General features: G+C 33.4%; 6 protein-coding genes across 6 annotated transcripts; 4 read left to right on the forward strand and 2 right to left on the reverse strand.

The window, feature by feature from the left end:
* The first annotated feature begins 3,008 nt into the window (after window positions 1-3,008).
* Window positions 3,009-7,747, forward strand: LOC145566763 (uncharacterized). Its single transcript, XM_081626080.1, has 8 exons — window positions 3,009-3,678; window positions 3,786-4,154; window positions 4,495-5,033; window positions 5,357-5,441; window positions 5,598-5,811; window positions 5,869-5,932; window positions 6,005-6,083; window positions 7,689-7,747. The coding sequence occupies exons 1-8, from the start codon at window positions 3,009-3,011 to the stop codon at window positions 7,745-7,747; spliced, it is 2,079 nt and encodes a 692-aa protein (XP_081482206.1).
* LOC145567673 (ACT domain-containing protein ACR8-like) lies at window positions 7,310-10,490 on the reverse strand. The gene is made up of 7 exons (XM_081627019.1): window positions 10,199-10,490; window positions 9,751-9,796; window positions 9,514-9,628; window positions 9,344-9,411; window positions 8,632-9,201; window positions 8,429-8,533; window positions 7,310-8,163 (listed from the first exon to the last, which is right to left on the reverse strand). Exons 1-7 carry the CDS (start codon window positions 10,258-10,260, stop codon window positions 7,801-7,803), a joined length of 1,329 nt encoding a protein of 442 aa, XP_081483145.1. The 5' UTR covers window positions 10,261-10,490; the 3' UTR covers window positions 7,310-7,800.
* Window positions 10,491-39,594: 29,104 nt separating this feature from the next.
* Window positions 39,595-40,203, forward strand: LOC145566764 (uncharacterized). The gene is made up of 2 exons (XM_081626081.1): window positions 39,595-39,762; window positions 39,838-40,203. Exons 1-2 carry the CDS (start codon window positions 39,595-39,597, stop codon window positions 40,201-40,203), a joined length of 534 nt encoding a protein of 177 aa, XP_081482207.1.
* Window positions 40,204-40,552: 349 nt separating this feature from the next.
* Window positions 40,553-50,217, forward strand: LOC145569054 (ATP-dependent Clp protease ATP-binding subunit CLPT2, chloroplastic-like). Its single transcript, XM_081628430.1, has 5 exons — window positions 40,553-40,857; window positions 40,952-40,987; window positions 41,082-41,191; window positions 48,346-48,525; window positions 49,762-50,217. Exons 1-5 carry the CDS (start codon window positions 40,625-40,627, stop codon window positions 49,920-49,922), a joined length of 720 nt encoding a protein of 239 aa, XP_081484556.1. The 5' UTR covers window positions 40,553-40,624; the 3' UTR covers window positions 49,923-50,217.
* Window positions 50,218-56,823: 6,606 nt separating this feature from the next.
* LOC145569055 (putative cyclic nucleotide-gated ion channel 8) lies at window positions 56,824-60,092 on the forward strand. Its single transcript, XM_081628431.1, has 7 exons — window positions 56,824-56,876; window positions 57,116-57,692; window positions 57,890-58,102; window positions 58,351-58,658; window positions 58,773-58,884; window positions 59,025-59,261; window positions 59,370-60,092. Exons 1-7 carry the CDS (start codon window positions 56,824-56,826, stop codon window positions 60,090-60,092), a joined length of 2,223 nt encoding a protein of 740 aa, XP_081484557.1.
* Window positions 60,093-63,561: 3,469 nt separating this feature from the next.
* LOC145569056 (AT-hook motif nuclear-localized protein 18-like) lies at window positions 63,562-65,993 on the reverse strand. Its single transcript, XM_081628432.1, has one exon. It carries the CDS (start codon window positions 65,053-65,055, stop codon window positions 64,108-64,110), a length of 948 nt encoding a protein of 315 aa, XP_081484558.1. The 5' UTR covers window positions 65,056-65,993; the 3' UTR covers window positions 63,562-64,107.
* Between the last annotated feature and the right edge of the window lie 6,096 nt (window positions 65,994-72,089).

Consider the following 72,089-nt stretch of genomic DNA (forward strand, 5'->3'; position numbering starts at 1 on the left):
GACATTTGGACAATCCCTTGGCAGATTGAGCATGTTATCAAAGACATTTATTCTCTTCTCACTCGGTTTCAAAACTGGAGTATCCAACATATCTATCAAGAGGCAAATAAATCACGTAGTGGATTGGATTGCTAATGTGGGATATTTAGTTTCTGATAGTATGGATATTAATGTTTGTAATAATTCTAGTTTGTATTCTATTCTTTCAACTGACACATTAGGAATACCTCTCTAATGATTTTTTTATCTTACCTTTAAAAATATATACGTAATTAGTACAATGTATGATTGTGTTATCATGTCTACACATTTAATTGGTGCTAATTTCTTTTAGGTTCATTTGTAAGGCTTTTAGTTATACAACTTGAGAACCCAATTATTACTGCTTTATTCATCATTGACTAGCTCACAGTTGTTCAGCAAGTACGTACAAAGTCTGAGCAAAAGTCTTTACCCACGGAAGAAGTTTTAAACAGAAATATACAGTACGTATTACATTTTTTTTTGTACAAGAAGCATGAAGTATGTTTTATAACCGTGAATTAAAAAATAAAAATAAAAACGGATTTTTCACCATATGCCTCTAAGTTTTTTGTTTATTCACCATATACCCCTAAACTATTTAAAATACATCATATACCCCTGAGTTTTCACAAAAATACACCATATACCCTTGATGACTAATGATTATTAATTTCGTTAATCATTAGGGTTAATTATGAACCGAAACCACCCTAAGTACATTCCCCTACCCTCGAAACCACACACATTCCTTTTTTCCACCCCCAAAACCACTCTAAATTTCCTTTTCTCATTCTCAAAATCAATCTTACGGATATAGTTCTGGAAATTTAGAATGGTTTCGAAGGCTGGAGAAAGGAGAGGAGTGGTTTTGGGATGAGAGGAAGAGATCTATGGTGGTTTTGATGTATAATTAACCAAATTTCACTCATCTAATTTTCATTAGGGGTATATGGTGAATTTTTATAATAACTTAAGGGTATATGGTGAATTTGAAAATTTTCATGAGTATATGGTGAATAAACAAAAAATTCAGGGGTATACGGTGAAAAGCCGAAATAAAAAACATGCAAAACAATTTAAAAAGTTAAAACTACAACCATACCTGTTCATCATTGAGATTTTATGATTCTCAGTACGTTTTTGGTATTTATTAACCTAAAATGAGTCCTTTGACATTGAAAAAAAAAGTAAATACGGAGTACTAAGGATTGATATGTCATGACTCATGGAAGTTAATTAAAATCTTGTGAGATGATATGAAAAGAGATCAAATTTTGTTCACATCGATATTGTTGATCTAATTATATGTCTAACTTACGTTGCTACCCCTTTAATTTCAAAACAAATTAAATACGGGCCGGGGTATATTAATAACGTAAGTAAACAATTTTTTTTTTTATTTTATTTTTATTTTTTTATCAATATGTATTCAAGGGCGAAAATTTTCAGCCCTTAAGCCCCTTATTGTGTTGATTTACAAATCTCAATCAATTTTCACTTTACAAGTTAAGCAGTGTACTATTCCTCTTTATCTCTAATTAGGGGCAAAATTACAAAGTCCAAACTCATAGAAAGCTACACTAAGTAAACATGTATTTTATTAGATTAATTTGTGTTCCTAACTTTTGATTGACAGAATTATCAATTCTTGACAACAATTTCTCCTAAAGCATGGATTATATTGTAATGACCTTAGCAATCAATTAAAAATAAAAATGATAGATTGATAGATGATCCAATTGTTAGAGACAAAGAGTTATAATAAGGTGTTTGGATCACGCAATCAATGAAAGCAACAATACCAATTAGTATCAACCATATTCGACAACATGATGGTGTGTTTGTCTATTTGACAAAGTTAATAACAACACACTAAAGCGAAATGTTACCATTTTCATGTATATTATTGAGTATTGACAACGTCCTATGAAATTATGAATAGATCTATGTTTACCCCTAATGTTGCCACTATGAGTTTTGAATTTTCATGTATGATATTATGCAATTCTTTGAAAACGATAATTACGTAGTTTTTTTTTAAAGTGCGGTATTATGAAAAGTTGATACCGTAGTTTCTCATCAATTATATCAAATCAAAGATTATTTACTAGTACATGTGGGGTTTATTAGAAAAGAAAAAACCAATAGAATAGTATTTGTTTGATGTCAAACTGGGAAGTGTTGCAATTATTTAAGAAAAGTCTACGGAAGTCATAAATGTCTATAATTTTTAGGTTTAGAGGGAACATGTGATATTGCCTCCATTTCAAACTGTTAGGCCTAGCTTAGCCTCATTTCTTACGTAGCTTATTCTAAAAGTAATAAGTTAATGCCTGAATTTGTTGAGTTAAATTCAAAAGTTTGGTGTTATGTTTTGATAGATATTATACTTAGGATAATATTTGTCATAGATTAGGATATATTATTTGTATATTTTGTATGTTTATCGTATCTAGGATTCCTAACGTGATTAGGCCTAGCGTTGTAAACTCTATATATTTGATCAATGGTACACACTCCAGATTGAGGAGTTTTCCCGAAATCTAACATGGTACCAGAGCTTAGGTTTTAGATCTCAAATTTTTTATTTTTTTCCAATCTTTTTTGGTTTATTTTTTTAGATCACAAACTCTGACTTTGACACGGTGGCTACGATGATTCAACAAACCGAGCCACTATCGTCGTTTAATTCGGCCAGGTCTCGGCTCTTGCTTGAAGAGTCCCGTCGTGCTAATGACCAAGCACAATCGGGTCAAACGGCTTTCGTCGCCCAACAGGACGCTACATCCAGCTCCAATCAGCAGCAACCAGCAGCTAACGGTGGCCGCGGCTCCGGTGGTCGCGGGCGTGGGGGCCGTACTAGTGGCAAAGGTGGTGGGGGTAAGGGCCGTGGAAGAGGAAGAGGCAACAATTCCAACAAGGTGCCCAATAACTCCTAACAGCAACAAACCAAACCTCAAGCTCAACAGTGGCACACTTCACAAATGTGGCCCGGTTTTCAAGCCCAGCCGTGGCAGGCCCAGCAGTGGCGTGGATCTTGGGCCACACCCCCTTGTCCATATCCCACTACCCCTGGCCTAGTTGGACAGTCTAGACAACATGTACCTAATGGGCCTTCACAGCAGTCAAGCCCAATGCAGCAAGCTTACTTGGCCAATCCAACACCTTATGGCCAACTTTACACTCCTACGGAGTTAGGATCGGCTTACTCGTCCATGAGTTTGGCTAATCCGGACAACGGTTGGTATATGGACTCGGGTGCAACATCTCATATGACTCATAACTCAGGTACTCTCATGCCCCTATTTAATTTAAGCACTAATAATAATATTTTAGTTGGCAACGGTCATCGCATTCCTATTACGGGTTATGGTCATACTACCCTCCCTAATAACAAATTACTCCTTCGTGATGTTCTTTTAGCCCCTCAAATCATTAAAAACTTAATTTCAGTCCGCAAATTCACATCTGACAATAATGTTTCTATTGAATTTGACCCTTCTGGCTTTTCTGTGAAGGACCTTCGAACGGGGAGGATAGTAATGAGATGCAATAGCTTGGGAGACCTTTATCCAGTCACCACCACCTCACCTTCATCATGCCTTGCCTCTACCCTTATGGTCACTACTCCATCTACTTGGCATAGTCGCTTGGGTCACACACTCACACTGGAGCTAGTTCATTTAATTTTTTAAGGAGCAATAATTTAATTGATTGTAATAAGGAGTCAACCTCCAATTTTTGCAATTCTTGTCAATTAGGAAAACATGTTAGAAAACCGTTTTATGATTCTACTAGTCATACTACTTGTGCTTTTGATATTATTCATGCTGATTTGTGGACTTCCCCAATTCGCAGTGTTAATGGTCATAAATATTATTTAGTTCTCATTGATGATTTCACTCACTTTGTGTGGACTATTCCTATTGCTTATAAATCTCAAGTTTTTTCCACTTTTGTGAATTTTCGTAATTATCTCCAAACTCAATTTGAACGGCCCATTAAAGCCTTTCAAAGTGACCATGGCCGGGAATTTAACAATGATCCTTTTAAAAAGCAATGCTTAGATATTGGGATGGTCTTTAGGTTCTCCTGCCCTCACACATCTTCACAAAATGGAAAAGCTGAACGTATGATTAGAACCATTAACAATGTCAAACGCACACTTCTATTTCATGCCTCCCTACCACCTAATTTTTGGGTTTATGCTCTTGAGACCGCTACATATCTCATAAATATTTTACCAACCAAAGCTCTCAAAAACATAACCCCAACTCAAGCGTTGTTTAGAAAACAACCTTCATATGATCACTTACGGGTGTTTGGGTGCCTTTGTTTTCCTAATTTATCATCAACCGCTCCACATAAATTAGCCCCTCGCTCCGCTCCATGTGTCTTCTTAGGATACCCTTCAAATCACCGCGGCTATAGATGTCTAGATATTTCTACTAATAAAATTATTTTATCTAGGCATGTTACCTTTGATGAGCATTCTTTCCCGCACAAATTTGGGTCAATTCCGGATTAGGGACTATGATTTTTTGGGATTTGATGACGCATCTCCTTTTCTCACCCATTATTTGATGCGCCATTCTTCTCAGCCCACTACACAAGCCCAGCAACAAAGCCCAAATCCCCACCAAACCCAAAACTCTCCTAACCGCACCCCACCTAGGCCCCTGCAGACTTGCGGCCCACATCCTTCCTCACCGGCCCACCTGCACACTCCTGGCAGCACCTCTACCAACCCGGCCCAACCCGCCACATCTTCCAGCAACCCAGTTTCGCCAGCCCAGCCTTATACACCACCACTTTTGCGTGGAATTCAGCCTCTACAGCCCACTAGGCCACCACCACCATCCCCTCGTGTCACTCGTAGCCAACGAGGCATATTTAAGCCAAACCCAAAGTATAGTCAAACCTCTTTGATCACTTCGGGTTCTTCTATTCACAAATCTCCTCTTCCAAAAAGCTATAAAAAGGCCTTAAATGACCCTAATTGGAATGCGGCGATGTTTGATGAGTATAGTGCTTTAATTAAAACGGGGACATGGGAGTTGGTGCCTAGGCCAACGGGGGTGAATGTTGTTAATTGTATGTGGTTATTTAAACATAAATACAAGTCTAATGGTGACCTTGAAAAGCACAAAGCTCGTCTTGTATGTGATGGCAGGTCGCAGGAAGTTGGTGTAGAATTGTAGATTGTGATGAGACTTTCAGTCCGGTAGTTAAACCGGCCACTATTCGCACTGTTCTCAGTTTAGCTTTGGCGAAAAAGTGGTCGATACATCAACTAGATGTCAAAAATGCCTTTTTACATGGTGACTTGCAGGAAACTGTTTATATGCACCAACCTCCGGGTTTTGTTGATCGGAGGGCTCCTACTTATGTTTGTCGGCTCCGCAGGGCTCTCTATGGTTTGAAACAAGCTCCCAGAGCTTGGTACCAACGCTTTGCAAATTTTCTTGTTAAATTGGGTTTTGTCATTTCCAAGAGTGACAACTCTCTCTTTACTTTCCGGCAGGGTGATGATATGGCATATTTGCTTTTATATGTTGATGATATTATTTTAGCTACCTCATCTGACAGGTTGCGCACAGGAATTATTTCTCAGTTACAAACTGAGTTCCCTATGACTGACTTGGGTCCTTTGAGTTATTTTTTGGGGGTTGCGGTGACCCGCAAACCCTCTTATATGCTACTTTCACAGGAAAAGTATGCACAGGAGATTTTGGAGCGTGTAGGTATGGCCTCTTGTAAGCCTGCAGCTACTCCAGTTGACACTAAGTCCAAACTTAGTGCAGACGCAGGACCACCTTTTCGGGATCCTACATTGTATCGCAGTTTAGCAGGTGCTCTTCAGTATCTCGCATTTACCAGGCCAGATATTTCTTATGCGGTACAACAGGTGTGTCTATTTATGCATGATCCCCGGGAACCTCATTATGAGGCATTGAAACGCATTCTGCGTTATGTTCAGGGTACCATTGATCACGGTTTACACTTATATCCTACTGTTTCTCATCGATTGATTACTTACACTGACGCTGACTGGGGAGGTTGTCCCGATACCCGGCGTTCTACTTCGGGCTATTGTTGTTTCCTTGGGGACAACCTCGTGTCTTGGTCATCTAAGCGTCAACATACTTTGTCTAAATCGAGTGCAGAAGCAGAATATCGAGGCGTCGCAAATGTTGTCTCTGAGGCGTGTTGGCTTCGTAATTTATTACTTGAGTTACATTGTCCTCTGCGGCAGGCTACTATTGTTTATTGTGATAATGTCAGTGCTATCTACCTTTCTGGCAATCCGGTGCAACACCAACACACCAAACATGTGGAGATGGACATTCATTTTGTTCGAGAGAAGGTTGCTTTGGGGGAAGTACGGGTTTTACATGTTCCTACTAGATATCAGTTTGCGGACATTTTCACTAAAGGCCTACCACGAGATCTATTTCTGGATTTTAGGTCCAGTCTTAGCGTACGACCTCCTCCCGCTACGACTGCGGGGGTGTGATAGATATTATACTTAGGATAATATTTGTCATAGATTAGGATATATTATTTGTATATTTTGTATGTTTATCGTATCTAGGATTCCTAACGTGATTAGGCCTAGCGTTGTAAACTCTATATATTTGATCAATGGTACACACTCCAAATTGAGGAGTTTTCCCGAAATCTAACATGCTTAATAATTACTTAATATTACTACTCGATCTTGATATTGAGGTTTACTTTGCTTGATTAAGGATATGTTCTCTTCAACTTAATTTCAGTTCAATTCTTAATTTCCTTTTCTCATAAATAATTCAGTTCAGTAAATTAGAACATGTCCTAAGATTGAACTTGAGTTGAGCTCAATCAAGCATATGTATGATTGAGTTTATTTCAAGTAGCTCATGAACAAAGTACACTAGTCGTCACTCATGACCGTACAAGAGTTTGCCAAACATAATACCCCATCCGAAACCCAAAAGCTATCAACACAAAAGCCTTGAAATTGACCCAAACTTCATCCAATACGTAAGAAAAGAATGAGCTCACAAAACCTTGTCTCAATAAGCAAATACCATTTCTTTAGAATTGACTATAAGTTAAAGTAGTTAACCCAAAGTCTCGATTATAAATCACACCCCACTATATATAACCCCACCATTAGCCTAGTTAAGTAATGATCCAATTTCATAATTGTAAAATCCACTTTAATAATACTCTTCCGAGGTCCCATTAACACACAAAACATAAACTTTGAAATCAAAAAATAAAAAAAGAGAAGAAAGACTGAATTGAAGTCAATTTGTCGGAATAAACTGGTCAACCAATTGAACTAAACAAAGCATTTTTTCTGTACAAAAGATATTGATGTATGAAACCAAATTATACCTCTAAAAAAACCTAATCTTACCCCCTATTTCAAGCAATTTGACCAACTATTCTTAATTTCTTCAAACACACCCTTTTTTTTCCCAATTTTTTTTTTTTAAAAAAAATTCCTCCTTTCAACAACATACTTACCCTTTTGAATTGGTCCACTGGCCCCCACACTAACATGTTTTCCTTTGCCAACTACTTACTACTAACCAAATCTGCCTCCAGATCTAAATAGTACTTACTAATTCTAATTAATACTAATTTAATTTCCACCTTTATGTACAAAGTAGGGACTAATTTGCCCAAACCAGAAGCAAGGTATATGCCAAAGGTAATGGGTATGCACTGAACTTCATTCTTCACTTTTCCCATACAACAAATTTATGTGCCTTTGAGTTGGCTTTAAGAATGTGATCTGATGAGCCCCAGGTTGTATAGATTCTTCCTTACTAAGCTCCCCAGTGATAGTAACATCGCCCCGCCTACGCCTGCTCCTGCCTCGTCCCTCTCTGGACTTTGATGATAGATTAGAGGCAACTCCTTCACCTTCAAGTTACTCAACCCGATTTTTTCCCTGACTGCGTCGACTGTTTTTGAATCCGGAGTGTATCCTTCTGCATCTGTTACGTAGAAGATGTTTTGAGCCATATTCTCTGTTGTGGAGATCTCTGCTCTAGCAACATTTAGGCCATTCTCTCGGAATGTTCGTGTTACATCTGCTAGTAGACTTGGACGATCCTCTGCATAGAATTCTAGTCTCACACCCTGTAATAACAGAAAACAAATAACATCAGTAACTGTCATTTCATAATATTAGATGAAGATATTTGTACGAGTTGCCTAACAATTAGGTGATAAACACCATGTGAAATGAATGTTACGCCCTTAAAGTGGTAGCTAATATCCTAATATCAAGTAATTAGACAAAAATGGCTAAACAAGATAACTAGATAGAGTTCGGTTAGGTAAAGAAAAACACGAATGAATATATACACGTAGATGGATGTAGGGAAATGAATCAGGATTATACCTGAGATGATCTCCTTCGAATGGAGGCTTGTAAACACTGAACAACGCGTTGCCTTTCAGCATCAGAGCTGATTGGAGTACCATCTGTATGCCTAATGTAAAATTCCTGAAACAGAAACAAACAGAGCAATATTAGCTAAGTGGCTCAGATGAAAATCATCCTTTTACAATCAAACAAAACACGGAAGGTGCTCAAATAAATACCAGATAAGCTCGGCTCCCTTGAGTATTGATTGTGCCATGAAAAAGAACATATTCCATATCAGTCAATGTACAAACAACATCGAACAAGATCTTAGGCCGATCTTTGCACTGAATATTCACAACCGAGTACCCTCTCTCGTTCCAATTTTGGACACTAACATCCGGGAAATCATGTTTCATAGAGCTGGTAGATGGGGTTCTCTCATAATCGCGATCATCAAACATCATTTGATGAAGTCTTCGCTCAGTATGAGTAACAGCCATCGAAACAGTAGTCTTAGCACTCCTAATATCATTATCCCCTTTAAGAACCGGCCTTAACCTCGCCTCAATTCTCCTAATCCTATGCGAATCCTCGATTTGGCACCCGGAATCACAGTCTTTAACATAGATAAGGGAAGCAATTCTTCCATTGTGAGTCCATACTTTAGCATCCATTACAGTACAATTCAAATCCGCCAATACAGCAAACACCTCTGATAACAGACCTATTCTATCTGTGCCTGTTAATTCTAGAGCCGTAACGCCTTTGTATTCGCAGGATCGAGTAAAATGAATGCTACCAAGTGACTGTCAACCAAAATAGGAAACATATCAGCTATCACCCCTCAATCCCGAATCAATAATCATGTGAATCAATAATCATGTTCATAGTGTAATTTAAACTATTAAATCAATACAAACAACAAAAACCGAAAAATTAGTTAATTACCTGTTCCATGTAGCTAATAACGCTTTCATCTTTCAATTTGTTTCCGTTAAGATCAGTTACATGGAAAACTGCAGAACACAAAGTTAAAAACAGGGTTAAATTTTTTAATTACAATAATTAATGAAAAATGGGTATCTTAAAATCCTCAAAAATTAAATTTAATTACTCACCGTCCATGAACCATCTGCCATCGGAAGAAATATAAGCTTTCTTAATGGAAAGATTAAGATCTGTGATCACTTGAACAGCTTCTAATAGAATTCCATGTTTTCTAGCACTATCAACCTACCAAAAATTAAATTAAATCAGATTAATTATTATCAAAAAAAATTAATATATATTATCAAAAAGTGAACTAGATAAAAACCCAGAAAATATTTTAATTAGAGAAGGTTGATTGTAATTACCTTAACAAGGGTGGAATTAGGACAAACAGCATTGTCAATTGCAACTCTGTAGAAAAAAATCACATTAAGGGTTAGATTATCAGAAAATTAAAAAATTAACAATTAATTTTTTTATTTTTTTAATAACAGCTTTGAAATTCAAAATTTTTTGAAGGTGTGAACGGAAAAAGTCGGTGGCCGGTCGCTTTTTTTTCTTTTTTTTTTTTTTTTTTTTTTTGTGGGAGAATTTTAAAAGGTGGCGAGCTTCTGGAAATACCGAAAATCTTAAAGAAGAAGCAACCAAAACAGTCTAAAATTAATATAACAATAAAATGATCATCAAACATTTTGAAAATAAATTGATAAATTTCCCAGAAATAATATTAAAAAAAAAAAAAAAAAAGGAAATAGATTGAGAAATTCCTGAAAATTTTAAAACAAAATGATGATAAGAAGAAGAAGAACAAACCTGGGTGTATCTAAGCGCAAAAGAAGCTTCTCGAATTCATTCAAACAAGCAGGCCACTCCATAACCAAAAAATAATAATCTGATAATCTCTCTCCTTAAAACGATGTCGTTGATAGAATGAAACCCAGAAAAATAGGAGGATAGTTAGTTGAGAGAGATTGTCCGAGGTTGGAGGAAGACGAAGGAGAAGAATAATAAGTTTTGTGAAATTTTCTCTCTCTACTGTGAGGAATGAGGAAGGAGGAGCGGAAACCACGGTTTCTCAATTGTTATAAAGAGTTGCTTTTTATATTCACAACAAGTTTCTTACTTTCTCTCTCCTCTCATTATGGTAACCTTATTTTTTTATTTATTTATTTTTTTTTTTTTTTTTATGATTTTATGGTCTCTCTTCTACCTTTAAAAGGCATGAAATTTTTAGGGTCGGGTTTTTTACTTAGCCGTGGACCACGACTGTGCCTCTACGCAAATTGTATGGGGTCCGCGAGATCACCTCCTGTGCTTAACTAACTTAAGCTTATTACTAATCCGTCTACATAAACAATGATTATACATTTAAGCGTATTTAGTTAGATAATGTAAGTATAATCGTGATTCGTAGGATTATATACGGTTAGTCATTTTGATGCATGTAACGTGTGTAATACACGTGATGCATAAATTGTTATTTATCTACTAATGGAAACTTTCACTTATCAAGTGATAACTATAAGTGTAATTTTAACGGTTGAGTTGATATTATGTTAGGTGTGGGGAGATAGTAACCCATTTACCGAATATTTTTATATTGTCTTTTAAACCGTTAACACTATCTAAAAACTGAATACAATCAATACTTTCAGTTGTACCAGTAAAGAACTAAATATGATCTAATACGGAGTATAACTTTTGATAATTGTATAATCCAAACAATCATATTGGTAGATTGGTTAGGGCTCTTTTCTTCTCAGCTTATTTTTCTTAAGCTTTACTTAATATATTTATGTATTATATTTACTACTACCTCCATTTCATGTTTTTTGCAACTTTGGGTATTATTTATAAGACATAAAATATTCCAAAGTTGCAAAAAATATGAAACGGAAGTAGTATAAATTATTCATAAAAATGAGCCGAATATTAGCTTTAAAATTTACCATGTTAGAATCTTTGCCTTAACCTCTCCCCAAAAGAGATTACAGGCCCGCAGCAACCCAACCAATGAGAGGAGTTTTATGTTGGCTGTTGGTAGAAATATTTTTTACAGGTTGGTTGGAATTTCCAGCTAGGATGACACGTGGCTTATTTACGTAATTGGTACTTTGCTTAAATTCCACTCTAAGAGACATTCTCATGCAAATCAACCCCCCACCCCAAAAAATAAAAAATAAAAAAATTAATTAATTTAATTTAATTATCTGAAAATGTAATGTTTTTGAACCGTTGCCAATATATTTGCAAAATCTCCAATCCAATATTGCTTTCCCTTTTATAATCATGAGATTTTTTCATTGCGCCAAAATATGCAATCACCATGAGATTTTCTATTATATGCCTTAATAATATCAGATAGCTGCTTAATATATTTATAGAAGAATTGCAATAATAAAGAAAAGATTTTTGTCGTATCTAGAGGATAATAAAATCAATTAATAAATTTCCTTTTTAAGGTTTATGTTTCCAATCTTCATCATTTAAATTTTTTTTCTTTCCATTATTTATTGACAAAGTTGCTATGAAATAGTTATTGTATACTTGTATCTTAGCATATGTGCATAGACATCTATAAGATTGCCGCGCACTCATATCTTTTATAATTCGATGTATCTATTATATTAAGAGATTCTTATCAATATACAAAACATACATGCATACATATCCACAAGATCACAAATATCCTTTTATAATAAAATCAAATATATGTGTAAGGAATCGCCCACGATTCTGCTTATGCAAATGTATCAATAATCTACCATGATCCTATTTTAAAAGGAATCCAAGGATTTGTGCGATTATTACCTCGATTCTATATGTTCTTTACCTTTATTGGTTTCATTCGTATGAATGATTTAGTAATTTGTGATGACACGCATGCTTATTGCTACGAACCTAATTAATAATTTGGATAATTTTATGACTTTATGAGTTAAATATAATTACCATTGTATAATTGTATTATTATAAATTTAAATAACATTCATTTCTCACGTACGTTACATTATGGATGGAATTCGTTGGTGTTAAGATTTAATGAAAAAAGTAGAAAAAATGCACGTCGAAATCAGAGTGTAATTGAAGATACTCCATGCAGCTAGCTAGCATCGAAAGGCGAATCTCACGTACAAATTCGATTAGTGTGATGTGGCTCTTGGCTCTTGCATTGTTGGAGGAACAATCATTTATGTTTCCATACGAGAAGTGAAAATTGGGTAACTTGATGCTTTTATCAATTTGTACTGTAATATGTGATATAGTTACAGTACAAGAAAGCATCATTAACAACATTATCCAACATTTTCGAATTCGATTCTTTTAATTTATCAATTCAACATAATTCTATGGATTCACGTTGAATTTTATCTAATACGAAGTATTTCATAATAATTATATTTTTTTAATATATATAGAAGTAGAAATATTTATTTTTATGTCCAAGCGATTGGAATTAGTTTGAATATATTTTTATAGTACATGAATTATTATGAGGTCCATTTCTATTTTACTATTTTTGGTTTTATCCATATAAGTTATATATTTAAATGTATCTGATTTTATTCTTAATTTATTGCAAACTCAGTAATAAAGGTAAAACTCATATATCTTTCAAAAAAAAAAAAAAGGTAAAACTCATATACATTTCTATATCCACTCCAATATATAATTTTTTTTATACATATATTATTGCTCTAGTTTGACATGACTTTGATTGTTATAATAAGGCTTACATAGTGTAATGCATAAATTCAAATTAGGAAATTATCAACAAAAAAATACACTAAATGATGGATTGTTGTACCAAATCCGACTAACTATAAGTCTATAAGTCGTAGAAGGTAAGGAAAATAAAGTTATAATGTAATATATTTAGAATTAAAATGAAATTATTCAATATATCAACATCTTCCATTTTAATCGAGCTAAAATAGTATAAATAATAAAATAAATTACTCGATCTAAGTATGTAACTTTATTTTCTCATAATAAGCATATTATCTCTACTCAGGATCATCACTATGTAACAATGAATTGAGCTAATGTGTACCTAATCCTCTATAATTAGCATATCCTTCACACCTATATTACATGTACATGATCAATGCACGGTACACGTACTAATAGTACATTTGATCGTTGTAACAAGCCAAAAAGACCTAACCACATACTGATATAGTTATATAGGATATAGTTGTCATTTCTTAATAAGACAATAACATGAGATTAAAAATAGAAACCAACCTTAACTTTTTGATGACTAATGTTTACCCAAAGTGGAATAAGTGAACTGTAAAGCACACATTAGACATTCTCCACACTCTAAGAAGTTATTTAGGTACTTTAATTGTAACTAGCTTTTGGACCCGTTCTACGCACGGGTTATGCTTAAGTTATATATTTATTTGAAACTTTACAAATTATCTTGTCACAAAAAAAAAAAAAACCCTTTTACAAATTATTTGAATGAATTTATTTTATCGTCTTTTGACATATTATAATATTTTATGAATTTATGGTAATAGACTAATAGTTGTAGAAAAAATGGCTTAAAATCATAAAATCATATCTCTATCGCATGATATATTAATCAACAATTTGTATAAAAAACTACTTTGTAAATACGAAACACTTATTATAATTTACAATTTTTACATCAAATGTGAAGACATTATATTCTTCTTTAGCTTTACCAATATATGTCTCTTATATTGCGCTTAATATCTTCAAAATTAAAGCCCCATGACACGCAAACAATGTCATTCTATGGAATTTCCATAGTATTCTTGCCACCTAAATATTTCCCTTTTCAATCATCATCCTCATTGTTGTAGAAATTTCACATAGAATTTTGAGAGATATACTAATTTTTTAGTTTTTGAAACTTAATGAGTGTGAAAAAATCTTTATTGAAAATTTGTATTTATATAAGAAGAGGGGGAAGATAAGGGGTCAAATTAAAGAAATAAATTATGAATGTGAATAAATTGAATTGATAGATGGAATAATGAGAAGAGGAGAAGGTTTAGGAAATTTAATTTGTTATTGAATTAAAATAAAGATTACAAAATATAAAAGTTATTGAGAAATAAAGGGGGAGATGAAGAGAGAATTTCTTTGAAAACATAAGGAGGGAGAATGAATAAAGAAAGGTGAGAAAGAATGATGACATGTGTCAATTTTGGTTTGTGTTTTTAAATACTAACTAAGTATAGATATAGATATAGATTACATCCATAGTTAACGAATTTAATTACATCAATTATTCTAAAAAACTTTATATTATATGGATTTGTGGACCCCCATTATATACCCGCCTTCTTTTCCTTGATTGGTGGCTTCAATTTTAGACGGTGTAGATGGGGGCCCGTATTGAAATACTCGTATGATCAGAGTCATCAAACGGTCCAAAATTGCTGCAATAGAATTAGAACCCTCAACGTGGGGCCCACGTAAGATGACTTTGATCCTAAGCATCACATGCACCCTATCAGAAAACACGTTTCTGGTTCTACGTTGTGTTGTGTCTGTTTGTAATGACCTACTTTTGTGTCCACGTGGCAGCATCATAACGTGTATTTGTGATGTGCTGTGGAGCTGCGTTGCACCAGATCATAATCTCCGACCTTATGAGTATGCTTCTCAATGGATGAGGTAGAATTAATTTTAGCTTGTTTTCAAAATGTTGATTTGGAAAATTTTAGTATCTGGTAGTGAGGGAATGTAATTTTGATGAGCAAGGAGGAATATGGTAACTTTAATGATTAAAATACTAATGGTTTAAATAATTGGATTCATCTACAAACATGGAACCGTTTGACATTCACCGAATATAGTTCTAAAATCAAATATTTTTAGAGTAAAATTAAGGCTGCATATAAAAAGCTAAAAGTGGAAAGAATTGACAATAAATAAATATTTATTACACCGATTTACACGTGAATTATTGATAAATTCCTAACTTAATACTAAAAAAGAAAATATATTAAATAAGTTTACTCAACTTAATAAGGGCCGCATGTAGCATTATCCTAAAATTAAAGCTTTCTATATACTTTGATGTTGTGCATTTTATTCACCTAATTAAATACGTCAATCATTTATCTGAAAAAATCGTAGATTAATTCTATTAACCAGCATTGAGTATAATTAAACTTATTTGAATTTATCAGCATTCAAAAATCAAAAAAAGAAACGTTAAAAAATTGGTGGACATCGTCTAATAATAATTTTCACTTTTTTTTCTTGTATGAAATTTTCTCCACCATATATAGTGTTGATTGTATCAAGTAGGAAATGATAAACATAATATAGATCAATTCAATGTTGATTCTATCAATTAAAGATGTATGGTTCAAAAAATTAAATTGGACTATTAAGAAGATGGACGTACAAGAACGAGTAATTGTCAACAAGTCAACTTTTGTAAAGATCAAAGTTAGCTGTAAAATCAGAAAGAGAAAGAATCAAATCATACACCAAATAAATTAAAACTTGCATTTTACCACACGATCTTCACCACGTCTTCCCATGATTTTGACATGTGTCAGGTCTACTTTACTCTTCACAACGTGCTACTGTATTATTACTGAAAGAAATGGGCAAAAACCCAAAAAAAATTATTTACAGAATTACAGCTCATTTATTATGCGACGGTTAAAATAAAATTGGAATAAATTCGGCATTATTATAATGTTGTTCAACGACGTCGTTTTAGGATGGAAAGTGCATTAATGGCGGGAAAACAGTTGAAAATTCCCGCCGGATCTACGGTGGGGACGCGGCTATAATCGTGGCAGTGTTAAATGTCCAGAATGTTTGGAAGGGTAATCTTTGTGGGGTCCACTTAAATTCTGACCTTTGGAATGGAGGCCATATTATGTTTTAATTTTGATTTTGATAATTTGGTGTGAAAAAAGTAACGTTTTGATAAAATGAAGAGCTCAATTTTTTTTGTGTGCCACATGGAGCACAACCAAGGCCCTAAGCCTTTCTATATAAACTTGTTGGAGATATTTTGTTTAATTATTCAAAATTAAAATTGTAAAAATCTTCTTTGTTTGCCAAGATATTTTTGGAGTTTTCAGATGATAATTTGTTCTCTTAAAACTTATGGAGTATTAATTACTATTCTTCGCATAAGTGAAGTAGAGTGAGAAAAAAAAAAAGATTGATTTAAGTTATAATATCCGTTTAAGAAACAAGCAGCAACCTAAGTTTATATATATTCAAAATTATATTTCGTCAGTAGTGTTTTTAACTACCTATATATATTATAAGTAAAATTGGCAGCAATACCCTGAAATATGGCTTAGGTGCACTGAGCACCTTGAACTTTGCGTAGTAGCCAAAATACCACCAATTATGGTGTTAGGTGTGATGCGTGCCATAAATGAAAAATTTTCGGCAACTTATTTCACCAAAATGAGGTGAATCTTCACTCTCTAGAGCAGTAGTCTTCCATATACTTAGCACGCGTGGATTCACCTCCTCCGATGAAATAAGTGGCCGGAAATTTTCATTTAAGGCACATGTAGCACCTAACACCATAATTGGTGGTGTTTTGGCTACTACGCATAGTTTAGGGTGCTTAGTGCACCCAAACCATATTTCAGGGTGTTGCGGCCAATTTTGCGTATATTATATAGATTTATTGCTGCTACATATTTACATGTTACCATGTTAGAATTACTAACGATAGCTGTGATCGTCTGATATGATTAGTCTTGAAAAATATTTCTATCTTCAACTTCAAAGAAATTATAATTTTATAATATTAAGATCGAGAACTTGATTTTCTAGCAAATTACAATAATTATGTATTGGAGCATAAAAGTGTGTGGATCCTTGCTTGAAAGTTTACCAAAGTAGTTGGATAGAGAACTTTTTCTATTGGATATATTTCATCTATTTTAATTATAAGTACATGTAACAAGTTGACTTTTACGCTATTTATATGCTCTATATGTGACTAAATTTTATTTTATTTTATTTTATTTTTTGGCAATTCAAACTGTAAGTTTTGATCATTACACTCCCTTCATTTTTTTTTATGTTACACTTTAACTTTTCGGTCTCCAAATGAATATTTTTACCACGGATATGTTTAATTAGATTCCCTACATTTTAATTAGATTCCCACGGATATGAATTACTATATTAGCGAGAGTATGTTCTAAATATAAGGAGTACAATAGTATGGAAAGTGTTAAGTGATAGTAATTGTACTAATAAAGTGAATTTTAATCTGTCATAAAAATGAGTACATATATATTAGAAACCCGACCATTAACAAATTCTCTTTCATGAGGCTAGAAAGTCAATAAAAAAAACATGAAAGAATAGTAAGTTATTTTCACTTGGATCTCCAAAAAATAAATGTATTAATTAAATTATGAACAAAAATCATAGATCATGTCCCCCTACAAAATCCAATTGGAACACTTGGGAGAGAAACTCTTTGAGTAACATGAACTTTTTCTTTAGGAATTGACCGTTTGAAAAAGACGTTTATTTAAACTAAACTCATGGCGCCAAATTCAAAAAGCGAAAGTGGTGGGCTAGTGATATCTATAGTAGATAAGATACTTTGGATTATACTGTAATTTTATGTAGTGGAGTATAAAATAAAAAAAAATAAAAAAAAGGGCGCCGCAAAAAACTCCGGGAGACAATGCGGGCATGTTTTCATCAACAACGTGAGGTGAACACAACACAAGATATGAAATTAGTTAATCCAATTAGATAGAATAAAATAGGATAGTTGTAAAATTAAATAAATGAAACATGGCAGAAGGATGAAGACATTAAATAGTGGAGTAGAAGAGTAAGAAAGTGGATATATTTATTTAATGCATAGCGGGGTGCATCAACTAACATCCCTATCACGAGCCTTGCATGTCGCATGTCCGAACCTCGTCTTCTTTTTTTTTTTTTTTATCCCCATATTCCCGGTATAGGATACTTAATAAATTACGGAGTAGTGCTTACACTATTACTTCGATTTTGGATTGAGGATATTCGGTATTGTAGGGAGTTACTCACTTACTCCATTAATAGTACATTTCGAGATGATCTTATTAGATAAAATCATTAAGATGTCATGACATATTAAACCATTTTTTTGTAGGTTAAAATTAGAAATAGTATATATACTTTATTAAATAAGACAAATAATGAAATTAGTATGTAGTACAAAGTATATGAAATAGTAGATATTGGCTTTACTTGACAATTACCGATTACACGTTAGCTAACATTTCTGTAGTTGTTTGTATTAGATGGTATGATTATCTGATTGTAATTAGTTTTTTACTTAAATTAATTTGATTGTATAATTGGTTTGACTAGTTGGACACATTATTAGTTATTTGTGAAAATTAAATGATAAAAAATTCAAAGGGAATTTAAGCAAAGTTTATCATCTATACTTGATGGATGGTAATCAGATCACTCTATGCTAAATGTTATTTTCATTATATTATTAAGAAAACTATGAGCATTTTGTATATATAGCTTTCCATTAAAACTAAAATAAATTATTGTTACACTTATTTAAGTTTAAACAAAAAAAAAAATTTAAATTCAAACAAGCTTAGCTATGAGATTAATTCAAATAAGTGAAGGTGAATAGAATAAACGTTTACTTATAACAAGTCATTGCATTTTCTTTTTGAAAAATAAATCGTATTCCGTAAGGGCCTGTTCTCTTCACATTATTTTCACTTCAGTTTAGTTCTTAATTTCCTTCTTTTATAAAATATTCAGTTCAATTTAGTTCAGTTCAGTTCAACTCAATTCAGTCAATCAAAACAGGCCCTAAATACCTTTTTAAAATGAACAAAAAATAGTTAAATGGAAAAAAGGTTATTGGCTTACACCATTATGACGTAAGTATGTTGCGGCAGTGTGTACCTTACTAGCTAATTAATTGTATTTAACGAGTGGTCATGATCTTTAGACTTTTTTAAGGGTGGCTGATTGGCCACGATCTTTAGTTTATTTGTAAATTGATTGGCATACTGAAACATTAAGTTGAGTATTATGCTTGTATTATTAAACATAGCAAAAATTAAATATGGTTGTTCGTTGTTAGAATAAAAAGGAACAATCTATTAAAAATGAGGGGAAAACGGTGTTGTGCATGAAAGAGCCAAAACACATACAAGTACATTATATATACGCACGGATGCACCTAAATAATACAAGTATGTGAAACTTGTACGAAAACTGATTGAAGTAATGTTAAATTGAGACTTTGAGCAAACTTAAATATATTGAAGTTATGCTTATAATTCTTCAAGCATATGATGTATCATTTCAACAACACATACCAAATAATTAAAATCAATTCATATAAAACTTGTGGTTTAAGAATATGGCTATCGATTTACTGAGTAGTTGGTAATATTTCTTCATTCATTTTCTTTTTTCAACCTCCAAGATCAAGTACCAATGACTACTGACCTTGTTATGAAGACGGAAGAAAGATAAAAAAATCAATAAACAAGAACAAATATGTTATATGATTCACATTATAGTCATTCAAATGGGGCTAATTGATTATTTAAAGCAAGGATCAAAACTAATTTCTATTTTAATAAACATTATATCTTGATCATGAATATTTTGCCTATTCTCTTGTAGCATTTCCAATAGTATGGGCCTAAATCTGAATTGCCACTAGGATCATGCATTTGACCCTTTGAGGGTGTGAAAAACTTCTTTTCTTTAATGGGTAAATTAATTACCTAATTCTTGAATTGCCACTAGGATCATATCATGCAATTTGTTTTTCCTCAATCTAGCACAAAGAAATAACAGTGAAGTTTTATTGATCAACTTGAAAATAATATTATATCTTATGAAATATGAATCTATCCAAATGAGATTGAAATTTTTATAAGGCCAAATATTATTATGCGAGAAATGGGAAAGTTTAAAGGTGTCAAAGAGAGTAATCCAATATTATAGGATTTATAGCTTTGTATGGTTTATATTGACTTGTTCAGTGACTAATATGTCCAAAAAATCCTTCTTAACTAATTAATTAAACGTGAGAAATTAAACTTTGTGTCTTTTTCAAACAAAAAAAAAAAAAAAAGAACCGTTGTCCCTTAAGTATTTAAACAAATTTAGAAGGGTTGCAATGTTACATTATACTAATTATAAACAACCAAAAGTAGGACGTGCAACTATCATGCAGGACATGTCAAAGTACTTGCACGACAATACGCGGTGATTAGCGAAACCAAGTGCATTAATCACTATATTATTCCCTAAAATCATGTAAAACTGTCTTCCAACTCATGAAATCAAGCTTACTTGTATTTTGTTTTATAATATGTAGTACTGTACGATGGAAGAATCATGGCCTTATTTTGAGGGGGAACGAATTAAGTTTTTAATATCCAAATCATATATTATATTACTTGGTACTCCGTATTAAATAATACGAAGTATGATTATATACTCGTAGTATATACTAGTAATAAGAAGCTAGGTAGGTATAAAATTAATGAGTTGATGTGAATGGTGAGGCAGTAAGTTAGTACATGTAATGTAATCTTAGCTAACAGTTGTAACTTGAATTTAGTCAGAGCAGATAACACGTGAGAGTGTCAGCTCGCACGTTGGACTCATTTAATCACTTAACTCGTTCTGCTTCAAATTATGGGTTCATGACATTCTCATTACCTTGGAACATTTTTCTTTAATTCATTGGAAATCTAGCCAATAATAAACCTTAAAACATTACTACTAATAATGATATCAAGATCCTATCAATGATATAGGTTTGTTGATTATAATTGAGGAGTGCTTTTGTTTTTAGTAACATGCAAGTATAATAATATAATATAATTGTGAAAGTTCTAAAGGTTTGTAAAAAAATTTACACAAACTCGTAATAAAATATGTAGTAGCTACTCTATCATTGTATGTATTTTGGATTTTGATTACGTCATAAATGCATATCCTATGCGACATTTTACTCTTACAATGATCATGATCATGTTATAAAAAAAAAAATATGCTCGTAATAAGTAATAATAGTAATTGTGAAAATTGAAATTAGGCGTGCATTTTGCAAAAATAATATGGATCATAATCATGATACTGTGATAGTCACTCATTAGCGTAGAAAATTAATTATCAATCTTTCTAGATTAAATTTGGGAGGTTTCTATTACGAAATAACAACACATATACTTGTGATCACGACCTTATATATAGGTACGCATTTTAGTAATTATTAACACATTCTATGAGCATAAGTTAATCATAAGTGAATTTTAGCTAATTAATTTTGTTATGCCATCTTATAAGTACACAACTTTTGGACCGAGCATCACTTATAGAAGCGAACTTATGATCTACCCATCCAATATATGAGTACAAAATAATATTTTTTTTTTTCCTTCCAAATTTCCATTTACATTATGCTTATCTTATTCATGAAATACGTATGTGCTCCCTCTATATTTCTATTTATTTGCCAAAATTTTCATAAAAGAGTATCTCTTAAAATTTGTTCCTTTATAAAGAAAACATATGCTCTGTTTGGGTCCAATTTAATCCAATTGGGCCTAGTCATTAAATGATCCAATTAAAAGCCCAAGGTCAAGGTTCAACTCTCCAATTGTGCTAAAGTCAAGATCAGTCAACAAGGCAAGTCAATTAGGCCAAGGCCCACTTCTCCCATATATGCAGAGGTATAAAAGCCATCAATATCTCATTTGTACAAACATTCACACAAAGCCTCAAGCAATTAATTCTCTTGCATAGCTTTCTCTCTCTACACATTGTACTGACTTTAGCATCGGAGGGGCCTTCCTCGACAACACCTCCGAGGCTAGTTTACGTGTGTTTGCTGTGCAGGAAACCCTCGGCCCAACATCACTTGGACCGAGCCCAGCCTTCACCACATCTTCGGACCTTCAGCAGGGTCCCATTGTTTTCACCCGAAACATGCTCTTTAGACATATTTATGCATGCTAGAATCTATATAATCACCTTAACAAATTTGTTAAAAAATTACAAATTTAAATCATTTGAGCCACCTAACAAACACATGCTAAGAAATTGAACTCATATGAGTGAGATGTTAGGTTAGTTATTGTAATATTTAAGAATTAATTATGATTGCACAATTCCGAGGATTCTATTTTCTCCATAAATTAGGTACGTCCAATTTCTCATAAAAATGACATTATACCCTTCTAACTTATTACACGTGATGATTAAAGGGTATCGTTAACTTTATGCAATTAGAAAAGACGTGAAATCAACCTGGACAATGTTGCTACATACTCCTATTTAATACGAGTACAAGTAATTGATATTTATCACAATTAATATATAATGAAAGTATGTAATTAAAGTAGCAATAATAAGTAGTGACCACTAACCAGCGTGTGATGAGTAGGATTTAGCGTAAGTTTATGGCAAAGTTATATAGATCGAGGCTTAGCTTGCGTGGCAGTGGGCTTGCCTTGGAAAACAAGTTAAAGTTTTGTATTGGTTTCCAATTTCTAACTACCAAATGAATTACGTGCATGTGTTTTTAGTGCATTAGTTCTTCAATCGTTTGCCAACAACATTAATTAGTTTGTGTGAGAAATTAAGAAATTGTTTAAATCGGCTAAATATGATTAAAATTCTTAACAAATAAATTGACTTATAAGCCAGATAGTGCTTATTCATTACTCCCTCTGTCCCTTTTTTTAACTCCATTGAACTTTTTACGGTATTCGAGATGCGTGTTAAAACGTATATATCTCAAGATCTTTAAGTGCAAAAATTATAAAAACTTGATATTAATAAAATATATAATTCGACGAATCCAACAAGATCCCACTTGACTATATTATCTCCTATACACTAATGGGAATTTGCGGTTAAAGTTATTAAAAGTTGACTCAAAAATTAGCTATGGGGCAAAAAAACAGAGACAGAGGGAGTAGGTTGTAACAATTTTTTCACATGCCTAATCAAGTTCGACCAATGTCATGATTTTGGCTGAACCGCAATAGTGTTATGGTATAAATCATCTTGTAAATTTAGATAAAATGAGTTTTTGTGTTAAAAGGAGGACAATTATTGATAGAGTATTGTTTTAAAGACAAAATACTCACTCGATTTTTGGGATAAAGTAAAAGAGGTATCATTTTACCACTTATAATCTATAAAATTCAACTAATTAGTACAGTGTAATGTATTTTTATCAAAGGCTAATGAGCTAGATAAGAGAACTAAAAGTAGAAATATTAGAGTAACCATTAATTACACTAACAACGCGTAATTTTGTTATGCATTCTTAAGTTAATACTATTTTAAGCAATATTTATATTACTTATCTAACACCACGGACACTAGTTAGTGAGATCCTATATTGTTTGGAACATTAGTATTATTAGCTCAAGTAATAATAAAAAGTGAAATACGGGAAGTTACTATAACAAGACACTGGCAAAATTGAATGGGGATGCATGAAGTCACTGTAATTGACTTCATTGCAATTTTTTAGTTGGAAAGAAACAGGTAGTTGGGCTGAAATTCCACCTTTCACCACCTACAGGCTACAATGCTCAAGAGCAAATTGAGTTCGGTTTTTCTACTCTTATTTTAGCAATAATTAATGCTTTAATTTTGCGAGTTGGACATATTTACTTCCTATCGACAGTTTGGCTATAACTTACATTTACTGGCTTTACTAATACAGAGTAGCACACAACAATAGGGATGGCAATTTTATATGCTCAATAGCAAAAGATTCATGACATGCACGTATCCTTTTCTTAATTGTATTACCATCCCAATAATTCTTATTTCTAATCCACCCTTGCGGCCGGGTGAAAAGGAAAGGAGCCACTAATCGTGCTAAACATCAGAGCGTAGGAGTCTATAAACTTCATTCTTCAATTCATCTCGGCTAAACTCAGCATCCCAAACTCGAACCTATATCAATGTCTTCAATTCCTCATGGCTAACAGCAAGATTCTTTTCACCACTACCCAAACTCGAATCTATTACATTGTCTTCCTCATCGCAGTCAGCAAGATTCTTTTCATAGGTTACTGTAGACACTTGATTGTGTCTCCCCAAAAACCAAACCCAGTGATGAATATTTTTCACGTCATTTAATTATCGAACAAGGTGAAATGTGAAAAGTCTTGTGATGCGGTCGTTTTAATAAAAATACTTCTTTCCCTCTACCAAGTGTTGCTTTACTTTTATGCTTGTTTGTTGTTAGACCTTTATAGATATTGTGTCTTAGTTGCATAATAGCTCCCCTCCAAACCAACTTGATGCATTAAGAACTCGTGGTTCGGACCCGCTTGTGCCCTCCTTGAAGTATCGGCCGTCACAAGCCCCGACCACCCACACTCCGTCGCCAAATAGACGTGAGTGCTCTTTTGATTTAATTGCCCGCTTGTGTTTCTTCGTGTTCACAAGCCCCTCTTCCGCTTAAGGCTCGCGTTCTTGCCGCCAAAAGGCTAGAGCGCGCCGCACATTTCGGGGTCCAAACTCCCGGTGTTTTCGAAAATATTTCTTTTCGTACTCTACTTATGGGAAATGTCCAGTTCAGTTTAGTTTGATCCATGATAAGGGTCCAATAATGGTGTAGTTGGATGGGGCTTGAAAAGAGCTTTTCAACGATATATTATAAGCCCAATTCCGATGAATAATGAGGAAGTTATTAATTATTTATGGCTAGACTCTAGTCTAGCCATCTTACCCTACACCCCTTTCCTCAAATACTCACTTTCACTACATAAACGCACTGTCCCCCTCCCCACCATATATATACAAAAAAAAAAAAAAAATCAAACCATCATTCTCATTTCACTTTCTCTCTCCTTACCCATTTTCTGCATTTTCTCTCTCTACACCCATTTTTTGCATTTTTAAATCCGAATATTTCTACGAATTTGTGACAAATTATCAAAAAAATTGTTCAATTACTACCAAATCAAGGTCGAAATTCAAAGGAGAAAGTGATTTTGTTCATATTTAGTTCGAAAAAGAGTATAAACACTAGTTTTAATAAATTTTTGTTGCAATAGTGTTACAGGAATAACATCAAAGTGTAAAACATGGAAAAAAGAGTATTAACTATTGCTTTTTAATAATTTTTACTAATTTTCATTTAAATATTAGCAAGCTGAATAAATACATTTTGATTTTTGGGTATGAAGTCTTTTTTTTTTTTGCAGTACAAAGGAAACAGTTTCAGAGAAGAATATCAAAGAATCTGGAGAAAAGTAAGCACTAATTAAATTAGTTCGTAGTGGTTTTTTTTTTTTTTTTTTAATGAATGTTCATTTTCATTTTGATAAATGTTCATTTATATATTAGTATACAGTCATTCACATGTTAATAAATGATTAATATAATTGTTCATTTACATATTACTACGTAGTCATTGTATTAATATTCATTCTTTTTTCATAGTTTGGAGTGGAAAATTATTTTGATGAGTGTTCATTTGTATTTTGACAGATGTATGTTCAATCACATAAAAGTATATGATTTTTCACATATATTAGTATACGATTATTAGAATATTGATAAATATTTATATTTTGGTCATCCTCTTCAAATATTTCATGCTCGGTTCAATTTTGAGTTTCAATATATGTCTTTTTCATATGGATGTATGGTAAATCACATATTGATAGCTTCAAGAGTTATTCACGTATATATTTCATGTTCATTGATTGATATCTTTCATAGGCATTTTTAAACCAATGCATGTTCATTTATATATTAATAGATGTTCATTTTCATATTGAATTATGCAAAAATGTTCATTATTTATTAATAGTTGTTCATTTTCATATTAATGGATGATCATTTATACATTAATATATGTTCATTTATATATTAATATATGTTCATTTCCGTATTGATCATTTCAATTGTTATACTATTCATATTCATATGAAAATTGGTTCATTTCAACACTTATTCTTGCTCAAATCTAACGAAAAATTCATTTATTTTTGTCTATTAGTTTAACAAGGAATCGTGGATATAGTGAGCTACACCACACAATAGCAATGAAAAAAAAGGAAGACGACAAAAATAAGGAAAGCAAGAAGGCATGGATTCGCACTACACGGACCAATAACACGAGCTTGAATTTTCCGATTTTGGATCGAGAATTCATTGTGTATAATAATATGCATGTGTGGAATTGTGTTGTATATTTATATATTCAATATTTTAATTTTTGGGGACATACAATTTCTATTTGACGACTTATATAATGTTCATATTAGGGAAACAACATATATATATATATATATATATATATATATATATATATATATATATATATATATATATATATATATATATATATATATATATATATATATATATATATATATATATATATATATATATATATATATATATATATATATATATATGTTCATATTTTTTGACGACTTATATAATGTTCATATTAGGGAAACAACATGTTCATAAATAAAAAACTAAATATTCATAAGAACTTGTATTTGTGGTTGAGCATTTACAATTGTTGACTTTGAACCATCATTCACTAACTATATTAGAATATACATGTTCATAATCACACCTGAACGATCAATAGAAAACTGTACAAAAGCTAAACATTCAGTTCTTGTATCAAGTCTCTCATAGGACCTAATGTTTCTACATTTATTATCTTTATAATCCTCATCAAAAAATAAATCTTTTCATAGAAAATGAGTCATCCCTTCGCCTCTTACTCCTCCAAACTCTAATTCAAAAACCTTTCATAAAAGTGTACTCATTATACACTTCATAAGCATCATCTTCGGAAGGAAATTGTTTCCCCCAAAAATCAAACTGATTTGCTTCTTGAAAAATAATAGCATCCTCTTTTCCACTGCAATAAATAAACATGTAACAGATGAACACATATAGTAGCATTTTTGGTCAATTACAATAATGCATTTGATCACTTACAGTTAAATTACTATATGTAAAAATATAAATGATCATCTATATAGTTACATAACTGAATATTATTTATGAAATTACAAAACATTGATAATCATTAAAAGTCACATGTACAACTTATAATTCCATAAACACAAATATATATATATAAATGAACATTTATAATTGCATAATTGAACATTATTACAACAAAACAGAATAACAAATGTTGAGATTTTTTTTTTTAGGGAACAAATGTTAAAATACGTTCACTAGTTAGGGAACAAATAATTTTTACTAATTTTCGTTTAAAATCTAGTAATCTGAACAAGTAGCTTTTGATTTTTGGGTATGAACTATGAAGTATTCTCTTTTTTTTTTTGGGGGGGGGGGGCAGTTGAAGGAAATAGTTTCAGAGAAGAACATCAAAGAATCTGGAGAAAAGTAAGCATTAATTGAATTAGTTCGTAGCGTTTCTTTTTTACTGAATGTTCATTTCCGTTTCAATAAATGTTCATTTATATACTAGTATACAATCATTCACATGTTAATAGATGATTAATATAAATATATTGCTACCTTTATATATTGCAACATAGTCATTGTATTAATGTTCATTCTTTTTCATAGTTTGGAGTGGAAAATTATTACTACATAGTCATTGTATATATAAATGTTCATTCTTTTTCATAGTTTGGAGTGGAAAGTTATTTGAGATGAATATTCATTTGTATTTTGGTAGATGTTCAATCGCATAAAAGTATATGATTTTCACATATTAATATACGATTACTAGAATTTTGATAAATATTTATATTTTGGTCATCTTCTTCAAATATTTCATGCTCGGTTAAATTTTGAGTTTCAACATATGTCTTTTTTTCAGATGGATGTATGATAAATCACATATTGATAGCTTCAAGTGTTATTTACGTACATATTTCATGTTCATTGATTGATATCTTTCATAGGCATTTTTAAACTAATGCATGTTCATTTATATATTAATAGATGTACATTTTCATATTCAATTATGTAAATATGGTCATTATTGTATTAATAGTTGTTCATTCCATATTAATAGATGATCAATTCTACAAATATATATGTTCATTTATATATTAATATATGTTCATTTCCATATCGATCATTTCAATTGTTATATTTTCATATTCATATGAAAATTGGTTCATTTCAACACTTATTCTTGCTCAAATCTAACTAAAAAAATCTTGTTTTTGTCTATTAGTTAAACAAAGAATCGTGGATATTTAGCAAGGAAGAAAAAGGAAGATCAGACGACAAAAATAAGGAAATCAAGAATGCATGGATTCGCGCAACATCAATATGTGTAGAATTGAATTGTATATTTAATATTCAATAGTTTAATTTTTGGTGATATACAATTTCTATTTGATTTTAATAAGAAGGATATAAACTTTTTGTTTCCCAAAGTATTATTACAAATCACATCGTTCAAAAGCAAACATTTAAATAGTATATATATAATACTAATATTTTTTTGACGACTTTGAACCATCATTCACTAACTATATTAGAATATGTTCATAAACACACCTTAACGATCAATAGGAAACTGTACAAAAGTTAAACATTCAGTTCTTGTATCAAGTCACTCATAGGAAATAATATTTCTACACTTATTATCTTTATAACCCCTTATTAGAACAAATAAATCCTTTCATAAAAATGAGCCATCCTTTCGCCTTTTACTCCTCCTAACTTTGATCCCAAACCTTTCATAAAAGCATACTCATTATACATTTCATAAGCATCATCTATCGAAGGAAATTGTTTCCTCCAAAAATCAAAGTGACTTGCTTCTTAAAAAATAACAGCATCCTCTATTCCCACTACAATAATTAAACATGTAATAAATGAACAAATACAGTAGCAATAATGGTCAATTACAATAATGCATTTGATCAATTACAGTAAAATTACCATATGTAAAAATATATATGATTATCTATAGTTACATAACTAAACATTATTAATGAAACTACAAAATAGTGATAATCATTAAAAGTTGCATGTACAACTTATAATTCTATAAACACAAGTGTATATATAAATGAACATTTATAATTGCATAATTGAACATTATTACAACAAAACAGAATAACAAAATGTTAAATTATTTTTTTGGAGGGAATAAATATTAAAATATGTTCACTAGTTAAAATTTACATGAGCATCTTTAAAAGAATGAAAATCATTCAAATTTACATGTACAACATATATTTTCGTATACGACTACAATAAACCTATAGTTTACTACAGAGACATACATTAAACATAAATGAACATTTACTATTACACAAGTGATCATTTTAATTACTAAAATTATTTTTAAACGATACACCAATGTGATAAAAATAATCGATTTGGCAAAACAATAACAACTATAGATGTTCATATAAGACGCACAAAACTGGAAAAGCAACAATCAAATAATAAGATTACAATCATAATTACAAAATAAAAACAATTACACAAATAAGAATCAAATTAGAAGAATAATACAACCAAAATTTTGAATCAACTACTAATAACAAAAACCAATACCAAAACCAGAGCATTATAATCAAAATTAAAATCAGTAGAACAAAAACTATGAAATCAAAACATTATAATCGTACAACCACAATCACGATCAAAAGCAATTAAGCTAGAATCACAGTCACGATCAAACGCAATTGAGCTAGAAATTTCCATGGAAGAAGAGAGAGAAAAATTGGGGGAAATATAAAAAATGCAGGAGAGAGAAAATGAAATCAGTAAAATAAGAGAGAAATAAAATGGAAATTAGGTTAAGAAAATCATTATATAGTTGCTTGAATAGAAAGTTAACAAAAATGAAAAATGAAGAAAGAAAAAAAAAATACAAAAATGGCAGAACAGTGCAATATAAAACGACGTAGTATCATGGGGGTGTAGGAAAAGCTGACTAGCCTAGAGTCTAGGCAAAAATTTGTAGGAAGTTATGACCAAAATATTAAATTGGGCCTGAAATAAGTTTTATATACGGCCCAATGATCAAGTGGAGGGCCCATTAATTATTATTCCTTAAATCATTAGGATTAACTTTAATCTACTAGAATAATCTAGAAAGTTCTTTTAAATTCTAGTGGAATTAGGATTAATAATTATATTTTTTAAAAAATAAAGAATTTTATTTGGAATAAAACAAGTGTTTTAAAAGATTAAATCTGGTTTTAATTATGATAAATATGGAGTCTAATTACTTAATTATATTAAGAAAAGGATTTCGTACAACGTTTTTATCTTTTCAGCACCATCGCCAAACGATAGCTTCATCGCGCCGCGATGGAAGTAGTTTTACTCCGGATCGAATTCGATCTTTTCCGACCGTTTCGGGACTATTTTCTCTATAAATAGGGTTTTTATTCCTTGTTTTTAAGATCATCAACAATCATCCAATTCTATTCTTTCTCTCTCTACAGGCTAGAAGCTTATTCTTTCTTCCTCTTTCTAAGCCTTGCCTTTTTAAATACAATATTCCTCCATCACGAGACTTAGACACACCTAACCAAGCTCGAAGTTGCCTTCACCCTAGACGTGAAAGGTTGATAATTTCTAAGTGTTTGGTCCCAAATCCCCTATTTCAATTATTTAAATTAATAGTTTGATTTAATACTTTCCTTGAAGTTACTAACGTGTGTATTGTTTTGATAGAAAGAGATACGAGACAACAAAGTAAGTTGTTTTATTGCTATATATCTTTAGAAAGCATGCTTATATTATTTTAATTCCTAGTATCATGTTAGGATGTTATTTATTGCTTTCTAGAATCATGTTTAGGTTGCTTCCTATTTCTTCTATCATGTTAGTATTATGTTAGGGCTAAAGCTTTAATTTTTATTGCTTAGTGACATGCGAGGATTTGTTATTAATCTTGTTAGTATCATGCCTAGGATCTTGCTACTATTATTATGCTTTGATGAGATTGATTATTATTATGATGATTGTTGTTATTATGTTGCTTGATTATTATTGTTATTGCTTGATCATGCCCTTTCTTGCAGGTTTAAAGGGAATTTGTACTTGAAATCACGCTTAATAAGATAATTAATAATTTTATTTAGGCTAATGTGATTATAATTTAAGTGATCGCCAATAATAGATTTGTTTGTGCATTAATGTTCAACCAACATAGATTAAACAGGTTTAGGATTAATATAATGATTGTATGTTAGTCAGAAAGCGCACATGAATATGAGAAGAATAAAGTAGAGGCCTATATTTAGGGCAGGTTCAATCTCTTTTAGGTTGGATTTGTACCTTCATCTGCGAATATCCAGTTATGGTTCCAGACCACTATGGAGTTAGCGATTTTATAGATTGTGAAGGGGTGTAACCTTCACCCTATGAACGGTTTACAAGTTTTTAAAACTTGTTGACGACTCTTTTGCTCTAGCTTCCTTCCCTTTAGACGCCACCATACTTAAGTGTATAATCACAGTGGGGCTCAAGTGTGGGATGCTTGAAATATTCCCTACAGTTACCTGCAATGTTTACAGTATGTTCAATCATGTATAACAAATCTATGTAAAATTCAGCAGTCTTATTTCTATTATCAACCTCCAATATAATCATACATACGTCTTTAATACACAAAACTAACAAATCCAATCAAATTAAACTTCACAGTACCCTTAATTGTACTATACATATTAAACAACAATAACTTTATTTCAACCAACCTCTTGGTAATCAATAAAAAGTAGAACAATGTAGCACCTACATAATGAACTTCAACCAAATTTATGTTATATAAGCTCAGTTCGGTAACTCTTTATCACTCAATCTCACCTAGATTAGTCAAGTTAAGAACATTTAGGGCTCATTTCATCGTTATATGTCATATTTTGTCCAAAATGTGTTGTTTCGCTCCCAACGTTGGACTAATGAACCTAAATAATGAACAAAAACCTAATTTAATCCATGTTGAATAGGTTTACTCCATTGATCTCACCTAGTTTGATCAAATTATGGACATCAAAGGCTCATTTCGTCGTTATATGACTATATTTTATACCTTGTACTGTCTATTTCATTTACAATGTAACATGAAAGAATAGAAACCAATTACCTTGATCTGTTTTGCTTCATTACAAGGTACTTTAATTTGTCTTTACCCTGTATTTCCTTCATATGGGACTTCCCATACAAATCACCAGTAATGGGCAACACATCTTCATTCTTCTCAGCCTTAGAGTGAAATGCACTTGTGTCAAAAAAATAAGAAGTTACAAAATAAAATCAAAGTTGTCTAAGACTTACCTTCCTTTTTGCATGACAATGTGTTGGTTCTTCTTTAATTGAATTTGTCTCTTTATGATCATGGGACAAACGCTCATGGTTATTTTCAAGGGCATCAACAAATGTTTTTCGAGAAGAATTTGATTGAACCGGTTCTGACTCCGTAAAGAATTCCCCGTGGCTATACCAAACAAAGTAATTAGGAATAATTCCCTTCTTGTACAGATGAACATTAACTGTATCAACATCGTAGAGACGCCTGTTCTTACATAAAACGCATGGGCATCTTGCTTCATCTAAGTCTTTGGACTCGGGACAAATTCAATAAACTCATCTTACTTCATAGAAAATTGCATTGAAAGATAGTGAGAAAATACCAATATATCATTATGGGTGTAATGTGTAATCCAAAATATAATCAAAGAGATTAAAATTTTGAAACTTTAATTCAAAATGAGGCTTTAAAAAAGAAGGTGGGGGAACTAATATTGAAGAGAGAAAAGTAAAATATTGAATCGAAAAGGGGAGATGAAGATGAGGTGTGTTTGGGAGATGAAAATATAAGTTTTATGAAAGTGTTAAGATAGTGTTTGGGAGATGAAACTATAAGTTTAATGAAAATGCAAGAAGACATGTCACATGTGACATATTCGGTTGAAAAAGAAAATAGGGAAGTGTAATAAGATAGGAACATGTGTCTTTTTTGATTTGAGTTTTTAAATATTAAGTATAGATATAGATATAAACTAGCTTAATTATAAGAATTAAAATGGGCTAACTTAATTCGTTTACTCAAATTAATCAAATTTACTTAAACCCTGACTTTTAAAAAGTTTGAAATAACTCTTATGAATAGTATTTAGACAGCTACACCATCTAAAATCTTTAATTACTTCTTTACTCTCATTAATGTAAATTGTTTCTTTATTAAATTTTTTTAAAATAGTGTATTGACATTTATACCCTTAAAATTATATGTTTACTAATTTTCTCTCACTAATCCTGCCAACAACCAAAATTGTGACAATTTTGGTAATTTGGTTCTTGTTTTGATTTTTGAGTTCTGTGCCTACACCTAAAAATATGCATATGAAGTTAACTTTTCTTGTTTGATCACGGATAATGCTCTCATTGCTTTTGAGAATTTTCACTCTATGAAAAGGAAAAGGGAAGGTAGATATGGTAATTATGGCCCTCAAGCTTGATATGAGCAAAGCGTACAATAGGGTGGAATGAGTTTTCATTGAAAAAGTAATGTTGCAGATGGGATTCCGGATTGCCTAGATTAATCGGATAATGCAATGTTTGTCGAGTGTATCCTTCTCGTTTAAGTATAATGGTGCTATTTCAGGTGCTCTTATCCCGTCTCGTGGTCTCCGACAAGGTGACCCAATTTCCCCGTATTTATTTCTGATTCGTGTTGAGGCTTTTTCTATTTAATTTCGAAAGTAGCAAAAGAGAAATTGATCCATGAGGTAAGAGTTTGCAAGGATGCGCCAAGAGTATCACACCTTTTCTTCGCGGATGATATCATTATATTTGCGAGGGCTAATTTTGCAGGAATGCTCTAAAATTGTTGATATTATCAGTACCTACGAAAGAGCTTCCGGTCAGAAAGTCAATCTTAGCAAAACGGAGGTAGCCTTTAGCAAATGTGTGGATTCTGAGAGAAGACGGATGGTTACTGAGATTCTTGGTGTACGTGAGGTGGATGACATGAGAAGTACTTGGGATTGTCGACTCTTATTAGGAGATCTAATAAAGCGATTTTTACATGCCCTAAGGAACGCATTTGGAAGAAATTATAAGGGTGGAAAGAAAAATTGTTATCTCGGCCATAAGGAAGTGCTGATTAAGGCGGTGGCTCAGGCGATACCAACATACATGATGAGTATATACCAAATTCTGGATGGTCTTATTAGCGAAATTCATTCGATTTTAGCTCGGTTTTGATGGGGGGTCCGATGGCTCATCTAGAAAGATACACTGGCATCGATGGGAGCTAGGATTTATACCTTCCAAAATTTATGGGAGGGATGGGTTTTAGGGCTCTTTTAGGGACTTAAAATGCTTCAATCATGCCCTTCTTACTAAACAAGGGTGGCATTTATGTGATGAGAACAATACTCTTTTACACAAAATTTTGAAGGCAAAGTACTTCAAATATTCTGATTTTTGTGGTGCAACAAGAGGGTTTGATCCAAGCTACTCTTGGAGAAGTATTTGGGGAGTGAAAGCTTTGCTTCTTGAGGGATTGAGGTGGAGAGTGGGTAATGGTTCCTCAATTAAGGTGTGGGAAGATTCATGGTTGCCTAGCAGCTGTAATAGTGCTACCCTATTGCCTCAATTGCATTGTGATATTGATTTGCGAGTTTGCGAGCTAATTGATTTTGATAATGTAACACCCCCAAATCTCCCTCTACGGTATTACTAGAAAAATATATATAATTATACCGTAGAGATAGATTTAGGCGTATTACCGCCGCGTGATTACGCAAGGCTACCAAACTTACTAAATAAACCAATACTTTGCAGCGGAAACTTCAATACTCTTTTATTAACTAAACCATAATAATAACCATTGTCATGAGTACTCAAAATAAAATATAAAGACCAACATTCCTAATCTAGGTGAAACCATTCCCAGGACTCCACATGCTCAATCATTGACTCCACCTGAAATTAGTTAACACTGCTTACCATTAAGGTAAACAGGGCAAACCAAAACAAATAGGAAATATGAATTAGCAAAATATGCTAAGTACGATAAGTGAAAGATAATTAAATTCAATTTAGTAGCAAACATGCTTTTAAAACCAGTTCCAATAATTAACCAATAATTCCAATTCATGATTCAAAACCAAATTCCAATATTTCAACCATTCCAATAATTCAATAATAATAAAACCAATTTCTTTAAATCCAATTTCATTAAATATCCTAATTTCTCACCCAAGTGTGCACACTCCCCAAGCTAGTCTCCTTATATTACAAGGCTATTCTTGAGGAAAGACCCGGTCATACAAAGTCTAAGGCCTTATCAAACCAAATCCGCATAGTGGGATTACTAACATGCTTGTAAAGCTTTAATTCAATAATAGTTCCTCCATAAATAAAATAAACCTTTATAATAGATTAAATTAAAACTCCTTTTTATCCAATTAAATCATGCTCTCAAAATCAACCTTTTAATAAATACTTGAGAATAAAATATCATATTAATAACTTTTCAAAATCAATAACTCTTCCTTTGAAAACCCTTATATTTAATCCAACAAACTTTTCAAATCAATTCCTTTATTTAAACATGATAAGTCACTACTAGAAATAGGCCTATTTCCGATGGATTGGTTCTGACGGACACCTAATTCCGTCGGAAACATAGGAAATTCAGACGGATTTATATTCCGTCGGACATTTACGACGGATTTTAAAGATCTGTCGGAAATCCGTCGGAAATTTCCGACGGAATATAAATCCGTCAGAATATATGGGCTTTCCGACGGAATTAAAATCCTTCGAAAATTTCTGACGGAATATTCCGTGGGAATATATTTAAAAAAAAATTCTAAAAACCCTAATATTCAGCCCCCTTTTATTTCACCCCTTAGCCATTTTTTTTTTCACTTCCCCCTTTTCATTCTCTCTCCTTTCTTCTGCTGTTTCTCTCTCATCTATGGCTTCCTCTCTTTCTCCCTCCTCTTTCTCTTCTTTCCTCTCCTTCGTACTTCCTCTCCTCCTCCCTCCTCATTCTCTTCTTTCCTGTCCTTCGTACTTCCTCTCCTTCATAAGGTTTTTGATTTTATACAGTTTTTAAGGTTAAATTCGACAGTCAAAACTCTAGAAACTCTACATCTAGAGTTTTTATTGTCAAATTAAGCCTTATTAACCTAAATTTGGTGAATCGAAGCTGATTTCATAATTAAAGGTATGTTTTGATGTTTTTAATGTTCTTTCTTTTGTTTTAAAGTTTTTTTTTTAAAAAAAATTTGGGTTCTGGTGGCTCGTTGGTGATTTTAGGGTCAGTTTAAGGGTGGGTCGAGGGAGGTGGTGGTGGGTGCGGCCAGGGCTAAGGGTTAGGGTTAGGGTGGGGTGGGTTAGGGTGGTGAGAGAAGGTTGGTTTGGTTAGGGTTCGGTCGGGTCTGGGTTAGGGGTTTGGGTGTTTTAGGTCGGGTCTGGGTTAGGGTTTGGATCTGGGTTAGGTTTGGTTTTGTTGGGTGGGTTAATTTAGTAGGTGGCGCTGGTTTTGTGGTGGTCTGTAGTGGCGGTGGTGGTGGTCTGTAGTGGCGGCGGTGGTGGTCTGATGTGGTTGGTGGTGGCAGTGGGTTAGGGTTTGAGAAGGTTGGTTTGGTTGGGGTTGACAGGACCTTTTTGGGTGCTTGGAGGTGGTGATACGCCGTGCCGGTGGTGGCACGGCGTATTTTTTTTTAATTTCCCGAAAATAGTTTCCGATGGAATTCGCCGGTGCCAGAAATTGTCTTACGACGGAAAATTCCGTCGGAATAGTGTTTCCGACGGAATTTTCGTCGGAAAAGGTGGTTTTTCCTACCAAGGCGTTTCCAACGAAATTCCGTCGGAAACACCTTTTCCGACGGATTTCAAGGTGTTTCCGACGGAATTTTTCCGTCGGAAATGGGTTTTTTTCTAGTAGTGAGTAATTCAAACCATTCAAAACACGATTGAAAACTCAATTATTCAAAATACTTTTATTAAAACAAATATTAAAACCAATACCTCCAAACATAATTTATTTCATAAATCATAATTCAAACCAATTTAATTCAATTATCATAAAATCATTCAAACATGTTATTCAAACCAATCACTTTCAAAGGTATCTAGCCACCTAAACGTACCTTGATTCCGAATATCAATCAACACTTCGCACTTTCAAACTTCAATCACGAATACACCTTGCAAATAACATAACCATAAGGTTATCACAACATAAACTCAAATCTAATGTGCATGGACTATAAAACTCTTTTAAAATAATACTTTAATAAAAAATTATAGTTTTGAAATAGGTATTTGTATTTTAGAAACTAACCATGAAAAAGAGAACGATTTGCCAATGTGGTGTTGAAAAATAAAGAAATTACTAAAATAGTGTTCATCTAAGAATATTTCTCAATTTAGTATCCATGTAGGTTCGGAAATTACGAACTGGGTTTTTTCTATTACTTACTCAAATCTTAATCAAGGAGAACATAAGAGGTTACAGTATGTAGGATTTCTTCAAGCCAAATTTTCATTTATGCATATAAGATATATCTTTATCAAGTCAAACATCAAATTTTTTTATCTTAAATAATGCTTACGATATCTTAATTTTATTTAGCATTGAGCCTCATCATTAATGCTTTTGTATTTTATTAATAGTAAAAATGGATATATGCACTATGGAGTATGAATATGATGTAGTAATATAAATGTTTAAAAATTTTCTAACATCTGCTGACTTGCGAGTAAGCAATAAAGGAGCATAACTGCACAGAGCAGCTAAGGATGTCCCTAACAATGATATGACCAAAGCTAGACATTTCATGCTTCCCCTGCTTCAAATAAGTGAACTGATTACTGCAGTTCGTTTGTAGCATATTTGATATGGATATAAATTGTCAAAAAAATATGTAACATGAAACATCAATGTTTGGAACAATGGTTAATTAAAACCCTTAGAAAATAGTATTGAGACACCAATGATTTTTTTATTTAGACTTTAAATACGAAGCGATAAAAATTAGGTTTAGAGTTTTCTAATCCTAAGTGAACACTACTTTGAGAAATATTTTAAAGTGAACACTATTTTAGTAATTTCTTTATTTTTTAGCACCAATTTAGCAAATCGTTCTGAAAAAGATAAAAGAATAGGATTAAAGAGAATTGAATTTTCGTTGGAAAGAATAGGCAAAACTTGCAGAGGCCATAACTCCTTCAATATAATTCCGAATTGGGTGATTCTTGAGCCTAACCTCAAGGATTTTTTGAGAGGAACAATCTTCTGTGAAACATCAATACCCCAAAAACTGGCCAGAAGTGCCCGAAAACTGGCTTCAAAGGTATACGGGATAATATTTGTATGAAAAGAGGAGAAGAAAAGTATGAAAAGGTTTAGGGAAAAGAAGAATAAGAGAGAAGAAGAGAATTGAGTTTTGGTGTGAAGAATATGAGAGGTATGAAGGGGGTATTTATAGGCTCATGAATGAAAGAATTATGGTAGGAGAATGTAGAAAGAATTATGGTAAAAAGAATTAAGAAAATTACTTGGAGAAGAGAGTTAAAGAATTATGGAAAGTTTAATATTAAAGTGACTTAGAATCATTAATTTAAGGAAGGTGTGTTGTCATGAAATATAATACGGCAAAAGAGATTACTTGGAGAATAATCAAGGAAGATATAAGGTAGGAAAATATGATAATCAAATCTTTGTGAGATGGAAAATAGGAATTAAGGAAATAAGGAATTTGAGGAAGTGTCTGCCACTTTTGAGGATGCAGATTGCAAGGTGATTTTTGATATCCCACTGCCGAAGGTGTGGTCGAGAGATAAGAGGTACTGGTGGCCAACATTAAATGGGCTCTTCTCTATCAAATCAGCTTATTGGTTGGGAAGGTTAGGCAAAGTGCAGTCTTGGGAATTTTTACATGGTGATCGTGAACGTGAGCTCTGGAGAGATGTGTGGGATTTAAAGGGACCTCCAAAACTTTGTCACTTTGTATGGAGGGCGTGCAAAGGATCTCTCGGTGTGATGGATGTCCTATATATTTGCTCGTTATATTCGACCATCAAGCTCATGTTCTATTTGTGGAGCTGTGAGGGAGACAATAATCCACGCATTCTTCCATTGCACTCATGCTAACAGTATATGGCATCACAACGAGTTTTTAAACCTAATAAGTGAAGGGCCCTTTTCCTCATTTCATCATTTCTTTAGCTGAAATATGAGGAAAATTGATAAGACTCAACTCATGATATTCCTATGTCTTGCATGGGCGGCATGGCATTGTAGAAACAAGGCCATTTTTGATGGGAATGTTGCGGTGAATGCGGTGATGGTGGTTGCAGGTTTCGTGAAATGGTGCGAGGAGTATGTTACATATAATGCAAAGGTTGGGGGCTGCGTGTCTGCTCCGCTCAGCTAATCCAAAGCGTGCTTGTCTCGCCCTAATTGTCATTGTGTTAAGGTGAATGTCGATGCATTTGTGCCGAGGAATAAGGGTGTATGCATTGGGGTGGTGATCAGGGATGAACAAGCGAGTCTCCAGCTTGTATCAGCCAAGAAGACGAAGTGTAATTGGACCCTTGAATTTGTAGAGGCAACAACGGCAAGGTATGGGATCGAACTTGCTTGTAGAATGGGTTATGATAATGTGATGTTGGAGTGCGATTCTTTAAGAGTTGTGAAGGTAATCAGATTGAACCAAGAGGGTGCGGCACCTATATTTAATTTCTATGAGGATATACCTCATATGAATAGTGCTTTTATTACTTTTGAGTGTGCTCATGTACGACGGGCGGGAAACACTGTTGCTCACCTAATGGCTAGGTAGGACACAGTCTCTAGTGATGAATTTATTTGTACGAACTCTTTTCCCTAAAGTTTACAAGCTTTGGCGGACATTAATATAATGATGTAAGTTTCCCACGGCGGACTTCTTAAAAAAAAACATCTATTATGGCACATATACAAAATTTCTGTGCCAACACACCTCTAGAAGTGTTTATGTAATGGATTGGGTTATAAATGGGTCATCCCAAAATCTATCCTTTATTAGCTAAACTCTCTAATGAGTAATGGCTTATATGCCAATCTAGCACATTTTCAAGTTTCAACCATCCAAAAGCCCAGATCTACTCACCCAACACGAAAACGGTGCCGTTTTAAACAATCAGTGAGCAAGACTGTCTGAGACCAATCCACAAAATACTCCCACATTGTTCAAGCTCTAACGTCTTCTCCAACCTTCAACAATGGCTGCCACTTCCCAATCTATCTCTAGAATAATACACTCACAACAATTCCCAGAATTCAGAAAACCATTAAAATCATCTAATTGCAGTTCTCTCTCTTCACATAATCCATTTCTGGGTAATCTTACTTTCTCTTTCATCAATCCTTCTTCAGCAAGAACATCTCAATCACTCTCAATTTCAACCAAACGACGCCCTGTTTCTGCCGCTGTCACTGTCAGCCTCCCAACTGTGTAAGATTTTGCATTCTCATTGCTTTTGAGAAATACCCTTGTAATTTTGGTTTGAGGATTTAAAAGTTTCAAATTTTTTTTTTTGTTTGGGCAGGAGTCCAAATGGGGTCGTTGGTGATAAAACTCCCAAGTGAGTTGAAATTTGTATATTTAATGGTTAATTTTATAGTTAATTTATATGGGTTTTTTGTGTTGATTGGGTTTTTGATGATGGGTTGAATTAGGTGGTCAGGGAGGGCTATAAAGTCATTTGCAATGGGTGAATTGGAAGCTCGGAAGCTCAAATACCCTACAACTGGGACTGAAGCCCTTCTTATGGGTGTACTTATAGAAGGTTAGTCCTATGATGATTTGATGAATCGGGGATGATTAAACATATGGATATGAAATATAGGTTCTTGTTTCGATTTTTGAGTTCTCTTACTTATATGTGTGTCAGTTTGTTGCTTACATCGAACATATTATGCTACTGCTGTAAGATATGGCGATTATTATTCATGCTTCCTTATCCTAATTTAAAGGTAACAATGTAATGAGGACTATCTTAGTGTGATATATTGAGAAAATATTTACTGACTCTCTGGATTGAATATGGTTGTTGGATTGATCTTACAAAAAGAACCTAGTTGTAATTTTAGGGGTGGAAATTTGTTCATCTAGACCAAACTTGTCAAATGCTAGTGGAGAATCTGTATTGGTTGGTCTTTTCTGTTGGATATAAGTTATGTGAGCAACTAAGGTTCATTATTCTGTGTGGTTATTCTTTTTGGATTGTTTATGAGTGTTAGTATCCTTAGGTAGCAGCTAATAACAAAGACCTTTCTTTGGTACCGTATGGGACGTTAAGCTGTCAAACCTTTTGCCTCATCAGCCATTTGAAACTAGGATAACTAATAACATATGTTAGTGATATTCTACACTATAGTTCGTTGTTCAAATTTGTTTGTTTATCCGATTGCATAAATAATGCTTCTGAGTGTACATTGGCTGGCTCCATGTCCTCCCTCATCTTCGCTTATTACTGTCTCTCTCTCTCTCTCTCTCTCTCTCTTTTTTTTTTTTTTTTTTTTTTTTATAGTAATTTTTAAACAGTGTCACTAATCGCTATTGTCTTTGCTTACTGGTTTAATTAGATTATTAAAATGTCACTCCTTTGTTAATGTAGAATAGTGTAATTCTCCTTGGTTGGAGTATTCTCATTAAACAAATATATATAGGTATTTACAAACCTAATTCTGAGAACCCTAATCACACAAGATATATCTTTACAAAATATTAACAAGATAATATTAACCTATTATCTATCACACCCCCGCAGTCGAAGTGGGAGGAGGTCGGACATTGAGACTGTCTCTGAAGTCTAAAAATAGTTGCCGAGGTAACCCCTTTGTGAAAATATCTGCGTACTGGTATGAAGATAGAACATGTAAGACCTTGATCTCACCAAAAGCGACTTTATCGTGTACAAAATGAATGTCCATCTCAATGTGTTTGGTACGTTGGTATTGTACTGGATTGCAAGATAAGTATACGGCAGAGATATTATCACTATAAACCAGGGATGCTCGTCGAATAGGGCAATGTAACTTAAGAAGTAGATTCCGGAGCCAACATATTTCAGAAACAACATTAGCTACACCTCTGTATTCTGCTTCGGCACTTGATTTGGACAAAGTAGCATGTCGTTTTGCATACCACGAGAAAAGATTCTCACCCAAATAAACACAATACCCTGAAGTGGAGCACCGTGTGTCCAGGCATCTGCTCCAATCGACATCTGTGTAAGAGAGAAGTCTCGTTGGAGCACAACGGTATAAATGTAGTCCATGATCGGAAGTGCCTTTGATATATCTGATAATACGCTTAAGAGCGTTAAAATGAGGTTCTCTAGGAGCATGCATGAATAGACAAACCTGTTTAACGGCATAAGCAATGTGGTGAAAGTGAGGTACTGTAGTGTACCTGCAAGGCTCCTGTAGAGATGGTGAGCCCCAAGTTTCGACTTAGTGTCGATGGGTGTGACAACCGGTTTGCAACTGTCCATCTTTGCCTTGTGAATAATTTCCTCTGCATACTTGCTCTGATGATTCTGGTTACAGAAAGTCCCAAAAAATAGCTCAACTTCCCCAAGTCAAACATACAGAATTCGGACTTAAGAAGAGCAATAATATCACACTTTATCTGTTCTGAGGAAGCTGTAAGAACAATGTCATCAACATAAAGCAAGAGATATGCAACATTAACATCATGTCGCAAAATAAAGAGGGAGTTATCACTTTTGCTACACAGAAAACCAATCTTCAAAAGATAATTAGCAAATCGTTGATACCAAGCCCGAGGAGCTTGTTTAAGGCCATAGAGAGATTTGCGGAGCCGACAAACATAAGTAGGAGCATTTGGATTTACAAATCCCGGCGATTGATGCATAAATACAGTTTCTTTGAGGTCACCTTTTAGAAACGCATTTTTGACATCTAATTGATGAATAGGCCAATCCCTACCCATAGCAATACTCAAAACAGTACGAATAGTTGTAGGATAGTGTAATTCTCCTTGGTTGGAGTATTCTCATTAAACAAATATATATAGGTATTTACAAACCTAATTCTGAGAACCCTAATTACACAAGATATATCTTTACAGAATATTAACAAGATTATATTAACCTATTATCTATTAGTTAAGCTTGCTTTTATTAGGGCTTGGTGGCTTGCTAACTAGCTTGTAGTTTATGGAGAAGTTGAATAATGTGTGGGGTCATACTCATACTAATAGAAATGGTTCCTTTGTGGTGATTGTCTTTTTGTTCATCTAGTTCAACTTCTCAAGTGCCTTAGGTTTCTAATTCCTAGAGAAAGGGATCATGGCAATAATAAGAGGAAAAATATAATTAGAAATTGTCTAAAGTAATCATAGGCAGTTTTAGGAAAATGAAATACAAGGGAAAAAGGGGTTAGAACATTAGAGTCAAAATTGAGCGTCGTCCTGCATTAAGGTCTCAAGGACGCTAAAGAACCAAATGTGATTTCTTGTGGTTGAAGTTGATGATATGTAGATGTGGGCCATGCGGTGGAATTTTTATATATGTGCTTTTAGGGGGTGTTTTGTTCAAAAGTAAGTAATTTAGGTCTTAGGTGTGAGGTTTAAGTACCCAAGGGGGGAGGTGGGTAATTTGGGTGTGACTTATACCCCTTTGGGTGTCAAATAAATGAAAAAGGTTCATTCCATAACAAAATCAAACCCACGGTATTTCCGTCTCATAATACAATGCCTCTTTGGGGTTTTACGCAAGAATTAAGAAAGTTGTAAATTCCTTAAAACTAATGATTAGAAGTATATATGTGCATGTGGGGTTGGAGAGAGATAGAGGAAAGAAAAAGTAATTGGGAATAATTAAAGTGATAGAAAGAGGAAGTGTTGAAAATTGATGTTAAAAGTATTAAAAAGAAAAAGAAAAAAGATGACAACTCATCAAAAAGAGGGTAATAATGTCAAATATTACAACCTTTAAATAGAAAGAGGCATTTTATTTTGGTTTACCCAAAAAGTAAAAGATGCATTGTATTATGAGACGGAGGGAGTATCAAGTTTCAACCCCATGCCAACATAATTTCATTCTTGATTCCAAACCTATACCACTTAGTAAACCAAACACCCCCCATATGTGGATGATAATGATACTTGTATATGTGGTCTAATTGCATCAAATTCTAGTAAGAATAGGAGAAAGCTAAAGAAGCTATGTGAAAGATGAAGATTTTGAAGGCCAATGGGCCATCAACTTTTATAGTAGCTTGGAAATCCCTTTAAGATGAGGCATTAGTGTATTGAGATTATTAATGTTATTTGAAAGGTTAAACAATTAGGAGTTTGCCATGTTACAATTCAATAAAATAATCCAAAACTCAATTTCTTCTTGCTTTTGTAGCCCCATTTTAACTTATATTTTGTAATTCTCCGTTCCATATTACATTGTAGTTTCAACACTTTGATTCTTGAAAATTTAGACCAAAAATATAGTCATTGCTCACCGGTATGTTAGAAATAAATTTAGTCAAGTGGAATCTTGTTAGATTTGTTTTAATGTGTATTGTTAACATGTTAGGTTTTCTTTATTGTACTTATAATGTAGTTAGAGATAATAATAGGCTAATAGTCAAAGTAGTATGTCAGAGACAAAAAAAGTTTTGTAAGTCTTGTAACTAATTTATAATGAAGAAATGTGTTTTAAAGAGATTAGAGTCAATTTGGTTGTTGCTAGGCTTAAGGGTGTAAATGAGACAATCTTAGCTGTGACACAACTTGTTTTGGCCTGACATGGGAACACCTTTTCTCCGTTGTTCAAAATTTTAGTAATTTTTTGAATTTCTAATATTATGGGAACAAGAATAAGCATTAAACTTTTAGAGCCTAAATGCATGGGTGTTTATTCAGAAATATTTATATTAATATGTCAGAAAATGAAGATATTTTCTACCATATTAACATAGGCTCTTTAACTTAACCAAGTTGAAGTTTAGGGCTAACTAGCTTCAGCTGATTTTGTTAGCCTTTTTGGTATCTAACTTGTTAGCCATATAGTTTTTCTAATGTTATTCTTAGGTTACTATCATTGAGTTGATCTGATCATCTAAGAATAGTAGGAAAATGACAAATATAGGAGAAATCTAGGTATTGAGTTTATGTGTAAGTGTGTAACCTTAAGAAGATAAGTAAAGAGACTGAGTATTTCCATCATAAGTAACCAATCATGGTTCATGGAAAAAGAAATATTCATCTTTTTTATTAAAGGAGAAAAGTCAAAGTGATGGATTTACACATATATGGTTTTTGTCAATCAAGGAATGTTCAGGAATGCCACAGTCTTTGATCTCTGTAATGGACCGAGCAGTTGGGCTTGCTAAGCCACCTATCATTAAGCAGTACCAAAGGAGGGGTAGGATTGTCCAACCAATTACACCAGCAACAAATGGGGAGGTGGCGCAAGAAGACAAGAACAATTAGAGGAAGCAGAGGGCAGTAGCAATTTTGGTAGTGGAACCATGGCAATGCATCGGTAGAGAATGAAGACAAGAAATTAAGGACAGCTAGTACTACTTTGTAATCCTTGTTGTGTATAAATTAAGAGGTTAGGGCAAGAATGAGGGTATGAGATTAGACTGATTGAATTGAGCTTTGTATCCTAAAGATACTATCTTGGAGAGTGGTAGGCTTAAGCTACCTTTTATCTTTTCCTTTCATGAATGAAACACCATTGCTAGCTGCCTTATTTGCTCTGTTTCTATTGTAAGTGAGGGTTGAATCTCTCACAATCTCATGGGACTCACCAGCTTTTTTTAAAGGGGGGGGGGGGGGGGGGGGGAGAAAGGATCTTGTGAATGGATCACAAAGTTAAGTCTCCACTCTCAAATAACACTCCCAAAAACCTCGCCACTCGACTTAGCTCAAAATTCGGAGGATTTTTATGATTCAAGTGGGAGAAAGGGAAATGATTGAGAAGGGGAGATTTGTGTCGTGTGTGTGTGGAGTATTGGGAAATAATCTCTAGTTTCCCTAATAGTTTAGTTAGGGTTTAGGTAGTGGAAGAATTATATTCCATTTGTTAGTGTTTGGTTTGAGAAGGGAAATTCAAACCCTCATATTAATCAAACAATGCCACTGTTTTTGCCTCTCTAATTTTCCTTTACTCATCCACCATAACCATAACTGTCAAAACTTCCATTATGGCAAAGTGCATGGCTCCATCCATGGTGGTTATATGACATTACTCTTATAATCTCTGGGGTGATGCCATTGTTTGCACCTCTTGCTGTTTGACATTACCTCAGTTGAAATTGTTAGTGTTATCTCTTTGGACAGGTTCTAAATGAATGGAGGGGGTAGAAAGGATCTTGTGCATGGATCTCTAACTTAAGTCTCCATTCTCAAATAACACTCCCAAATACCTTGTCACTCAATGTAGCTCAAAATTAAGGGGATTTTCCTTTTTTTTTTTTATTTATTTTTTTATTTATTTTTTTTTATATTCAGGTGGTAGAAAGGGAAATGATTGAGAAGGGGTAATGTGTGTGTTGGTGTGAAGGATTGGGAAAATAGTCTCTAGATTCCCCAATAGTTTAGTTAGGATCTGGGTAGGGGATGAATTATATCCCATTAGTTAGTGTTTGGTTTGAGAAGGGAATTGAAACCCTAATATCAACCAAAGCCGCTCTTTTCACCTCTCTAGTTTTCCTTTGCACATCCACCATAACCATAACTGTCAAAACTTTTATTATGGCGAAGTGCATGGCCCCATCCATGGTGTTTATATGACATTACTCTTATAATCTCTGGGATGATGCCATTGTTTGCACCTCTTGCTGTTCGACATTACCTCAGTTGAAATTGATTGTTTGATCTCTATAGACAGATTCATTCAACCGGATGGAGGTTGAATTTGTATGGTGGGTAATGGATGTGGGCATGTGGCTGTATTGATGAAATCGGTTTGCAAAGCTGTGATGCCAGTGGGTCATGGGTGTACAATGATGATGCCTTTAGTGAAGAAAGGGTAGGAGGTGTTTGGGTGAATCTAAACGTTTAGGGGCAGGGTTATGGGAATCAGACTGGAGGACATTGGAGACAAATGTAAAATGTATAGAGGGGAAAGGGTAATGAAAAACAATGAACTAAACACCAGCCTAGGAAAAAGATGTTATCGAATGTCTTTTCTTTTATGGACACTTGTGTACCAACTGGCCCTTTTATGCATTAAGTTAGAGCTGCTAGAGATCTACACGGTGAAGGTAGTTTGAACTTTGAAGGTTAGATTATATTGGCTACTGCAGCCACAGATGATGGCAACGATGTTGAGCTGGTTGCAGATAATTGGTTTCTTCTGCCTTGATCTAAGATTCTGTAATTGCTGAAGGACCAAACTATCACAATTTTCATGCTGCAATGGTGAGATCCTGGGTTGATTACTGCTGTCTATCGCATTTGAACTGGAAATTGTTCATATCAGTAAACAGTGTTTTTTCTTGAGTTTGAAGATGTTCTATGAGGATTATTCAGGAGATTTTTCTAAGTATGAAGTTGTTGCAGAATGCTACTCAGAAAATCAGTTGATTTAATTTTCCTTCAAAATGTTCTTGCCCTTTACATTGTGACTTCTTTGTTAGTATATCTTTGTTGTCACAATCTGCTTTGTACTAATCTGCTTGGTAGTGTATCTTTGTTGAATTGTTGTCATTATTACTCTTGTGAGTAGCTTTTTTCTGGTATATTATCTCCCTGTTTTTAATTTTTTCCATAGAATATTGGATAAACAAATTTAAAATAAGATAGAAAAAATCCAAAACAATCTTTGTAGCTTGAGATATAGCCATAAGCTGTAATCATCAATTTGTCTGAAGTGATTGAAGTAAATTTTTTAGGTGCATTAAATATTTAAAGTACTCATCTTTTGTTGGTTCTTACGACTGGAGCTTCACCTTTGTTTATCTGCAGGTACTAGTCCTGCTTCAAGGTTTTTAAGGGAAAATGGAATCACACTCACTAAGGTCAAAGAGGAAAGTATAAAATTACTTGGAAAAGGTGATTTGTACTTCTTCAGCCCAGAGCATCCCCCTTTGACTGAATCTGCTCAAAGAGCACTTGATTGGGCATTGAACCAGAAGTTGAAATCGGGTATGCATTTTGTCCATATTATCTTGCAGCTCTTCAGCATGCTTGATTGTAAATTGTGTTACTATTATCTTAAATCTTAGTGATTTGCTGAAATGATGGCATAGCTGGGTCTTAGTGTTTTCAATAATAAATTATCTCTTTAAGCTTAAAGCTTACTACTTCATGACCAATAAGGTTATATAAAAAGATGGCTTCTTTCATTGCTTGGTTTTGTTGAAGGTTAATGGAGAGGGGGAAGGATGTGGGGTCATGGGGAAAAGTTAGTGATGTACTTCCTCTGTTCTTTTTTACTTGACCTGTTTCTTTTATCACGCTTGCCAATGCAAAACTTTAACGAACAATAACTTTAATTCTCCATAAGTAAAAATTATAAAATTTACATATTATGATAATACTTATTGAGATGAATTTAAAAAGATCTTACATGAATATGTTTTTCCTTATATATTATTCACAAAAGACGGTCAAAGGAGGGGTGATGAATAGTGTAAAAGTCAAAGCGGGTCAAGTAAAAAAAAACGGAGGAAGTAGCTGTCAATTACTAGTGCAGGCGACTGGTTGGTGGGGGATCTGTGTTTTGTAATGAACTGTCACTTCCTCCGTTCTTTTTTTCGTGACCTAGTTTGACTTTTGCACTATTCACTCATCTATGACTTTTTGTGATGTATAATCGTGTGGATCTTGTTTGAGTTGTCTCAATACATCCTATCATAATATCTATATGTTGTAATTTTACTTAATAAGAATTTAATATATTGATGGTTAAATGTATGCATTGACAAGCGTGTTAATGAAATAGATCAAGTAAAAAAGAACAGAGGAATTATATATTAGTAGCAGATGTATTAGTGATGACTAATCTCAAGGGAATTTGCCCAAAGATTGTTCTTCCGTAAAATATATGCCAATAGATATGATAATTATTGCAATGTTGAAAATTCTGTTTGGTATTACTTCTGAAGGTTAACTACATCGTTATCTGAAAAATTTTCCAACCAAATCTTTAAAGGGGCCAATTATAATATCCTTTTATTGTGGATTGCACCTGTAAAAAGTAGTGAGTACTGACGACACATTACCACTCTCTTTTGGATGTTGATTTCACCTTTGTTTATGGATAACCTTATGTTTCTGTTTAAACTTTTTCTATCAAAATTTAGACTGCTGATTCTGAACAAAGAATAAAAAGAACTGGAACTTCAGTTGATGACTCGTTACGCATTGTCCTCTATGCAGATGAAAATGGGGTAATTACGACAATTGATTTACTTCTTGGCATATGGTCTGAGGAGGAATCTCCTGGCCATAAGATATTGGCTGCCTTAGGTTTCGATGATGAGAAGGCCAACAAGCTTAAATCAATAGGCTCTAAACCTGGTTTTGATGAAGATAAGTAATTCATATTTAACTTTCGATGTTGCTAACATTGTAATTCTTTGATCTTAGAAAGCATGTGAATGGTGACTGAGCTCAAATAACGTGCTCAATTCCTAGCTTTTCGTTCATTCTTCAGTTGCGGAAAGTCCCTTATCTCTACATGCTTTTTGTGTACTACCATTCCCTCGATGGAAAAATTTCCAGATGGGAAAATCATGATGCACTTATTCCAGAATTTATGAATTATAAAATCCGAATTACAATTGTTTGTATCTTTGGGTTTAGTATATAGAAATTTCATACAATTGTCTCTTATATTTACATTTGTATCCTACGTATCGTAGTGATTCATGGACATAGAACATTAAATCATAGCTGAATCCATTGGAATCATGAGAGACCCTGACCTTTTCCTTTTGGGTCTTTATGTTGCGTCTAGGATTATATAAGCTTGGATAGCAAGTAAATTATCCTAATTGATGTGTGTTTCCTGGTTAGCCTATATAAGAGGGTTGCTTACTAGAAAATTAATGATGATTCTATTGAAGAGGAAAATCATCAACATGGTTATTGTCTTATTTTATAGGAACTTAACAAAACAATATTTTTGTTTGAGGGAAGGAAATTTAAATTTCCTCATAAACATTGTCTCTTTTATTATCATCTTTTGCTATTTATTTTATTTTATGTTTGATGGTGAATTCCCAAATCATTCCATTGCATACATATGCTATAACAAATTGGTATTAGAGCTTGGTTGAGCCATGGAGGATTTTGAGAACAAATACAAAGTAAAATTATTTAACGGGAAGACGAAGTTTCGTTATGGAAAAGTACATTGAAAGTTATTCTTATACATTAAGGTCTTCACAAAACCTTAGAAGATAAGAAATCTAATGCGGTGGATAAGGACAAGTGGGAGGATATGCAACTTTACGTACTAGTACGATTTGATTGGCTCTTGCCCGGAAGATCAAGTACAACGTCTTGTCGGATACGAATCCGAAAGATTTGGAAGAAGGTAAAGTTTTGGGTGAGACGGACTCACCGTGAGTCCGCCGCCAACACTTAAAACACCATTCATTCACCAACTCTCGCTAAAATCCAAATCCAACCATCATCACCTCGTTACCCACTTCCACCTTCTTCCTCCACCACCGCTACTTTCCCCCGCAACAAGAAACTACCGGCAATGATCTGTTAATGAGATTCTCTTTCCTCCGCCATAACCATCACCTTGTTCAACTTCCAAAGCTCTCATTCATGGCTACTCTAACCACACGCTACCACCATAGAGCGGGCTTGGGCCCATTGGAAGAAGTTGGGTCGGCCTAGATTGATAGTTGCTCCCATGGTTGATTGCTCTGAGCTTCCGTTTAGGGTGCTTTGCCGCAAGTATGGAGCTCGGGCTGCTTATACTCCTATGTTTCATTCTAGAATCTTCTCTGAGACTGAGAAGTATCCTCGTTACCCACTTCCAATTTGATTTAATGTGGGAAATCCCAATTTGGAGGGGTTTCCAATGATGTAATGAGGAGAGAAAAATATTGCAGCCATGGAAGAAGAGGGTCAGTGGTGAAGGAGAAAATAATGTCAGGTATTAGATGTCTGTTGTTTGGTATTAAATGTTTATTGTCCGGTATAGATTAGTATTGTCAGTATTAGATTAATATTAATATTGTTTATATTTGTCAGGAATTAGAAAATTTTAGTCAAGAATAAGATTATTTTAGTCAGGAATAAGATAATTTTAGTAAGGAATAAGATAATTTTTATCAGGAATAAGACCATTTTAGTCAGGAATTAGAATATTATTGTCAGGTATAAGAATATTAGTGTCATGTATTAGAATATTATTGTCAGATATTAAAATATTAGTGTCATGTATAAGAATATTATTGTCAGGTATTATAATATTACTGTCATGTATTAGAATATTATTGTCAGATATTAAAATATTAGTGTCATGTATAAGAATATTATTGTCAGGTATTAGAATATTACTGTCATGTATTAGAATATTATTGTCAGATATTAAAATATTAGTGTTATGTATAAGAATATTATTGTCAAGTATATTAGAATATTACTGTCATGTATTTGGTGTTGCGAGCCTCGCGATCGGGTTTAGTTAGCCCGCGCCTTTTTGTTGGACTTTTGTTATTGAGCCCGGTCTCACGTGAGTCCGGTCTCACACAAAACCTTTTGTTGAAAGAAAAGTTGACAAAGATGTACGTATCCAAGTCACTAGCAAACAAGTTGTTCTTGAAGAAAGATCTTTATTCACTCGAGATGGACGAAGGTGGCTCACTACAAGATCATTTAACAAGTTTAATAGCTTGATCACCCAATTAACGAGTTTAGACGTGAAAATCGAGGAAGAAGACAAACAATTATATTGTTGACGTCACCCCTTAACAAGTATAATTATGTTATAACAAGTTTACTTGTTGGGAAGACGACTATCACTATGGACGATACCATGGTAGCCCTAATCGAGACGGAGAAATTTATAAATCAAGGAGGATTGTCCATCAATGCTAAGGGAAATTTTCCTTATTTTTATTTGAAAATTTTTATTTTCTAAGTTTATTTGTGCTACATTTTATACCAGAACAACTTATTTGAAAATCTGATTTAGTTAAGCTTGAATAAGAGAGAATAAAGAGAAATCTAAAATTAATTTGGGAATTTTATTGAATAGACGCTCACGCTCAAGTTGTTATTACAGTAATAGGAAGATATAAATTATACAACTTCTAACTAACTCTATAAGTTAGGAAAATTTATAAATAATAAAATACAAAATAAAATAGATTAGATGAGTTATACATAATCTGTTATGAGGCATAACTAAAGAATATTCGAAAAACTTGCTTAGATCCATCAACAAGGCGTGAGTACTTGTCTAATAATTTTTCATGCATTTCCTACATTATTAAGTTTATTATACAACAACGGTTTACTAAGTCATTGTTGCAATTCAAAACATTGTTGTAAAATTCAATTACGACAATCAAGTCCTTATAGAGTTCAAACTATATATGCGGTAAGGTGGATTACGACGACCAGTCTATGATGGCTAGTGTCTTAGCTAGAGGTGATTAACATCGATTCGACTTGCTAGCCCGACACGATCCGGCCCGAAAAAGCCCGTTTTAGCTCGATAAGCCCGCTACTTTTTGCGGATTTGGACACGAGGTATCATGTTAAGGCCCGATCCGGCCTGATTTTTTTATCACCTCTAGTATTAGCCATTACATATTGATTTTGAGTAAGTTTCTTTTATAGTTGCATTTGAGGCCCTACCTAATTGAGTTTTGCTCAAAGTGAGGGTATATCAATTAATTATCCCACTTGGTGTAAAATTTTAGAGGAATGTTGTTGATTTAACTCTCAATAAACATGTTGTTTAATTTATAATTGTTTTTATTATCTATTTTGTTTTCAAGTATTTTTTCCAATTTGGAAACCTACTTATGAATGTACTTTGAATATGTCCTTATACATAGGCTATAGTCATAAACCAAACCATAGCCTCACTTACTACATTGAGTCAATTTTCTAACAATTAATATGTAATTTGTGCTATTATTAAAATGCCCAGAAGTAAGCACCCTCTGGGCCTAGTCTTATGATTACACATGGTGTACATAGTGTTGTGTACAAGCACAAAACCTGTAATTATTCATGGATGAACACTTTTTGCAAGCTTGAATGACGAGTTTCCCTTATTTACTCAAAGTGTGAGAACACAAGTGTTTATAAAAGGACCACTTCCATTCACACAAATACACAATAATTGATTTTCAAATGAACCTTGCTGCCTATTTATAGGCCATCTTCACTCTCAAGGATGCAAATTTCTGAGCTAGAACGTTCCCACCTCCAGTCTCCAGAACACTCTACACAATAATGGTGTTCTACATAATTTGTTCTAATGCAAAATTAAACCTATAATATGGGATTATTCTACATAATACTACGTATGTTCTAGACAAAACCTATAGCTATCTCTAAATATTTGACCAGTTAACTTGCTCTCCATTATATTCTATACACATTCGCCCTCTTTTCACCAAACCTTCGTTGCTACTATCTTATGATGACGAGGAACAGTTACTTTAATTGTTTGCACGGAAAATCTTGTGTGGACCCAAGGTCCATAGTAACATAATTGACTTTTTTTTTAAACAATAATTGACGTTTTATTGAATAGAGTTACCTTAATTTTAACATTCTAACCTTAATTTTATCAAAATAACCTTTATAAAAATTTGTGTGACTTTCACTATTATTGTGAACCTAAGTACGACGTTATATTAAACATAGTGACCCTAATTTCAGCATAATGTTCTTTAATATTCATATTGGCATAGTGACCTTTAATATTCATATTGATCAATATATTAAAAATTCCATTAAAAAAATTAACCTATTTAGACCTTTATAATAACGCTGCACAATGACTTTTATTTTAACATAATAACCTTTATTTTGATATAGTGATCTCTTTTTTATTTTTTTTTTTAAAATAAAACAACCATAATATCTTTAATATTAGTGGTCCACAATATATTAATGTAAACCAGACATATTTAAGAGTTTGTATCATCACTCGTAAAATATACTCCGGTCTAGGGAATTGAAGTTTAAATCACAAAATTCATGTACTTAAAACCATATGATAAACTCATAAGTATTACAGTAATACATAACACTAATTATGAGGATAAAAATTAGAAAAGAGAACACGGCCAACAAGTATAATTTGACTAAGGACAAAATTAAGTAGTTTTAGCCCTACTTGATATATCAATTGGCCAGTAAAGTTACTTTTTTTTTTTTGGTGGAGTCAAAGCTTGACCTCTTTGTTTTGTCCAATTGTTTGTTATTCAAGACAATCAATTTCCAATCACAAACAAAAGAAAAGTTAGCTTTTGAGAGCCAAAAAAATTATAAAATTATGCAAATCAAGAAAGCTTAGGAAAAAAAAAAAAAAAAAAAAGCAGCCCCACTAGAAGATCGACTATCGTATCCAATTCAATAATCTAACTTTTATTAAGTGTGAAAGAGAGTATCATTTGCCCATTGCCAATTGAAATCTTATGATATTATAAAAAACTAAAGAAGTTATTAATATAGTGTTCATTTTAAAATATTTCTCAAAGTAGTGTTTACTTAGGATTGGAAAACTCTAAACCTAATTTTTATCGCTTCGTATTTAAAGTCTAAATAAAAAAATTATTGGAGTCTCAATACTATTGTCTAAGGGTTTTAATTAACCATTGTTCCAAACATTGATGTTTCATGTTACATATTTTTTTGACAATTTATATCCATAACAAATATGCTACAAACGGACTGCAGTAATCAATTCACTTATTTGAAGCAGGGGAAGCATGAAATGTCTAGCTTTGGTCATATCATTGTTAGGGACATCCTTAAACTAGTTGCTTTGTGCAGTTATGCTCCTTTAGTGATTACTCGCAAGTCAGCAGATGCTAGAAAATTTTTAAATATTTATATTACTACATATTCATACTCCATAGTGCATATATCCATTTTTACTATTAATAAAATACAAAAGCATTAATGATGAGCCTCAATGCTAAATAAAATTATTTAAGATAAATACCGTAAGCATTATTTAAGATAAAAAATTTGATGTTTGACTTTATAAAAATATATCTTATATGCATAAATGAAAGTTTAGCTTGAAAAAATCCTACATACAATAATCTCTGATGTTCTCCTTGATTAAGATTTGAGTAAGTAATAGAAAAAAAACCTCTTTTTGTAAAAAAAAAAATATTAATAATAATAATTTGATGATATACATATTTATTAGGATTTTATTAGAAAAAAGTTAGGTTCGTAATTTCCGAACCTACATAGACACTAAATTGAGAAATATTTTTAGGTGAACACTATTCTAGTAATTTCTTAATGTTTCAACACCACATTGGCAAATCGTTCGAGTTATTTTTTTTATTTTTTTTATTTATGTATATATTTTATTATTATTATTGTTAAAAAAAATGTCCTAACTAATTTGCTAAAAATGCTCTTAGTTTCTTTCTTGGCTTCCTCCCTCCCTCCATTTCCAGAAAATTTCTCTCTAACAACATCTCTACGTCCTCTTCATTCTGGTGTTGAATTTTTTGGTGCCCTAGAATTTCAATCATGCCCTTTTCATATTAAGGTTTTGCGCTCTTCTTTATCTCCCGATTTTATTTTATTTTTCACGTAGATGTTAATTATCTATCAAAATCATGAGATAATTAAACAATTGATGCTTAGAATTATTATTACAAAATTTAGCTACGTTTTGGATAAAGAAACTTACAATTTGCGTTATGTAATGCTCTAGGGTGTTTGTTTATATATTGCACATGTACATTTATTTGTTATGTTCAATTCAATGTTATTTATTTCTTGATATTACACAAAATTTTGATAACAAAAGTATTAAATAAAATGGCGTGTCTTCTCTAGAAATCGAATAAGAAACGAAGAAGCTTTCGACTCATTCATTCGTGCATACTCCACATTGCTCATTTGGTAGAGCGTTACTCTTGCAATTGTGTCATTGCTATATATGAATATGACACCTTTTTCTTATGTTAAAATGTATGTGTTCAATTAAAATCGACACAATGTCTAGATGTCGAGGTTGGTCATTCAAATTGTTGTAATAAGGCTCTCCCGTACGATTTATAGTTGATTTTGCTATGCATAACTTGTACAATTCTAGTGCAGGATTATTTTGTCAAGTTGGTGACATTTGATACAGGCAGTCGTAAATATTAATTTCGCGACTCAAGTATTGACAGTCACAAATATTCAGTAGCAAATTCAACAATAAGAGCTTACTTCCTCAATTTGCTTTAATTGATCTACTTCACCACCAATTTAGATATGTCGGCTTACAAGTCGCAGGTTATGAATGGTCAAAGAGAAAAATTTGTAAGGTATATAAACTCATAATCTTGTAGCATAATAGGTTCATAATCAACTTTAGCTATAGGTTGCTCTGCTTTAGCATCATTCTTATACTAATAGTTCGTGTCGAAATTTGTTACATTGCAAAATTATCCCTAAGTTGTATATCAAATTAATAAGCATCTAAAAGTTTATTTTAAGATGTAATCTTACTAGTCTAGATTTTGTTTAAAAGTGTGGCATGTATTGATTTCTTATGTTTTGACAGACTGAATAAAATGGACTCATTCTCAACAAAGAACAACGACTCTACAAATCGTTTCGCCTTCAGTATAGAAGGACGGAAACGTAGTGTTTATAAGTCCCAAAATTCAACAAGGTCTTTTAATATAGGAATGATGAGACCTCATGGACTAAGGACAATTGGTAAATCACTAAGATCAGGAGTTACTCGGGCAGTGTTTCCAGAAGATCTGAAAGTGTCTGACAAGAAAGTATTTGATCCTCAAGATAAATCTCTTCTTCTTTGGAATCGACTCTTCGTTATATCTTGCATCATTGCAGTGTCTATAGATCCTTTGTTCTTTTATCTACCTATAGTTGAACATCAGAAGAATTGCCTAGGCATGGACTATGGGTTAGCTGTTACAACTACGACTTTGCGTACCATGATTGATGCTTTCTATCTTATTCACATGGCTTTTCAATTTCGTACTGCATATATTGCACCTTCTTCTCGGGTTTTTGGACGTGGTGAGCTTGTGATTGATACCGGAGAGATTGCTAAACGTTACCTGCTGCGTTATTTCATCATAGATTTATTAGCTGTTCTGCCCTTACCACAGGTATAATATGTACTAATATTTTCTTGACATATTGCACTGCTTTAGCTTATCTCTAGTTAAATATATCGAAGATTTGAATGGCATGCCTGTTGTCTATATAGGAAAATACATGTCCTCGATTGTGAGCAATTGCATCCCCATTTACTGTCAAGTAGAGGCAATGTTACATCATTGATTCATCGTTCTTGGTTGTGCAGATTGTGGTCTTGAAATACCTTGTTAAAGCTCAAGGGAAAGGTATACTAGAGACAAAGAAATGGTTGCAAATAATTGTGTTTGCACAATACATATTTAGATTTGCTAGGTTCTATCCTCTGACTTCTGATTTGAAAAAGACTGCTGGTGTCTTTGCTGAAAGTGCTTGGCTTGGAGCTGCTTATTACTTGCTGTGGTACTTGCTCTCTAGTCATGTAAGCACGTTCAATTGTTATTACAATCAATCTAGTCTTGTTGTGGTACGTTTTGGTACGTGGAACAGGCATGGGAAACACAATTCGCTACTTGATTTTGTTAAACTAGTCTAAAATTGTACCACTATGCCATGTACCATATACCAATTCGTAGTTTGTGGGGGTATTAGTGAATTTGGTAACAATGGCCGTGTTTTTTTGTTTTAGTCTTCAAGGGTAAATGCTAAGTATCTTAGGCATCATTGCAGATAGCCGGGGCGCTATGGTATTTATTTGCTGTGGAACGCATAGACACATGTTGGAAAAATGCATGTCAAAGTCAAGGTGATAAATGTGATAACGATTTTTTGTATTGTGGGAATCATGATATGGCTACTTTTGAGGTATGGCAAAATATTAGTGTCGATGTTCTTAATAAGATGTGCTCAGTTGAGGAAGAAGATTCAAACTTCAACTTTGGAATCTATACACAAGCACAATCCTCTAAAATCGTAGAATCTCAAACTTTTGTTAATAAATTCTGCTACTGCCTCTGGTGGGGTCTTCAAAATCTAAGGTTATTCGCAACCACTAAGCATTTCTAGTTCTGCTAAACATGTTAGCTATTTAGCCTTACTTTTTTACTCGTACATTTGTTGTACTAACAGTTCAAAAATGTATATTTCTGCAGTACATTGGGCCAAGGATTACAGACTAGTACCTATCCAGGGGAAATTATATTCTCTATATGTCTTGCTATATCCGGTCTTATTCTTTTTGCACTTCTGATTGGAAATATGCAGGTAATTCCTGTTTCATACACGATTTTCTGTTGATTACTAGTCAGTTTTACCTGAAAATGAAACATTTTAAAACAATTTAGGCTTAATTTTAGGAAAGAGATGTGACTTTGAACTCTGTAACTTCATGCTGTTGCTTGCAGACGTATCTACAATCGCTTACTGTTAGGCTTGAGGAGATGAGAATAAAGAGGCGCGACTCAGAGCAATGGATGCATCATCGTTTACTTCCACAAGTTCTTAGGGAACGAGTTAGACGATATAACCAATACAAGTGGTTAGAAACACGAGGAGTTGATGAAGAGAGCTTGGTTCAGAGTCTACCAAAAGATCTTAGGAGGGACATAAAACGCCATCTCTGTTTAAATCTAGTCAGAAGAGTAAGTGTCTGAACTGTCAACTATACTAATTGTCAGAATGTTTTCTTTGAATTTTGGTGGCTCTAGCTTCAACTTAATTTGTATTTCAATTATGCTTGGTATCTATAGGTTCCCTTATTTGCAAATATGGATGAACGACTGCTCGATGCCATATGTGAGCGACTGAAGCCTAGCTTATACACCGAAAACACCTTCATTGTCAGAGAAGGAGATCCAGTCGACGAAATGATCTTCATCATAAGGGGACACCTAGAAAGTGTGACAACAGATGGTGGAAGAAGTGGATTTTACAACCGAGGATTGTTGAAGGAAGGAGACTTCTGTGGTGAAGAGCTTTTAACATGGGCCTTAGACCCGAAATCTAGCATAAACTTACCACTGTCAACAAGAACTGTGAAAGCTCTAACAGAAGTAGAGGCCTTCGCTTTAAGAGCAGAGGAGCTGAAATTTGTTGCAGGTCAGTTTCGAAGACTTCACAGTAAACAGGTGCAGCACACCTTCCGGTTCTACTCACAGCAGTGGCGGACGTGGGCTGCTTGCTTTATACAAGCTGCTTGGAGGCGCCACATGAGGAGGAAGATAGCTGAGCTTCGACGATTAGAAGAAGGGGAGGAAGAGGATTATGGTGATTATTCGGAACATGAAAACAGGTCAAGTAAGAAGCGTAGAGCCAAGGGTGATGAAAGTGGCTCTAGCCTTGGTGCTACCATCTTTGCCTCGAGGTTTGCTAGGAACGCTCTTCGTGGGGTTCATAGACTTCGTAGTGGGAACAGCACCACCGGCTTGGCGTTGCAGAAGCCTCCGGAACCTGACTTTTCCAACGTTGATTGAGGTTTGTAGGCATGGTTTTAGTTAGCAGTATAATTTTTTGTTATGTGATAGAGTTGTACTATGTTTTGCTCGGGTGAATTAAATTGTATAGTTAATTATACAGTTTGAATGGTATTAGATGATAGAGAATGTACTTTGTATCATTTCTGTGTTACATTTTGAAATGACTAGAGGAAATTGCCTAGAAAATAAGATAATTGAAATTTAAAGAGGCAATCAAAGAGAGATGAAGCATATGAACTCAATAGTTGTACGTGAAACAAAGAATTGACTCCATGATCTTGTTATTATTTAGGTGTACTAGGTTAAATTGTGAGGAACAAAATTTGTTAACGTCTTGCATATAATTTACCTCAACTCTTCAAAACACCCCTAATTTATTATTCGCATTTCTCCAATCCCAACCATTTTTTCCTTCTTAATCACAATCTCTCTATTGCAAAATTTTGTTCTCCTCAATTATGCATTTCAGAAAAGCTAATCTTTGCATGATTAATAAAATTTATTTGCCACTTCATTTCACTCACTTTTTTTTTTTCATAATTCTTTTGTTATTATTTTACTAAAAGACAAAAAAAAAGTCATTGTTTCTTTTAAATTTAAAATAAAACTATACAATTTGTCCCTATAAATACTTAATAACAATGACTTTTTCCTAATGCTCTATAATTTTTTTATTCTTAAATAGAAAGTTTGCTTGATTTTAGTTTTTCAAAAAAAGATGAAATAAACAATGTTTATTGGTACTTTCAAGATTTTTAATTTTAATCAAACCCGTTCTTACGGATTTTGTAATGGACCGTTTTTCATGAGTGGACCCATCTTCTTTTAGAAATAGAAGTATGTTTGGGCTAGGAATTTTAAGAACTTTCATCCAATCCTTTGATTCTCAACTGTCAACTCGCTAAAGCTTAAGCACATAGCTCGTCAATTAGTAGTGACAACACTAATTATGAATGGTAATATGGTAGTACTCTCATCATATACACCCTCAAAGTCTCAAACTACAGACTAAATGTGTCTACTGCCTAGCTAGCTACCTGCGTCATTAGGACTGCTTGTCAATTAGTAGTGATCAACTGTAGCTCTTATCAACGGGTTTGCCGAATCCAATGTAATTTCGAAGTTGGTTCCTTCCGGCTTATGACCTTAAATATAATGTGAAGGTACATTTATTCTAATAGAGTTTTGATATCTACCATGTCACTATAGTAGTGCGAAGAAGAGACGTTCTGATCGGCTTTAATTTAAACATTGATATACTAAAATTAGTTATTGGTCCGGACAATACTCTAGCATGTTATGATAAGAACGTAGAGCAAGTGATACATAGAGCATAACTTCAATAAAAACACTTTTAGATTGGAGAACCTACCTTTATATGTAATTATGGCCAAAGGAAAGTTAAGATTTAAAACAAAAATAGGACTAAACTGCTAAGTGGAGTGTAACTCATGCATTAATGACCTTGAATACTTAGTTTGCAATAATATTGAATAGCTTATTGAGATATAATTAATTGTTTTTATCCAAAAAAATATACATAATTAATGAAATATTCTTAATGCTCATAAGATCATAATTTGTTCATCTACTTATTTTGGTTATGGATGCATAATAGCTTTTTATGTGAAATATCATATCATAAGTTGGAGGTCATTTTTTATGTTTATGGAAACACAAGTAATCAATTATTATCAAAATCAAAGGTGATTAAACCAATCCGTATATTTATTAGCTTGGATTATACCCAATATGACTTGACCTAATAATTTACATCAAATATGTGATCCATTTTGAATTATTTTTTTTTCTCCATAAAGGTATTTTCCCAATCCAAATTTGATTTTTAGCTTGAAATATTAAAGACTAAGAACTTTTTTTTTTACATGTATAAATAATTTTTTCTGTGATAGTTTGCTGAACTATATTTTCTTGAAAAATCTAAACCGTATATATAAATATATTTACAAGGCATAAGAATGTCATATAATGTTGTATATGCTATATAGAACTTCAATTCTTTAGTAGGTTATTTTTGTTAATCAACGCCTTGCCTATTGATACAAAAGCACCACAAGAACACAAGTACATAAACTGAATGTCATTTAATGTTCATTGTGCACCAAAAGAACACAGGTACATAAAATGAATAATACAAGTACATATATGATAGATCATGTCATTTTATGTGATAATAGAACATATTTTACATTATCTTGATCCTAATGTCATGCTCTTGTACATAACCACATGTGTTTACAATATTAAATGGTATAGCATTGATAATTAGTATAAAAACCATGCATCTAATTAATTTGACTATTTTTATTAATTTACTTTTCATAATTCAATTCAACTTATTTTAAGACAACCTCACAATAACTTGTGATAGAATTGAGTATTTTTATTTTCCATAAAAAAATTAAAAAAAAAAAACACTTTAATTTGTAATCTCCTAATAACATATATATGCGAATGAATCACATAAACAATATCACATAAGACTATCCCGGCCCTTAATATAAGGATACTCCATACTAGATATGCCCATATACTTTAAGTCCGCAATGCTCCTACATGAAATCCAAAAGATTGGACAGCTTATAGTATAGGAATAGAGCCAAAAACGTACAAGAAATGAAATGAAAAAGTGGGGTAATCACTTAAGATTGAAGCAAGCAATTGACCCTTTTGGAGGTGTTTCTACTACTGGGGTTGCATAGGCTGACTACCTCGAAAAGGAGCTCTGATCTGTTTTAACTGTAACGGCAGTGCACGTGCAACTCAGCACCCACAATCCTCATTCACCATCTTGTCGACTAACAACCCATTTATGCATGCCACTGCTCTTTCTTTCTCTCTCTCTCTCTCTCTTCTTTATGTTTTCTCAAATTTAATTTTTCATTCATTCTCGTAAATGGAATAATCTATCTATCAGCCACCCTATTACTCCTCACTCACTTCCATTCTTTTCTTCCTTTGCTTTTAATGCTCTACTCTACGCACTCTTTCACTCCACCGCACCCCCCTTTTCTCGGAGCTCTTTTTTATTTTTAATTTCTACTTATCATGGATTTACATTCATGCATGAAACAAGGAATGTTGGTACCTATACAACTTTCTCCGTCGGGATCATTCATTGTCACGATGCTAGTACTGAAACGAGTAATATGACAACTAATTCCAGGCAGAAGTGGGAGGTGGGGGTGTGTACGTGTTATTATATATATATATATATATATATATATTATAGGGGACAATGGACAATCGTTTCATATGATGGAGTGCCGTGTTGTTTAAAAATGTGATTTGTTTTTTCTCAACTTGTTTAGTTAATGTTCAATGATCAAATACAAGTAGGTTGTTAAGAGGAAAGTTAGAGGAAGAAGAATACAAAAAAATATAAAGGATTGGTTAGTTAAGATGAATGAAGTTATGTTGATTATTGTTGGAAATTGTGAGTAAATGAGCTTTGGACCAAGAATAATTTCCATTGAATAACAATGTACAATGATATATCATCCTCAATCAAAAATTAATAAAAGCATCATGCAATCTCACAAAAATAATTAAACACCAACTTCAATGACCAACAAACTACCATCAACTTTAAAGTAAGGAGAAAAAAATTGCAGCAATGGGTGCACCAAACCTAAATCTCCCCAAAAAGAAACAAAAAAAAAATTAAAAACACATGGCAATTAACAGTTTTTTCTCATCGATCAGCACTCATCTTCTACCTACAATGTAAGTAAAATTTGAAAAGTAGAAAAAAAAAAAAAAAAAAATCCTAAAATGAACCTCTTGCTAGCTACTTACTTAGCTTGCACTACCAACAATTAACCAAAGAGTTTTCTCCAAGCGAAATACTTGACTGACCTTTCTTTTTCTTGGTGATTCATTCATTGTAATGCACCGTCCTTGCATTTGCGTTCATCACGTAACCAGCACCCCGTCCATAATTAGTTGTCACATTTCTGGTTCAAATTACAGATAAATATTTCAGGAATATTTAAAATTGAGGTCGGCCAGAACCCCAATACCCCTCTGGGGGCATTTGGACGGAGTTAAGCAGATTAGGCGGCATCCCTTGGAACAACCCGGCCCCTCCGTTTGGATCGTTTCCAAGCAACTGTTGAGCTGATGGCGGCATCCCTTGATGATCCATACCACCGCCGCCGCCGCCAAGTTGACCACCACCCCCTTGCATTCCTCCCATAGGCCCACCACCTTCTTGGTCTTCCTCTAATGGCAATCTTTCATAAGCAGCATTGCTAAAAGAAGCAGCCATAATAACAACAGGACCAGACGCCAACAATTGACCAACCACACTACCACCCACAACTTGTCCCTGCCCGCCCGCTAAGTATATGCTAAGCCCCGTAGCGGCGGGCGGAGCAGGAGGTGGAAGAAACGATCCTGCCAATGACAAGATCTCGAACCTCCCGTGAAGCGTGACAACGGCGGGGGGACCGCCGTTGCCACTAGAGGTCGAACCCGGCTGCCGTATAGTAACATTAGCAACTGTCCCAGTACCACTAAGAATACATACACCTCGCTGTCGAAGGCGAGCAAAGGTAGCAACACTTTCCATTATGTCACAACCATCCGACACCTCCATAACATGAGTTCGGAGTGCATTAGCGCTATCTCGAGTAATGATGATAGGCGGCTTAGGCTTGTTCTTAGACCCAGCTGGTCTTCCCCTCGGCCGCCTTGTCATCATATTGTGGTGATCTCCACTTCCATCTTTGGAATCTTGGTTGTCGGTGCCGGTATTATCGGTGGTGCTCGTAGTATCATCGTCTCGCTCTCGTTTACCAACCCCGCCAAGGCGGGGGGAGAGGTCAGATTCGGAGTTGTTCTGAGGTTGGAGTTGGTGGAATTGGTGGGGGTGGAGATGGAAACGAGGTGGAAGTGAGTGCCCATGTGCCGATGCCGAAATCGGATCCATATTCATCCAACTACTACTCAATAAGCTTACCTAGATCAACTTGTTAAAGAACCGAAGATAAAGGAAATACAGTACTTTGTAGAAAGTAATAAATAATATAAGAAATTAAACAAGGCAAGAAATAATCTTGACAAGTATAATTAGTGGGTGATTAGCAAACATAGTGGAGGTGTAAAGGTTAAGAAATGGAGCGGAAAGGAATTTGGATTAGTGGAAGTACAACGGATGGGTTGGATGAATAGTATGTAATATATATGAGTATATCAATCAAAGCAATATAAGCTAATAAGAAGAAGACTTTTTTCACAAACTTTTTTTTGGGTTTATCTTACTTTTTGCTGGCTTAGCTAGCTAAACTTTGGTACTTTGTTACAGCTTTCGAAGGTGTTTTTTTTTTTTTTTTTTTTATAATTTCTGTTGAATCATAGAATTGAAGAAGAAGATTATAATAAACTCACCGTAATATTTGAATTGAAGTTGAAAATTTTAGGTAGCTACTCAACTCTGAAAGGAACAATAATATACAATTAATAATCGATCCAAAACGGAACCGAATGGATTAGCTAGAGAAGAAGAAGATTTGAGAAGAGAAATGGAAGGATGAGGGGAGTATGGGTGTTTTTGGGAGAGAGGTGGGTTAGGGTTAGATGAAGAGAGGAGGAAGAGAGAAATGAGTTAATGATATGATGGGGAGGTTGGGTTTTTGGTAAATATAAAAAAAAAAATTAAAAAAATAAATAAATAAAAAAAGAATAGAATAAATGGGGTCCATTTAATTTCAAGTCTTGCGCCTCCCTCTTCTTCTTCTCTAATAATATTGCTGTCTATGTCAGTTGTATCATGAGAGTGTATAGGCCAATAGTTTCTAAACCATCATTCAACTATATCCTCGACTTGTAGGTTTTATTTGCCTTTTTTTGAATTTTTTCATTTTACTAGATTTTTTCTTCTTTTGTTAGATTGCTTGACTTTCTTTTTCCATTTTTTTACAAATAAATTGATGGCTTAAAATTATGACATTATTTATAGTCTTAATTAGCGTCATTTTACATTTAGATAATTATATATATTCCAACGTTTTTTGGTCCTATCCGTGTGCATACGAATTATTGTTAATAGTGTTGATGATTGAAAAGGCATACCTATTTGTGCAATTCTAGTTTTGAAATTATGTTTACTCACAACTACAAAGTACAAGACTAGCATTAATTGTTAGTGAGACGATGATTGGTATAAAAGGGTTTTGGAGATGTTGAGTAGGAAATAGGAGTGTAGGATCCCTAAATTGATATTTAATCAATGAGTGTAATGATTACATGGTTTAAATGATAACTTTTTTTGAAGAAAGGTTTAAATGATAATTACTTGTATCCCAAAGTGGCCAATAGGGCAGTATTTATTATTGAGATTAAGATTGTAGCCTAAATAAGTAGGCTTTACCCTTAATAACTCTTTTGAAAATTTAATACTCTCATTGATCATCAATATTTTCTCTATGAGAAACTATATTATGACTTATGGCCATTATCAGACTCAATCTATAAGTTTGATTATATATTCTTCATCAATATAATGCCCTTAGGGCCTATTCTCTTCAACTTATTTTCATTTCAATTCAGTTCAATTCAGCTCCAATCAGTTCTGTAAATCAGAATAAGCCCTTATTGTTGATATTTGGATCGGGCCAGGTTTGTACTAAAATATTATTTAACCCAAGGACACTTAATTTAGCAAATAAAGCTTTCTAAGACATTCATTTTACAAGATTCATCATTACCATCTCTAGGAAGCTGACCTAATAAGAAGTATCCTAGACTTAGCTTGAGTTAAGATCATAATTCATACGGAGTAAAATTTAATAATTCCAAACTCGGTACTCTATATGATCTCGGCAGCTCGAGTACAGGTAGATAATGACTGATCGATGAAATTTTTTTAATTTTAAGACCTTGTTTGGAGGTAGCATTTGTGGCAGTAGATATAGTGTTTGCCTAGGTCAAAATCACTGACAATACTAGTTCGAAAAATTAGAAACGTTTGGCAAGGTAGTAGATACCGGTAGAAAAAGCGTTTGGATAATGTTTCACAAACGTTATACTTGTATGTAGTAGCATTCGAAGATATCGAGTAGCAAATAATGTCAATCTATATTTTAGATAAATATATAGAATATAGCCTCTATTGTAGCTTACAATTAATGGCTACTTTTGCGAAACACTAAATTAATACTAGCATCAACTATTTTAAAAACTGGCCTTTACCAAATACTAGTTGATAGCTACTTGTTACTCTGTACCCAACAACTAAAAGCAACATGTTACCACTAGTTTTGCCTAACGAATGTGTGCAATGGAACAATATGAAAACTCACTTTCTTAAACAATGTAAAATAAATAGCAAAACACGGTAATATAGATACCACGTTTATGAGGAACACTCCCAGCCAACCCCTCCCCCACCCTAAAACCCTAGAGACTAGGGTCTCGTGGTGGGGGAGGGTGGCTGGGTGTCTCTGAAGGTCGGAGAGGAGTTATAAGGAATTTTTTGAATAAGGGTTCATTACGGAGGTTAGAAGGAGGGAGTGGGTCTTGGTGGCGCCGGCGCTGGGGAGGTGGTGTCTGGCCGTTAGCCGACGCTGGGGGTAGGGAGGTCAAGCTGGCGTGGGTGGAAGGGGGGTGGTTTCTGGCGTGGGGATGGGTGGTTTTTTTTTTTTCAATTTTTAAACTTTTTTTTGGACCAATCACGTGTCACTTGTTGACTGGTTGGGACTACTACAGCTACAAGCCAGGTAAAGTGATAGCATAGTTGGAATTATTAAAAGTATATCGTCCATGAAGGCAGTAGTTCAAATTTTTGCTTATAGAGTGATCAACATAAATTAGATCCTACATGTAAGAGCGTCTGTGATATACATCCTTCTCTTAAAAGAACATATAATTTATACGGAGTAATATTATCATCATAAGGATGTGAAATATGTGCATGTAGTAATATTGTTTTGCTAAACTAAATAAAAGTATAACAAAGAGGATTTGTAGGTGTAACAAAATTAAAATTATGTAGTCTATACAGAATGATCTTGAATTTAAAATCTAAGTGTGACGAGTTTAGGATCTATAGTTCTTCATGACCTTCATAGCTAGGTCACTTATTAACTTAAAAAAATCACTTCTTGTTAGTTCTCTTGTATGTAATAAGATTAATAACAATTCATAATTAATATGATTGTATGATGAGATATGTAAGATGACTTAATATGGTTAGGAGCTCCATCTAAACTTAATTTGAAGCTATCAATGGTACTTGTGTGATGATGATACACAAAACGGCACAAGTATATTTTATATCAAGCATTTTTCTTAATCATCATCACCATTCATTAATATACAATAAATAATTGTTACATATTTGGGGAAAGTTCTATGTTGATTCTATTAATTTTGTAAGTAAAAATGTTATATTTTTGAAAATTTTCGAGTCATTTTAGATAATCTTTTTTAAAAAATTTAAAGCGTATGATAAAGAAATTACTTGTATGTATTTATTTAATATTCTTTGTTAATCACCTCATCTTACGACTCCCACTCCCACCTAAGATTTTGTTATAAGAATATAACAATGATAATTTCTTTTGTAATATTCTAGTAGTTGAATGAAAATAAATAATAAGCGACAACATAAATGGTTAAATAAATAAAATAGAAGTGATGATAAAATAAAAATGATGAGTCAATGACAAAATTAAGTTTGACGAATAAATGTAGTCCTACCATAAACCATATAGAGATGGATGTTGAGAGGGGGAGAGGTGGGGCCCTTTGGGACGGCTGATGAGAGCGCAGGTGGAGCCCACATTAAGCAAGTCCGATGTCTGTACACCAACAGCAAGTTGAAGTGGGACCCGCACCCACATCCAAATACTCGTCACCTGATTGATTCCTCTATTTTTCATCTTATCGCGTTCCTCTTTAATTGTCCACCCCGTTAACATTTTGCGCTAATTTTTGACTAACCACGTCGTCAAAATAACGCAATCAAAATTTAACCACCGTTTATGATTTCTCAAAACAATCGTTTAACTAACACATATGTTTCTAACCTTAAGTATAATGTACATACTTTGATTTGGCCAGTTATAAAAGTAGTTAGAGCCTTAAAGGGTAGTACTTAAAATTCGAGATTAAATCTTGTCTACATTATCTATTTTTGTAGTTCTCTTTACACTAATAAATATTTTTAAAAAGTTATAAAAAAATTAATACGGAGTAGTATTTAAAAATATTTTGTATATGAAGATTAATCTAATAATACTTTTTGAAAAAGGAAAAATACACTTCTACTAATCACAATTAAGGTTTATTATCTAGTAATAGTGACCTGCTGAAAGAGTTTTTATTTATTTATTTATTATTTTTTAATCTCCACATGTCGATCCAAATTTTGTTTTAAAAAAAAAAAAACCTAAACTAATAAAACACTAAAATCAAAATTAATAAATCAAAATCCCAGCCACCCTTTCCCCACCCCTAACCTCACCGAAACCCTAAACCCTACCCTCAATCCCGCCGAAAATTGGCCGTCCAACCCCCCTAACAACCAACAAAGGTCGGTCGTCTTCAACCACCATCCCCAACCCCCGAAACCACCCAGCAAGCGCTCCCGAACCTCTAAAACCACCTTGAAAACCCGCTTAACCAATCGAAACATCCTCCGCTCAATCCCACCGCCAGCGTCATCTCTAATGAGAGCGCTTCTTCTGACAACCCCCCCTGGTCAGTGAATCAATCTTACGACGTGAGCTCGAGATATTATTCGATGAAAGAACCATTCAGATTGAACGAGTCTCGGAAGGAATTGTGACCGTCCATTTTTATGATCTGAGGGTTAGGTAGGTGTTTTCGAGGGTCGGGGATGGGTGCTAGAGGTTCGGCCAACCGTTTTCGGTGGTTAAGGGGTTGGCCGGCCAATTTTCAGGCGAGGTTGGGAGTGGGGAGAGGGTGGCTGGAATTTTTTTTTTTTAAAAAAAAATTTTGGACCAATCATGTGATGACACGTGTTAACTATAACAAGTCATTAACTCGGCGTTGACCGGTTGAGACCATTGAAGGCAAACTGACCAATATAGTTGGGATTATTAAATAATAAACTTTAGTGGAGATTATTAGAATTAAATCGTTCATAATTGAGATTAATTTTTTTTTATTTTTTAATAATTGATATTATTAAAGGTATATTTTTCCTCACAAAAAATCATTTAGAAAATGTAATTAGAGTTTATATGTGAACAATGTTAAGTCATATTGTTACAAAACGAGGGAGTATATGAGTAGCATTTTGACCAATAAACTTAGCTTGTTGATGTAGAATGCTTAAAATATTAGCTTAGAAGGTTGTGTTATGCTTCAAAGATGTCCTAAAGTATTTATAGCACTCGTTAGGGTTTTTTAGGTGTCGTTGGGAGTACGGTGGCTGGTTGGGAGACTTGGTTTTCAACAGAAATATCTTTAGGAGAGCACGATTGGAGATAGTCCTTAGACTAAGTCAATACTTATCTTTTTCTCAAAAATCAAACGAGAGGTTTTCTTGTTGCCTCTATATACTTCTTGTCAAGAACGCTGGAATAATAAATTAATAATGACATCTCGTGGTCACCGCTACTAGTCGCTGATGTTGTCACTGCTTTTCAAAATTACCCATAATAGTATTTAGGGTTCAATGAACCTTTGAGAAGGGGGTGCATGGCTTACTCAAATTCTAATAAAGTCTAATCACAATCAAGTAAAGTGTGAAATGTATACTCATAGATTTTGAAAAAAAAAAAAATTATCATAATTAATTCCAAAAAAAAAAGAAAAAAAGAAAAAAAGAAAAAAAAAAAAACACTCATAGCTAAGATTTGACAACTTGGTTAAGAATAAAATTTCTGGTAGGAGTACAAGGTAACTCCCTAATCCCTATGGTATAAGTACGTCGTACATTAGTTACTGGTAGTCAGTAACATTGATAGGTGAGTATATACTGTGTCAATGAATAGACATCAAATCAAACGTCGTATCATTAAAATAGAGTACAAACAAATAGATATTACTGTTTGTATGAATTTCTGCGCTTTAATAATAATCATCTTGTTCCTATGTACTTGGCCGTGGTACGTTAACTTACTTAAAAATCTTTAATTTTGAAAGTAAGATTATTATGACTTAGACCGTAGAATTATGTAACACATGCACGGGGATATAGTCAATTTTGTTTTCATATATTTTAGTGGTATAATTGTAGGTTGAGATTAAGACTTTAATCATGTTATTATGGGTCCAAAATTTTTATTCATGGCACATTATTTTATTAGAGATATTAAAAATTTATACTTGTATTTATATTGCTCTAAGAAAATTGATTGAATGAGCAAAAAAAACTTGCAAGCTTGTTTATATATATGGTGGGAGGAGACTTTTTAACCAATAGGTCAACCTTATTTCTCATATGAAATACTCCGTACTTCGTAATAGTTTTTACTAATACTTTGTATGTATGTTAGCATACGATGAATTGCATTAGCCTTTAAATAACATGGAAAGTAGATGTAAAAAAAAATGTAAATAAATAGCATGAAAAGTATGACAAAATTGAGTACCTAGTATGTTATATAAATGCACCAATTCAAGCAAAATATTTGATATATATGACCTTCAAAACCAATACTGGCATACTGCTATATAAAATATAAAGGAGCCATATAAAAAAAAAAAGGCCTATTATCAATGGTTTATCCTAATCTCCCAATTATCCTTATAAATATTCAATAATCATTTTTTTTTTCCTATTTTATTTTTCTCCCTTCGTGGTGGTTCTGACTTTCTCTTTATCTATTCTTGTTCCTCCAGCACCTACCTAATTAAATTTTGCTGAAACTAATATTGACCTATTGTGGTTGGATAGTAGTGATTGCAAGAAGGAATTGAAAGGGATTGGAGGCCAAAACCATGTGTTACAAAGTACGTACGGAGTATTACTTTCTTAAAATATGGAATATTATATAT

This window comes from Chenopodium album, chromosome 11, assembly GCF_948465745.1.
Source record: "Chenopodium album chromosome 11, dcCheAlbu1.1, whole genome shotgun sequence".
Lineage (NCBI taxonomy): Eukaryota > Viridiplantae > Streptophyta > Magnoliopsida > Caryophyllales > Amaranthaceae > Chenopodium > Chenopodium album.

Coding starts and splice junctions, on each gene's coding strand:
- LOC145566763 (XM_081626080.1), top strand. CDS start 3,009: ATGTGGCCCGGTTTTCAAGCCCAGCCGTGGCAGGCCCAGCAGTGGCGT. Junction 5,442..5,597: donor GCTCCGCAGGGCTCTCTATG/GTTTGAAACAAG, acceptor ATATTATTTTAG/CTACCTCATCTGACAGGTTG. Junction 5,933..6,004: donor TTTCTTATGCGGTACAACAG/GTGTGTCTATTT, acceptor CGTTATGTTCAG/GGTACCATTGATCACGGTTT.
- LOC145567673 (XM_081627019.1), bottom strand. CDS start 10,260: ATGGAGTGGCCTGCTTGTTTGAATGAATTCGAGAAGCTTCTTTTGCGC. Junction 9,629..9,750: donor CTAATTCCACCCTTGTTAAG/GTAATTACAATC, acceptor AATTTTTGGTAG/GTTGATAGTGCTAGAAAACA. Junction 8,164..8,428: donor TTCGAAGGAGATCATCTCAG/GTATAATCCTGA, acceptor CTGTTATTACAG/GGTGTGAGACTAGAATTCTA.
- LOC145566764 (XM_081626081.1), top strand. CDS start 39,595: ATGAGGAAAATTGATAAGACTCAACTCATGATATTCCTATGTCTTGCA. Junction 39,763..39,837: donor ATGTTACATATAATGCAAAG/GTTGGGGGCTGC, acceptor CATTGTGTTAAG/GTGAATGTCGATGCATTTGT.
- LOC145569054 (XM_081628430.1), top strand. CDS start 40,625: ATGGCTGCCACTTCCCAATCTATCTCTAGAATAATACACTCACAACAA. Junction 40,858..40,951: donor ACTGTCAGCCTCCCAACTGT/GTAAGATTTTGC, acceptor TTGTTTGGGCAG/GAGTCCAAATGGGGTCGTTG. Junction 41,192..48,345: donor TATGGGTGTACTTATAGAAG/GTTAGTCCTATG, acceptor GTTTATCTGCAG/GTACTAGTCCTGCTTCAAGG.
- LOC145569055 (XM_081628431.1), top strand. CDS start 56,824: ATGTCGGCTTACAAGTCGCAGGTTATGAATGGTCAAAGAGAAAAATTT. Junction 58,885..59,024: donor TTCTGATTGGAAATATGCAG/GTAATTCCTGTT, acceptor TGTTGCTTGCAG/ACGTATCTACAATCGCTTAC. Junction 59,262..59,369: donor GTTTAAATCTAGTCAGAAGA/GTAAGTGTCTGA, acceptor TGGTATCTATAG/GTTCCCTTATTTGCAAATAT.
- LOC145569056 (XM_081628432.1), bottom strand. CDS start 65,055: ATGAATATGGATCCGATTTCGGCATCGGCACATGGGCACTCACTTCCA.